Source organism: Thamnophis elegans, chromosome 2 (genome assembly GCF_009769535.1).
Source record: "Thamnophis elegans isolate rThaEle1 chromosome 2, rThaEle1.pri, whole genome shotgun sequence".
NCBI lineage: Eukaryota > Metazoa > Chordata > Lepidosauria > Squamata > Colubridae > Thamnophis > Thamnophis elegans.
In genome coordinates, this window is record NC_045542.1 from 96,652,589 (window position 1) to 96,724,677 (window position 72,089).

Here is a 72,089-nt window from a genome sequence, read left to right on the forward strand (position 1 = left end):
TATCAGGAGATGATTGAGAAATCTCATATTTGAATATTTCTGAATGGGAAACTGTTCCCGCATAAAGATAACTAAAACATTATTGAGATTGCTCTACCTTGAGGGAATGTGATAAAAAACTTCCTGCTTTATGTGGTACCAGTAACCAACCTTTAATTATTGTCTCTTGTCAATAATACAAAAATATACATTATGAATACATACCAATATGTTCCCAATTGCATATCTACCAGTATGAAGTTATTGTGCATTTTAAAATGCAATAAAACTATAAATGTATTCCAATGTGAGCCAGCTTGGTGTAGTGGCTAAAGCCCCGGCTAAAAAAGCAGGGGACCATGAGTCAGCTAATTGTTCTTGGCCAGTCACTGCTAGGAAGAAGGTAAGGGCAAATCACTTCTGAAAAACTATGTGCCAAGAAAACTGCAGTTGAGGTGGATGCAATGAGTCAACTTTGACTCAAAGGAACTAAAACAAAAAAAGGAGGCTCATATATTGGTTTAAAAAGAAGATTCATAGAGATGTAATGCTTTGGATTTTTTATTGATAAATCAGATTAAGACATTTAATAGAGCAACGTAGCAGAAGAAGAGGGAAGCACAGATGTTTTCATGGGGTTGTTAATTAACAAGGTATCAAGATTGTGGGATATTCTCTGGTAAATGTTCTTTAATCTTCTGCATCTTCAAATTTTACACATTTTCCAAGATATCTCAGCCGAAGTTTTCTACCACTTTTACTGATGGGAAAACAGAACCAAAAATTAAAAATAAGAACCACCGGGAGTGCATCCACCATCAAGTCCCAGCCAAGCAAAGGACTAGAATAATTAGCAATATCATTTGTGATCTCCTAAAACTAGAAAGGTGTCTATAGTTTGCCTTCCCCTTAAGATTGGTAAAACTGACACTATTACATAACCTATCTGGGACAATGTTTTCTGAGAGCCTACTTTAAAAAAGGATCAGTGTTCCAAGGTTTTTTCACAGCTGTACAGAATGAACGGTATACTTACATATACCCATTGCAGAAGCCACATTTGTTGCCATAGGTTTTGCCATTAGAAGCACAATGGGGGTTATACTCCAAGGTGCAGAATTCCGATGGTACAGAATACTCCTTACAATACTCCTATGGGAAGAAGCAAATGATTCATAGCACTATCCTCTTAAGGCCAATGATAAGTTGAATAACATGATTATGTCTGAACCAGAGGTGGGTTCCTACCAGTTAGGTAGCAACTCGGCCTGCCATGCCCCCAAACCAGTTCTCTTCGCAGTACCATAGGTGCCACCATCTTGTCTTGTCTGCATGCGCAGAAGCATTTTCTTTAGTACACAGTGCATCCCTGAGCGAACCAGCAGTAGCAGCAGCTGGAACCCACCCCTGCTCTGAACTGATTATCTCTTATCTTGTCAAGTTGTAATTCAGCGGAGTTCATTTCTGTTTTGGTTGATCCTCCTAGTCCCCATGTAGGCCATCATGCATTAGCAATGCTGGAAAATAGGTCTGGGATTTTTAGGAATTATATCTTACAGTCTTTATAATGCTATGCAGACAAATTCTACGTGGTTTGCAAGATCCCTCTCAACATTAAACACACAAACATATATAAGATACACTGAAAGAAAAAGCTCCACAACAGTGGTATAAAACATTGCTTAGTTTGTTATGGTTTTGGTGCAGATGTTTTTAATTGCGTGCTGTGCCCTTAAAGGGCTTAGGAGGGTATGTAGGTTGGAAGAGGGAGTAGATAAAAGCAGAAAACCTGGCCTGAAATATGTTCCAAATCTTATTGTATCTGAGAATACAATACGTTGGCAATAAAGGATGTGGTGGTAAGGAGGGAGAGGGATGAGGCTATTATGCATCCACATTTCTGGGTCCTACACAGAGACTTAAAACTTAAACTTAAATCTGGTACTCACCTTCTCATTGATTTTTTGGGCAGCAATGTCTGTAAAAAAATCATATGAATGAAAATATTTGAAACAACTCCACATTATCTCCTATTTTTTTATTTATTTACTTGTGTTTGTAAGTGCCTTTCTCCTTCCCTGCAATTAAACTCCTTGACCAGTTGAATAAACATAGCAAATTAACACAAAAAGGGCCAGTTTAAAAACCAAACGTATAGTACTAATAAGTCAACTGGGATATTATTAGGGAGTTCAATATTGTTGATTTCTACAGGAATTCTGCTTATGTTACACCTGAAAGGACCACTTGATTCCAACGATGGGAATGCTGAGCACTGGTGATTATAGCAGGGCTTCACCATTCCCCAAAATGGCAGATGATCTTGTGATCCCTTACTTGTCTAAAACTAAATTTAAACAACAATAAATAAAATCAATGCAATGGGCTCACTTCCTCACAATGCCTAATCAGCTGGTATTAACCCTTGAATTGATTTTTAGGACAGTTGGATCTGGAATGAAAACATACAAAATTATTGAAATAGGTCTCTATTAGCTCCTATATTTTTAAAATTTTACTTGTATGCACCCTGTTCCTTTGCCCCCTCCGCTGAAATTAAAATCCTTAACTAGCTGAACAAAAATTATTTAAAGCTGAATAAGCTTCCAGTAAAATAGCCAATTCTGCATCATTAACCTATAACCTTTTTTTTTAATTTGTTCCTTGTTCCTCTTACCAGGAATAATTTGTCACTGAACCAGCCTTGAAGATATCTGTGGATTATTGTCTCTTTTTTCCTGGGGATAAAGGGCTCATCAAATCTCTCAGAAAAGGAAAAGTTGGATTAGTAAGCAGAACTTACTGGAGTACAAGAAGAAGAGCAGCAGAGTGAGCAGCAGAAAGCTTCCTGGCTTCATGATTCCTCGCTGAATTTGGTTGAAGTAGGACTCTCTGGAGTAGTTGATGCTGAAGGTGAGGCCTCATAGCTTTCCGCTGCCCTTCCAGGCTATATATGCACACCCTGACTACTTTGGTGATGAAATCTATCCTTCCGCACGCAATTGGATGTGGAGTTGGCTATTGCTGAAGTCTGTAGCAAACTGGTCAGTTTGTAAACTTCCTTTTGCACAATTAGCCCAGAATGCAAGAAGTGTATGGCAACCAGATTTAACAGACATGTAGCAGTTACGAAGTAACTTGATTAGAACCATTCAGATCTTTTTATTGTCTCGGGAGCCAATTCTTAGACTCCAAAGTTACCCTTCCATTTTCTTCTCATTTTAGAACCCCCAATCCCCCCTATGTGAAGACCAGCTTTAAGCAAAGAGATAAACTATGTGTGACAAGTTTCTAGTGCTGTATGTTCAAAATGTATCATATCAATTGGCTTGGAGTCTCCAATGTATCATCTGAGCCCTCTCTTGTAGTTCTAAAGGGGAGGTTTTTAGGGAGTGCTATGACCCGTACTCCTGGAAGATTAAGGTGACCAGATTTTCAGATTGGAAAAGAGGGACGCCTTTGACCGGGGGGGGGGGGTTGATTAAAAAAATTTTTTTTTGTCAAAAGGTCACCCCAGGACACTGAAACCAGCATAAATACGAATCTGTTGCCAAACAAAATTTTGATCACGTGACCATGAGGATGCTGCAACGGTCGCTAAGTGTAAAAAATGGTCGCAACGGTCGCTAAGTGTGAAAAATGGTCATCAGTCACTTTTTTCAATGCCATTGTAACTTTGGTCACTAAATGTTTTCCCCCTCCTCGAGACTCCTCACTTCTTCCTTCATTCCTCTTGCTTATCTACCGTCACCTTATCTGTCTTCTGCTCTTTCCCTCTCTTCCTTCCTTTCTCCTTCCATCCTCTCTTCTTTCCTCACTCACTCCCTTCCTCCTTTTTTCTCTTCCTTCCTCCTTCCATTCTTTCAGCTTCATTTCTTTTGCCTATCTATCTTCTCTGTCTTTCTGCTCTTTCCATTTCTCTCTTCCTCTTCGCTTCTGTTCCTTCCTCCTTCCCTCCTTTCCTATTTCTTCCTTCTTCCTTCCTTCTGCCTATCTACCTTCACCTTCTCTGTTTTTCTGCTCTCTCCCTGTCTTCCCCTTTCCTCCCTCCCTCCCTTCTTTCCTTTCTAGTTCCATCTTTTCTTCTTTCCTCTCTCCCTCCCTTTTTCTTTTTTCCTTCCTTCCTCTTTCCTCTTGCCTATCAACTTCATCCTCTTTGTCTTTCTGCTCTTTCCCTCTCTTCCCCTTTTCTTCCTACCTCCTTCCCTCTTTTCTCCCTCCCTTCTTCTTTTTCTTCTTTTTTCTTCCATCTTTCTCCTTCTCCTTCCATTCTTTCTCCTTCCATCCATCTTTTCTCCTTCCATCTTCTCCCCCCTCCCTTCTTCTTTTCCTTCCCCCCTCCCTTCTTCTTTTCCTTCCCCCCTCCCTCCTTCCTTCCTCTCCTTCCCTTTCTCGCACACAGGAAGGGGAGGGGAGGCTTTCTAGTCGCTTTCACAGCATAATTTCTTTATCTAACTTTTAAAAAACTGTGCAAATCAAACTTGAGATTTTCGTAACCTGCGAAGCACCAAGTTATTATCTTCTGTTGTTGTTACAAATTCGCAGCTACTCCATTCTTTCCGATAGGGAACTGCATTTCCCAAGATGCCTCAGGTCCTCAAAGTGCTGAACGCGGTTTTGCAATTGACTCCAGCGAGGCCCGGTAGCCGCCGGCTGGGGTGGCTGTCAAGGCGCTGACAGCGGAGCAGACGCGCCGTTTGTTACTGCTTCCAGCAATCGAGACAGACGAGGGAAGCGGCGGTGGCGGACGTCAGCAGCGACTGTAATGACCGTGCAGGCGAGGTGCGGAGGAAGAACGGAAGGTCCCTCCCGCCCGCGACGACGGCTCCAGCCATGGACGAGCAGGCTGGCTCCGGCGTCTTCTTCAACAACAACAACAACGCGCTGCTCTTGCCGCCACCTCCGGGTGGGAAGCAACCATGCCTTGCAGACTCGCTTCCCACCGCAGCACAGGGGCCGCACAGGCGTGGTTGCTTCCCATCCGGAGGTGGCGGCAAGAGCAGTGCGTTGTTGTTGTTGGGGCCAGCCTGCTCATCCATGGCTGGAGCCGTCATCACGGGCGGGAGGGACCTTCCGTTCTTCCTCCGCACCTCGCCCGAGCAGTCGTTACAGTCGCTGCCGACGTCCGCCACCGCCACTTCTAATTAATATAATTCTCCCTCTCTTTTTCACTTTCTCTCCAGCACACAAACACAAATGCATAGGGCAGCTTACAACATTATGATGCACGTCTCCCCATAGGAGAGGAGATGGGGAAGCCGGGGGCCCAGAGATCACCTGGGGGATGCTGAGGATGCCTTAACCAATCGAAAGCCGGCGTACCTCGTCATAATGGGGGATGGATTTCTTGCCAGGAAACGCGAGGGTTGGACAATGGCGGAGGCTCGGGTTTGTTTTTTTCCCCAGGAATAAAAGTGAACATAAGACTTCTAAATCCCCAGCAAGAAAAGAAATGCAACTGTAGTGGTCTCTCCCCCCCTTCCTCTAAAGAACAAACGTTATCCTGCCGCAGAAGCGAAGAAATCTCAGATTTCGCCCTTCTGCAACAGCCTCCCTCAGGATCCCGCTCCTCCGCTACAGATGCATCGCGTCCCAACAGCGGAACTTCACAGCCCCAAACCCAGTTTCTGGGTGACCCGTCGAGAGACTAACTGCTTCTTCTCCCCACCCCGAAGACTGTATTTCCCCGCCGCTCCCTCCCCCCGCCCCGCAAAGCTCTCTACAGCCCTTCCAAGCCTACCCAGCACTACGTCCTCCTCTCCAGCAAATCCTACATGCACCCGACGCTCCTCAGTGCACATGTCCCTTGCCGGCTCCGGGAGACCTTTTTGGAAACGCGCAGCTGCTGCTTCTCTTTCAAACTACACAGCTCCCAAGTCGGGGCATCTCTCCCTCCCCTCGCAGCTCAGGGGCTCCCTTGAAGGGCTCCTGCTGCTGCGGCGGCTCCCCCAGCTAGCGCTCCATTTTCAGAGATTTTCCAAAGCGCTCACCCTCTTCCCACCCGGCTGTCTCCTTTTAAGCCCCCCCCCCAAGTAACTGCTCCGCCCCCCACTCATCCTTTTCGCAGCCGAGGGAAGGAAAGGGGGGGGAAGGCTTCTGGCGGCTCCCGTGTGGCGACCCCACTGCCATCCGCTCGCGCCTCTTCTTTGGATGCCCAAAGCCTTCCAGCCCACTCAGGGCGAGTCAGCTGCGGTGCAGCCGGTGGTGGGCAGGAAGGTTTTCGGGCAGCTCCTGGGCGGCAGGTGTCTGGGTGGGAAGAGCCAGAGGGGGTGGCGGTGGCATTTTCGCTGCAGAGCAGAGGCGCACAATCACGAACGGACTCCGCGGCAGGAGGAGAGGGGGGGGGCAGCGGCAGCCGCCCGCAGAGAAACTCCACGCGGTTCAGAGGCTTCTGCCGGGCGGCGGGAGCCCCGGAAGCGAGAGGAACTTCTCTGCGGGTGGCTGCCCCCTCCCTCTCCTGCCGCGGCGATCCCAAATTTAATTCATTCACTCAGCTGGGGCAGGCAGAAAATTCTCTGCACGAACGGACTCCGCGGCAGGAGGAGAGGGAGGGGGCAGCCGCCCGCGCTTCAGGGGCTTCTGCCGGGCAGCGGGAGCCCCGGAAGTGAGAGGACGTTCTCTGCGGGCGGCTGCCGCTGCACCCACGCTCTCGGAGGCAGCGATCCCATTCACGAAGAGGCAGGAGGAGAGGTGGGCGCAGCGGCAGCCACCCGCAGAGAACTTCCACGTGCTTCAGGGGCTTCTGCCGGGCGGCGGGAGCCCCGGAAGTGAGAGGAACTTCTCTGCGGGCGGCTGCAGCTGCCCCTACCCTCTTCTCCTGCCGCGGCGAGCGGAAAATTCTCTGATTATTAGATAGAATAGATTAGATTACTCACCAGTGAGTAAGCGCAGCTGCAACCCCAAAAGAGGAAAGGAAATGGAGACTTGCGCAGGCGTGCTCAGCTAAGCGGAGTCCAGCCAATCAGTGAGCTGGTTGGGATGGAAAATTTTCAGCACGTGGCGTGCTGAAAATTTCCCATCCCAGCCAGCTCACTGATTGGCTGGAGTCCAGGCCAATCCGATCAGTGAGCGGCAGGCTGGGCTGGCTTAAATTTGTAAGTAGGTAGGATAGAGAACAGAACGATGAGCCAGCCCAGCAAGCTAGCAGCTGATGGGCGGGAGCTGCGAGCGCCAAAAAAAGCGTGCTTTTTAAAAAAGCGGGCTGGACGCGGGAAAATGCATTAAAAAGCGGGGGTGTCCCGCCAAAAGCGGGACGTCTGGTCACCTTATGGAAGATCCAATTGTGGGATGAAGTCCAAAGGAGTAATCCTTCCTTTATCATTCACAGATTAGGATCCAATTTTTCTGAAACTAGATTGGCTCTTCTACAAAAAGATCACGTCTCGTGTTTCTATAGTCTTGAATCAGTTCCACATAGTTTACTTTGCGCAGATTGTCATTCCTGCTTGGAAGTCTATTAAAAATGAAAAATTACCAATGAAACTATGTTAGGAATGCCAATATTCCTGAGACGCAAACATATTATCAGTCTGAATTGTTTTTTAGAAGACATAATAACAGAAATTTCTCTGATTAGAAGAGCAGTATTAGGCTGAATAGAACAAGGCAGGCGGGCCAACGAAAATCCATTTTATTAAAAATAGAATAAATCTGATCAAACATAGTATATTAATCATTTTTATGACCTTTAGAATAAGGCCCATTTGCAATGATTTTAATCTCATGGAGTTAAAAAAATGGGAAGATAGCAGGTAGAACTGCACAATCAAACTCATCCATTTTTTTTAATGTTTCCACCACTTGACATGTTCAATATATATATATATATATAATTTCTGTAAGTGTATATGTATATGTGTATGTGTATATGTTATGTTAAAGGGTGGGTGACAAATAGGTAAAAAATATGAAAGTAGCAAAACAATAAAATAGATCACACAATCAAAACAACATCAGCCATAAAATCCTGTAAAATAAGAGACGAGATGGTGTAATGGTTAGAGTGCAGAACTGCAGGCTACTTCAGTTCAGCAGTTCAAATCTCACCAGGCTCAAGGTTGACTCAGCCTTCCATCCTTCCGAGGAGGGTAAAATGAAGACCCAGATTATTGGGGACAATATGCTGACTTTGCAAACCAGTGAGAGAAGGCTATCAAAGCACTGTGAAGCGGTATATAAGACTAAATGCTAAATGCTAACTGATATGTGATATCACAAAATTCTAAATTTACTTCTAAAGTGAACACATCCCTCTATGTAGTCAGTGTATCCACTATACATCCTCACACTCCCAGATTCCCATTGACAAAAACATGTTTTAAGGGCTTTATGAAATGCTAGCAGGATCAGGACTACTATGATCTTGATGTGATGATGGTCCATAGGGTGGGAGCCATAACAGAAAAAGTTCTCCTCCTGGACCCCATCAGTCAGCATTTCCTAGACATAGAGTGTGCGTCCCCAGCTGGACCTGATGGAATGGGCCACAGGAGACAAGGTTGTGACTGTCCAATAAATAAATAAATAAATAAATAAATAAATAAATAAATAAATAAATAAATAAATAAAGTAAATAAAATTATTCTTTCTATGTTGATTTCTTGACGTTCTGTCTCACAGTCTCACAGTCCCAACTCCAGTATGATATTCTAGTGATGTGATGAGGTCCATTTTCCTTCTACCAAAACCTCCCAAAACCCCAAGTCTTTCATTTCATTCTCTTAAACCTTGCTTTTATTTGACATTTTTTTATCATCTTGCTTATGTTTCTAGGCCTCTTCTGAGTTCCTTCTTAACTGTTGTGGAAACACATTACAAAGACAACAAAAATAATTGATATAATTATTTGTTAATTGATGTCTCAAGAGGAAGTACAAAGTGAAGTGCAGGTGTAGTAAGAGGGAAGGCCAGATCATGTATCTCTGGTTGAAAAAACAGCAGCAAGAGTCGCTAAGAGTTGGGTGACAAATAAATTTAATAAATTATTAATAGTATTAATCGTGGGCAGACCATTCAAGTTGGCTGATAGGAATCACACAGACGAATATTTGGACCAGGAGCAACCCACCTCTGTTCATAGTGCTTTACAGGTTTGCCTGAAATACTGCATTCTAACCACCAGGCTTACATTTTTTGTATATACAAAACCACCTAGATAATATACTGGATTGAGATCTGAAATAATTAGTTTTGGTTTTGCCCTTTATAAGTGATCTGGTACAGGCAGTTGCTTCTGTGGAGAGCTAACCATTTTTTCCAGGTTTAAGTTTCTTGTAAAAGCACATGAACAGTCAGTTCTCAATGGTTACAACACAATCAAGGTGCACGCTTACTTTGAGCAATTCACTTCCTCTTCTGTAAACTGATATTGTGACCATCCAGAATCTTAATTGTGCAAAAACATTTCCATTGCATAAACATGATTCTTCTTTTGTCTTAAGTGCTTCTTGGGCTAAAATACCTTGCAACCCATCAGGGGTTTTACATGTTCTTCAGTTCATAATAAAACATTAGTAGTCCAATCCTTTCATCTCACACATTCTGCAAAAAGTTTCAGAAGTTTCAAATTTAATGGCCTAAATGGAATGCTATTTATTTATTTAATTTATTAATTTATTTATTCATTTCTTTATGCCACAAAGATATGTGTGTGTGTGTGTGTGTGTGTATGTGTGTGTGTGTGTGTGTGTGTATGTATGTATGTATGTATGTATGTATATGAGGTCCCACTCGTCATCCTCAGGCTGGTGTCTTCGGTCTCATGCCTGTGCGAGCAAAGTGTGATCAGAGCCGTGTTCTCTCCCCTCTTTGTCTGTCTGTCTGTCTGTCTGTCTGTCTGTCTGTCTGTCTGTCTGTCTGTCTGTCTGCCTGCCTGCCTGCCTGCCTGCCTGCCTGCCTGCCTGCCTGCCTGCCTGCCTGCCTGCCTGCCTGCCTGCCTGCCTGCCTACCTACCTACCTACCTACCTACCTACCTACCTACCTACCTACCTACCTACCTATCTATCTATCTATCTATCTATCTATCTATCTATCTATCTATCTATCTATTCATAGATTTTCACAGGTGTAGGTATGCTGGTCTTGTAGCATTCGGATCTTTTCCTGTGTAAGATTGAGATTGTCTTGGCAACGTTTCGGTGAGGTCTCATTCACCATCTTCAGGCTGGTGGTTTTGGCTTAAAGCGTGGTCAGAGTTGCCATCTTTCTATAAATCTGGGTGGGGTGTGTGTGGAGTGCTGTCTTTCTTTCAGTAAGTGGAATGATTGGTTGTGTGGTTGTATTGGTGCTGATTGGTGCTGGCTGTGTGTCCATTGTTGTTTTGTGTTGTAACAGCCTGGGTGGTGGGTGGGGTTCATTTGTTGACTAGGGCTGGTTTCCAGATGTCTGGTAGGTGGGAGGTATTGTCACATTTATTCATGTTGTGGGTTAGGGTTAGGGTTATATAATTCTTTGATTATTCTTTCTCCTGCTCCCATAAGTATCTTATCCAACTCCGAACTTCCTAAGTTAAAACCATACTCCCTTTTATCTTTTCCCTATCTTGATTGTATTTGCAAAAAACCAACCTATATCAATCCCTTGTTTTTCTAATTCTTGTTTTTTTTAGTTCCCCGCTTTCTGTTAAGATATCTTTGTATCTAGTATTTTTCATTCTACTAATATTTGGATGTGTCAATGCTTCCATTGTTGAATGCCACATTGATATTTCTAAATAATGTTTCCCTTTCACTCTTTCCCACATTGTTAATAATCCATTCCTTACATAATGTCTTTGAAAATAGCTATGCGCCCTACTTTTATCATACCACAAAAAAGCAGGCCAACCCAGTTGCAAATCATGCCCCTCCTGTTTCAATAATCTTGTATTTCTCAGTAAAATCCATTCTTTCATCCAAGTTAGACCCGCTGCTTGGTAGTACAGTTCCCAGTTTGGTAATCCAAATCCTTCTCAAATCTTTGCATCTTGTAACATTTTTATATTAATTCTTGCTTTTTTCCCTTGCCATATATATTTCCCCACTATTTTGTTCATACTTTCTAAGATTTTTTTCTCTAGTTTTATTGGTATTATTTGAAATAGGTATAACAATCTTGGTAATATATTCATCTTTACTACTGGTATTCTTCCCATCATTGATAATTGTAGGTTTATCCATCTTTCCAAGTCTATTTCAATTTGTTTAAAGTACCCAGATGACACACTATTAAATGGAAAGGGTGAGGGGAAGAAAAGAAAATATTAAACATATATGTATATATTCAAGAACAAGACATAAAGGGGGAAAACATACTAGGGTAGACTAGTGAAGGTAAGGGAATAAGAAATGATACTAAAGTATATTTGGGATGACAGAAATACCATCCCAAGGAAACATAAACTGAGTTTTAAATATACACCAACAATAATAGAAAAAGAAAGGGAGAGAGGAGGAGAGAAAGAAAAGAAGACAGGAGAAAGAAGAAAGAGGCGAGGAGGATGGAAGGGGGAGAAAGAGAAGGAGAGAGGGTAGGAAGGGGAAGAGGAAGAGCAGGAGTAGGAGAAAGTAAGGGAAGAAGGGAGGAGAAGGAGAGGAGGAAGGAAAAATGTAGAGAAGGGAGGAAGGGAGAAAAGAAAGGGAAAACAAGGAGGTGTTACAAAAGGAGGAAGGGATGGTAAATAAAGCAACCCAAATTGTACATTATAACTTATTAAATGAAATAATAATGTATAAGAGTGATAAATGTAAAGAAGAATACCAATTATGTGAATATATACTTAAAATGGTATGTAAGAGAATAAAAAATAATAACAATCCTTTGGGGAAAAAGGATAGGAATATTGAAGGAACATGTGGACCAAAATGATGGACTATTATCAAAAATGATTATTTCAAAATATCAGACATTAAAATGAGTAGGTAAATATTTCTGAAAATATCTTCCTCTGCCCAAGTTAATCATGCAGTATATATAGAAGTTGTTAAAAAATGATGAAAGAATAGAGTGATGGTAAAATAATTATTGGCCAAGAATCTCTTTTTCTCCTCAGAAAGCCCACTATTGCTCTCCATGATAAGCATGGTAAGCATCTTGGTAACCATGATGTACTTGATTTGGGAACAATATGAATATTATTATTGATGAGCTGATTATGCAGAGTGGGAGATGTCAGAAACCAAGATTTTCTGCTTTTCCTGACTAGGAAGGCAATGGGAGATTTAAGCTGTTTGGGGCATACAATTCAGTGTTTTTATTTTTAGAGGGAAACTATGCCTGTTGGTAATTTTGTTATTGGGGACTTGAGAGGGCTGAATAAAAATGGGATTTTGGAGCCACAAAAGTTGCCCACCAGTGCCCAACTGAATTTTCACTGTATTCAGGTTGAAGAGAAGGGACAGAATTCTCCTTTGCATGTCTCCTTTGCATATTTTTTGCATGTTTCATCCCTTGGAAAGATACTATCAGCCAGAGTAGACATTGCTAAGCTAGATGCATCAGATCAGAGGTCCCCAACCCCTGGGCCGTGTCCCACTACTGGGACGTGGCCTGTTCGGAACTGGGCCCCATTAGTGGTTGGCCAGCACGAGCACACCCAGCATGACTTGCATGAATGGCCAGCCGGTGTGCACACGTGAAGCTCAAGTTGCGCAAATGGCGGGGCCATTTCTCCCCTCCCCTCCCCACTAAGACACCAAGCTGTAAAGATTGGGGACCATTGCATCAGATGACCTGAAAAAAATAACTTTCCCATATGTGTATTCAAGAACACGGGAGCTTTTCCCAAAAATTGTGAACTTGCCACATATATAAAGATGGAAGTTCTGCAAAAAGAAGAAAAAGAAGTCATTAATAGTTATTCTATTCTGTCAGGGAGTATTGCACAAAGTATAAAGAAGTAAGAAAAATAGACAGCTGTTAGCAATAACATGTAACAACCCATATTGCAGTTTTTTTATTTAATTAATCAAATTTGTACAGCAGCTCATCTCATCAAAAGTTTTGATCCCCCTGCCCCTGAAAAAAATTCTGCTCATTTTACATATGAATACCTCCATGCTATTCACTCTAGTCCATGTCCACTACAACCACCCAAAGCTATATGTCAATCCTGAGCTCAGCTGTACAGCCAGGAAATGTTGCGATACAAACACGGTGTGGTTTAAAAACATTGCAATTGTTGCTCCATTTCTTTTGACACCAATAATCCAGCTTTGCAAAACTAAAGATTCAGTTAGACCACAGGGTTAATGAAGAAATCAGTGAGGGATTTCAGAAACACTCCAAATCTCCAAGAACAAAAATATAATTAAGGAAGTTTTGAATGAATTAGACTATGGATAAATGGCAAAATTCAGATTTCCGGGGCCAACTTTGTTGTTTACTAACTCCCACAAAAAACATCAAATAGAATTTGGGTACAGTAAGAACAAACAGATACAGTAAACACAGAAAGAACAGCTTTAATAGAAAAGAATTTGCTTTGAACATCGAAAGAAATATAAGGAGCTTATGACCTATTCCACAAAATCACAGCAAACTTTTAATTTGTTGCTGCTTATATTAAAATGCTGGGAGTTGATGTGAACTGCTGTTTATTCCAGAATCTCCTAGCAGATCTAAATCTATTATTTTCAGCTACCAGACCAAAATAATGTAACATTTATCTAATTAAAGTACATGAAAACTCTGAAAGGAACAATATGTGGGAATCTCATTTTTAGATACATATCCACCTTTGTTTTATGCAACATTTTAAGATACATATCCACCTTTGTTTTATGCAACTCAAGATGGTGTATACAATGGTATCAATTGATCTCCATCCCATTTTATTTTGATTTAATTAAACCTCTGATTTTGGCCTTGTAGCCTTTCATAAACTGGGATTAAAATATCAGGACAATATTTAACACTTTCACAGAAACCTTCCCTACTATGTTAAATGTGCAGTGCAAAGTTCTAGATACAATGATGGCCCCAGAGAAAAAAATTGAATGTAAGGCCTTTTAAATACTTTGAAAATCCAAGGACTAATTTATGCCAAAATATGTGAATATTCCATAGACAACTAATAGGCAGGGAATTCTCTATTCTGACAGGATTTGCCTATTCTACCAGACATACACACACACAAATACACACGTACATCAAACAAACAAACATAAACAAACAAACAAACAAACAAATAATAGTTCTAGGTATTTGAGACAATAGCTAAAATTTGTTCATAGAACTCTTGAAAACTCTGAATGCCTGTGTCCATTGGATAATCCAAAACTCTATAAACATACTGGTACTGTAAGAAACAGTAATAAAACCAAGACAAATTTTAAAAAATTATAAATGCAGACAGCATTACAATTGAAACCATGTGGAATGTAAACAACGGTAACATAAAAACATCATTATGACACCATGGGTGGGTTGTTGCCAGTATTACTGCCGGTTCGTTGTGCAAAAAATTTTTGCACTACGCGTGTGCGCATTTGCACCTAAACAGGTCTGTGCATGCACACTACATTAGAAAAGGGGAAAATACAATTTTGCAATGAAGATTGTTCTGTGCATGCGCAGAACCAAAAATCAAGATGGCGCCACCGCTGATGCAACCGGTTTGAGGGCGTGACAGGTTGAGTTACTACTTACTCAGCCGAACCAGTCCGAACTTGTAGGAACCCACCTCTGTATGACACCATTAAAATATAATAATGACATAGCAGCACGAGTTCAAACTAAGAAACATGTAAATCTTCAACTGAGGAAGTCAATCAAAATTGGTTGAATTCAATGAGGGTTTTTTTGTCTGTGTTTTAAATTTTTTTCCTATGAGAATGGATTTTCCAGTCAAGACTGATCATGTGATTCTCTGTCCTTCAGTGTCTGGAACTCATTCAAATAATATATATATTTTTTTGCAAAATTCCACCATGAATCAGTAAAACCTCCATTGAAGTGAGGTCAAACTAAGATTGTCTGTCTGTCTGTCTGTCTGTCTGTCTGTCTCTCTGTCTCTGTCTCTCTCTCTCTCTCTCTCTCTCTCTCTCTCTCTATCTATCTATCATCTATCATCTATCTCTATCATGATTTCATAAGAGAGTATCAGAAAAAGAAATTGTTTATAAAAAATTGATCTTTCACCAGATCAATACAAAACTTCAATATTTTACATGTTTTCCAGTCATATTCTGGTTAGAAATTATTACTTATCAAGTTCAGATTCACAAATCTTTATCAGAATCTGATAATACTTTGAATGCAAAGGACATTTTTCTTACCCTTAAAAATGCTGTTGGAAAAGCTTGGTTGTGTGTAGTAGATGTCAGAGATGCCTATAAAGTAATAATAGGATATGATTTTAATGAAGAATTCAAAAGATGAAAATTGCCTATATGATAATGGCTTAGATTTTGTTCTTCCCATTGAGTTGATTCTGGATGACCTATTTTATCCTGTATGAGACTTGGATTTTGCTGTCTTCTTGCCTCCCCATTGTGGTTTCCATATGAATATGGGATATCAGGGTTCTTAAAGCTGGTCTGTATGTATCTACCCTATTAGTTTTAACTACCTTCCCTCTCTTGATTGCCATTTGACCACAATTTTCCAATCAGAATGACATTTCATTCACTCTTATACAGCTTAATGTCATCCATACAGAGGAGGTGTCTGATGATTCTTTTACTCTTAACTCTGTATCTATACCGAGTCTTTGTGATTAGCCTATCTGGCTGAAGGAGTTCAAGCCTATAGAGAACAGAGGCCAGGACAATGTATAACATTGGTATGTGCTGTACCTAAAGGCCACTAGTGTCAGATGTCACAAACTGACTTCCAGTTTCTTCAGCCAGTAAGCATGGATCATGCCTGAGCCAGGTGCTAGTGGCCTTGTGCATGTTCTTAACCTGCTGTTAGATTTCTGCTACTGTGATGACTAGTTCCTGTTCTGAAGGATTGTTATGGTATGCTCTTAGGTCCTGCATCCACTCTGCGCTGGAGTTATATGTTTTCCCATATAGATAGTCATGATCAGAATGGAGTCTGTCCCTTATGGTTACAATTCACAGTGGTCATTAACCAAGGTACCCATGTGATCATCTCACTTGATGATCCCGATCTCTTCTCTCCCTAATGCAATCATTAAGCAACCACACAAGTCATTAAGAGGAGCATAGAGTACCTCAGGAATGAGGGAGGCCCTGGAAGATCTAGCACAGGCTCGGGTCCACACTGTAACATCTCACTAGCTCACACACAGCCTGCCCAAGTTCCCCCAAGGCCTTCTCCACCCCTTAAATCATCCTCTGGTCTACTTCCTGCTCCTGGAGGTACTTGCAGAGCTTGAGTCTCCTTTCCCACCCCATTGGCTTCCACAACCTCCTTCCCACCCTGATCATGGATCTCTCACTTAAGTTTTCAGTAAATCTTCTAGAAGTAGCTTTTCCACTGTGTGACTTTCCTATGCAGCAGAGACTTCGCTATTCTGGACACAGGCACAATTTTGGGAGTGGCTGCAATTAATTGCTCAAAAATCCACTCTGCTGTTCCAGATTTCTTCTGTCTATCTTTGTGAACATAGTAGTCTTGCTGTAATAATAAAGTCACTAAGAAACCTTCGGATTTCAATTTCACATCAATTGTCAGAATTTTCTGAAGATTTCTTAACTCCCTTGCAGGTCCACCAAAGAAGGCAAAAAGTTATATTCAGATTGATAACATTTCCAACGTTTGTTTCAAATTATACATCTTTGATAGTTTGTCAGGAGTTGAATAACATCGCTAAATAATTTTATAAAAGATTTCTGTCAAATTACCAGTATAATGTAGATCTCAAACTTGTGTCCATATATTTTCCCAGTGATCAAGAATAATCCTATACCCAAAAATTTGAAAATCTGTTGTTTTCATCTACCATCCACAATCATTCAGAGATTCATCTTCAAGATTAAATTTCAATAACAATTTATACTTTTATATTAAGATACTCATCATTGGTACCTAATTCCTCCTCAAACTCCTTTTTGATTGAAACTCCTCAAAAACCTTTTCTTTTATCTAGAGAACTAGTGAACTATGAAGACATATAGTGCAATTTATCTCCTCCCACATTGTGTAAATTAGACCAAATAATCAATTAATTATTAGTGCCAATTCTAGGTCATCAATATGTTTTCCAGGACAGTAGTTTCAGCTATTCTGTAACTCTGCTGTGGAAAATTCAATATGGCTTTTGGGGGAAAAGGTTGGGCTTTCCAAGAGTAGGCAGGGATCACCTCCAGTTGTAACTTTGCCCTCCCCATCCCCAGAGAAGATAATCCAAGTATTTCAGATATATCTTTTCTCTAAATCACCATTTTAATCTGGAGCACTTCAATGGCCTCCCAGAAGCAGGGCAGTTCCCTTGTGACACCCCCCCCCCCCAAATCCTTTATAATGACTCCTACCTGACAAACAAATGATCAGGCAACATTGCTTTCCCTTTGCTTCCTTCACTGTTGGAAAAGAGCATTTCCATAAGGAGGAAGAGGGAGTCCAGACCCCGGCAAACTGCAGAAGGCAGTTTGACACAAAGAAACTCCTCAGGCATAATTTATAATTATCTTTTGGGTAATTTCTGCAGATACCCAGATGCAGGTTACAAAGCTGTCCAATGACATATAAACTGAGAGGAGGGAAGAAGGAACCAGGTTTTATTCTCACATTGTCCTTTCCTATGGTATTCTCATGTGGCCAAAACCAAAGCAGACAACCAGGATTAGAATGGAAGGAAACTTAAACGAAGAGCTAAGCCTAAAGTGATGGAACCTAATTTCTCTTCTCCTCAAAACTGTCTGGATTTTCTCATAAAAAGGACCATCTTACCCCTTGCTCCAGTACTTCTTAAACAGCAGAATTCTTGAAGCAGAATTTATCAAGCTATGTCAGTCACTGTCTACTCTGGAGTATTTAGCAAGGCAATAATATGGCAAGACAGAGAAAGGATTATGTGAGATTGACATTTTCAATGTGGGCCTGCATTGATGATGCATAAAATGGAGACTGAGATATTTCATCTCTATAAAGAGAAAAAGAAAATGTCACATTTTCTACTTGCAAACTTTGTGCCCATGTGTGCAGTTGTGCTCCCGCTTTAAAGATATCTCTAATCAAATGTGCATTCATTTTCAGAAGGAGACTATATGATTTGGCTCTCATGTGAGGAGATGATGGAGAAACCTCGTATTTGAATACTTCTGAATGGGAAACAGTTGCTGCATATAGATGTTTGAGAGATTACTGAAAAGGTTTTACCTTGAATGTACTGTGCAGAAATGCTGTTTCTGTCATGAGGTAAATTCACCTGATATTTTTTTTGTTATATCACTAATGAACTTTTAATTACTGACTCTTGAAAAATCCATAAATGTACATTTTAAAACTATTTTTTTTTGCTTTTATTTATTTAAAATAATAACAGAAGAACAAAAGCAAAAGGTACAAAACACAATCTTTATCCAATCGGGCGTGGGTGTAAAAACTCGATTGCGTCACAGGCCAGATCGTGAGGGGTTTTTTACCTTTGTTCTCCAGGGTGGGCTTGGCCTGCATGTGATGTATCTGGCCCGCGGGTCTCCAGGCCTATAATAGGGTATCTATAACGTTAGTGTGCACTATAAAATATAATAAAACTAGTAATGGTTAAAGCATCAGGCTAGAAGTCTGGTGAATTATAATCCTGTTTAGGCTTGAAGCAAGCTGGCTGACCTCGGAACACACTCTCTCTCTCAACCCTAAGAAGGAGGCAAGGGCGAACCAGTTCTAAAAGAATAAACATGTCAAGAAGACTTCAGGGATTTGTCGAGATAGCTACTAGGAATCAACGCTGATTCAAATAAACAAGAATAGCAGAAATTTAGGATGATGAACTGCTTCCAAAAGAAGACTCATGGAGAGACAACGCTTTGCTTTGTTTATTGATAAATCAACAAAAACCATTTAAAGGACTAACAGACCAAAAGAAGAGGGAAAAAACAGACTTTTTGTGGGGTTAATAAGGAACACAGGAAGATCATGGGATATTCTTTAGAGAATGTGCCTTCATCTTCTGCATTTCAGATTTCAACATTCTCCAAAATATCTCAGCCGAAGTCTTCTACCACTGTAACTGATGGGAAAACAGCCAAAAAATAAAAATAAGAATTATAGAGATGTATTCACCATTATGGCCCAGTCAACCAAAAGGCTATATTAATTAGCAATTTTACTTAAGAGTTCTAAAATAAAGTATTGCAGGCTGACTCTGCTCACTGCATAAGAGTTTGGCTCAGCCTTTCGTTCTTCTGATGTTGGTAAAATGAGGACCCAGATTGTTGGGGGCAATATGCTGTCTCTGTAAACTGTTAAGAGAGGGCTGTAAAGCACTGTGAAGCCATATATAAATCTAAGCGCTATTGCTATTTCTACTTTGGATATCCTGAAAATGGCAAGCTGGCTCTGCTTCCCTTACCTCCTAAAATATTCTCCTTGGCACCACTACAAATCTATATGTGACAGAATTTTTGTATGAATATTCACAGCCTACTTGAATGGAGGATGAGTTTTAATGTCTTTTTTAAAAAATCCTAGAAATCCTGGGCTGCCTATACAGATGATCTCTTCTCCAGCTCCACAGAGTCAACCCTATACTTACATATATGCATTGCAGAAATTACACTTGTTTTCATATGTTTTGCCATCAGAGCCACAGTGGCCTTGATACTCCTTGGTGCAGAAATCTTTTGGGTACCCCTTGCAATAATTCTATGGGGAAAAGCAAATGGTTCATTTTATAAGGCTACCCTGCTCTACTTCTGAAGCAGAAAGGATCACAGAACCTATAAATCTGACCTGAACATTTAATCTGGGACAAGCTGATTATCTATTGTTATCCTGCCAAACAACAATTCCTTCTTCTAAAAGATAAGAAAGCACAATTCCAGAAGATTAGTTCCTGTTTCAAAATGGCCATCTTATAGAGTTTACACAACTGTTCATGTTAAAAAAAATATTAAGAAAAATATCTTTATTTTATTCTGTTTATTTATGATTCATAACTTTACCTAAATAACTTTTGCATTCTAAAAGTTAGACATTACTAACTTTTAGTAATTAAAGAATTTAATTCTTTTAATTATAAAGAATCAAATTGTAAATAGTTTAATCTGTCATCATTTCTGGTTGCTGAAGAGGATTTCATGTAATAAGCATACACTGGTACTTACCCGGAGATCATTTTTTTGGGCAGCAATATCTGGAACAAAAAAATACAAGACATATATATAAATAAATATTTGAAACAAGTTTATATTTTGTGATTCCTTTTTGTCTTTAATTTATTTATGTGTTTGTAGCTGGTGCCCCCTCCCCTTCCAATTAATCATTGACTAGCTGTAAGAAAATGAAGAAAAAAAATCAGTACAAATTCAGTAATAACTGGCAGTAGTAATAACTGGCAGTAGTAATAATGCTGGCAGGATATCTGAAGCACATCCGCAACAGAGCTAAGTAGACACCATTGTTATTGATTTAATTAGAGATTACAGTTACATTAGACATGAAAGTTCCACTTTATTTCTACTACAGGAAAAAAATTGCTTACCGACTGCCTTCCTCAGTGACTATTTGAAGTTACCATTGCGTGAAAATAAGTTTGTGACCAATACCTTCATTGATAACCATCACAGCATTCCTCTGTTGAATTATCACCATTACAGTCAATCTGCATTGTCCTATCCCTCACCTGTTGTTTTTCTTTCCTCCCTCCATCTTGTAGAGTAGAGAGATTGAAGAGGAAGTTATTACACAAGAGTAAATATGCCTATTATGAGGACTACATATAGCAATCAATGCAATGGTTCTCACTGTGAGCTGGAAAACTGGTGCATTCTCCACACTGTTCCTCTTTACTCTCCTGTAATTCCTTTTTTTTTTGGGACTCTCTCCACTCTGGAAGAAGGGAAGAAGGAAAAAATAGACACGAGAGATTGCCAGCAGACATTGTCTTGCCAACTTACTCAAATTTGTTTAAGCAATCTCTGTAGGCAATATCTCCTGTGTCTGACCCATTTCTTTCCCCCTCTCCCCTCCCCACCCCAAAAAGAGGGATTGGAGAGGAAAGGATTACAAAACAATAAGCAGACAAACATCAGGGAATATATCAGGCTATTTAATATGATACTCCAGGTTCCCTGCCTTGAGCATGGTAATAGCTGCCACTGCCACCACATTCTTTTTCATGTTATTAGACAATTGAATGCCTGCACATTTCCCAAAATGAAGATATTGGCATAGAAAATTGAATTTATCAGAATACAAGAAGAACACCATCAGAGCAAGCAGCAGAAAATCTTGCTGTGTGATCATGTTATGAGTTTGGCCTCTGTGAAATCACTGAAGTACGGGGGAAGCTGCATCAATGTAAAAAACATCTATCTAGATAAATCATCCAGGAAGGCAGAAACATTTGTCATCCCAAAATTAAGGACTAACCAGAAATGCAGTAGTAACTAGAACTTACTAGAGTACAAGAAGAAAAGTAGCAGAGTGAGCATCAGAAGGCTTCCTTGCTTCATGATTGTGTCACAGAACTTGGTTGAAGTAGGACTCTCTGGAGCAGTTGATGATGAAGGTGAGGTCTCAAAAGCTTTCTCCTGTCCTTCTAGTTTATATGTGCATACCTTGACTACTTTTGTGATATTGCACCTCCCACTTCCAGATGCAATTGGATGAGGAACTGATCTGTTGCTGAAATGTGTGGCAAGCTAGTCTGTTTGTAAATTTCCTTCTAACACAATGACCGCAAGATTCAAGAAATGTCTTCCCCTTCAGTACAGGCAGGGAAAGGAACAGGTGACATTGGGACTTTCAGCATGTGATGATGCATAAAATGGAGATTGAGCTTTAGAAAGTGAAATGGGAGATGTCACATTTTCTGCTTATAGACTCCATGCCTCTGTATGATGTTGTATTCCTGCTTTAGAGGTGATTCTCATCAGAGAGATGCATCCATTTTCAAAAAGAAAAAAACAGGATTTGGTTCTTGTGAGATGATGGAGAGCTCATATTTGAATACTTGCTGAATGGGAAATATTTCCTGTGTATCCAAGACATTGCTGAGAAGATTCTACTTGGAGGCAATGTTACCTCAGTGAGCCATCCAACCTGATCTAGCAGAATGGGCATGCTGCAAATTCTCCAGAGCCAAAGAGTGTCAGCTGACAGTGATGAGAAGAGGGGCCTTTTCTGCTCTAGCCCCTGCCATATGGAATATTGTGCCCTTGGAGAGTCGAATGGCTACAACCCTGTTAGCTTTACTTTGTGGATGTTATTGCATTCTTTTAAATGTTTTATAAAACTGTTTTAATTGTTCTATAATTTTAGAATGGTAAGCTTCCCAGAGTCACTTGGTTGAGCTGAGTGGCTGTAAAATTGTATATTGTGGCTGTATATGTCATTATTGTGCATTTTAAAATATAATAATAAATATAGCAATGTATGCTGATGCAAGCCAGTTCAAGTGTTGTGGTTAAAGCATCAGGCTAGCAACCAGGGGAACATGAGTTCTAGCCCTACCTTGCGCACAAAGTCCACTGGGTGACCTTGGGCTAGTCACTCTCTGTCAGCTCTAAGAAAGGAAGCAGGACAAACCACTTATGAAATAAAAAAAAATGGTGCCAAGAAAACTTCAGGGACTTTTGGAGGCAGTTAACAGGAGTCAACAGTAACTGAAAGGTCCACCCACCCATATAAACAGTATCCTGATAAATTGATTGCAAAAGAAGACTCATTCAGAGATGTTTTCCTTTATTTGTTGATAAATCAACCAAAAACATTTAATGGATCAACAGAGGAGAAGCAGATGGGAGAAGTTTTGTGGGGAAGTTAATGAACAAGGCATGAGGATCCTGTGGCATTCTTTAGTGAATTTTCCTTAGTCTTCAACACGTCCAGGTTTATAACATGGTGCAAACTTTATTAGATGAAGTTTTCTACCACTGAAACTGATGGGGAAACAAAGTCAAAATATAAGTGTCAGAACCATGAAGGTATTCACCATTATGGCCCAGCAAAACAAAGGACTAAAATAATCAGCTAGGTTCCTTGGGATCTCCTGGCACTGGCAAGTTGGCTACCTTTCCCTCACCCTCCAAACATTAATAAGGTGGGCTCTTTGGCACCACTCTATGGTTTACCTGTGACAGAACATGAATTCTGAGTGAATACTGATAGTCTATTTGAAATGAGGATCAGTTCACACTTTTTAAAAAAAACCTAGACATTCTGGGCTACTAGAAAAATGGTCTCTTCTCCAGGTGCAGGGAGTCGGCCATATACTTACGCATATGCATCGCAGAATTCACACTGGTTGCCGTAGGTTTTGCCATTAGAAGCGCAGTGGGGTCTTTTCTCAAAAGTGCATCTGGTTTTTGAATACCCCTTGCAATAGATCTGTGGGAGAAAAGAAAATGATTTGTTTGATAGAGCTGCCTGATCTATTTATCAAGAAGGCAGGACCACAGAACGTACGATCATAACATGAACACCCAATCTTTGACAAACTGATTATTGTTATACTCCCAAACTGTGATTGCTTTTTCTGAAACATAAAAAGCACAATCCTATTTGCTCCTATTCCCCAAATGTCCATCCCCCATTTGTGATGCCAGACAATGGATTTTTTCTTTTGATGAACTATGTCTTGTATCTTTAAGCTACCATTCATATAAAATAATAAAAGTAACTTCTTTATTTTATCATGTTTAGTTATGGTTCATAACTTTCCTTAAATGATTTTTGCCTTCTAAAAGTTAGGTATTATAATATATAATTATAAAGAACTAAGCAATAAATATACTTTCTCCATTATCATGTCTCATCACTTCTGTTGGTCAAAGGAACATCATTTAATAAGAATAAACTGGTTCTCACCTCAAGATCAGGTATCTTTGCAGCAGCATCTGGAACAAAAAAAGTACAAAATGTAAACATTTGAAACAATGCCTTATTAGCTTTTTTAAAACTTTAATTTATATATGTGTGTGTTTGCACCCTGTCCAACCCTTCCCACTTTCCATTGGAAAATTGACTAGCTGAAAAAAAAATTAAACAAGTAATAATGGTGCTAGCACGTTATAAAGCAGATCCAATGCATAGCTACTGTTTTGATTTCATTAGAAAATATGTGTACATTATACATGAAACCTCCATTTCATTTCCATTGCAGATGTTACAATGTGCTGAAAAAACAACTTTGCAACCAATGCCTGTGTTCATGACCTTTGCAGTATCCCTCAGTCGCATCTAAAGGATGGGGTGGTGAGACCCCTCGTTACGAAACCATCCCTGGATCCAGCCATTTTAAACAACTATCACCCAGTCTCCAACCTCCCGTTCATAGGGAAAGTTGTTGAGAAGGTGGTGGCCTTTCAACTCCAGCGGACCTTGGATGAAGCAGATTATCTGGATCCCTTTCAGTCGGGTTTCAGGCCTGGTTACGGCACAGAAACTGGTTTGGTCGCCCTGATCCATGATCTCTGGCGGGCCAGGGATAGAGGACATTCCTCTATCCTAGTGCTCCTTGACCTTTCAGCGGCCTTCGATACCATCGATCATGGTATCCTTCTGCGACGGTTACGGGAGATGGGAGTGGGAGGCACCGTTTTAAGGTGGTTCTCCTCCTACCTCTCAGACAGGTCGCAGTTGGTGTTGGTTGGAGGACAGAGGTAGACTCCTAGGCCCCTCAAATCTGGGGTGCTGCAGGGTTCGGTCCTGTCCCCCCTCTTATTTAACATCTACATGAAGCCACTGGGTGAGATCATACGCTGGCATGGGATCAAATACCATCAATATGCAGATGATACTCAATTGTATCTGTCTGCCCTGTGCCAATTCAGCAAAGCAGTGGGAGTGATGTGCCAGTGCCTGGGGGTTGTCAGGGTCTGGATGGGAGTGAACAAGCTTGCACTCAATCCAGACAAGACCGAGTGGCTATTGATGTTGCCTCCCAAGGTTATTCCAGACATTCCACCTCTTAGCCTGGTGGGTGAAATTATACACCCCTCAGAGAGGGCCCAGAGTTTGGGTGTCCTCTTGGATCCACAGCTGACATTAGAGCACCATCTATCGGCTGTGACCAGGGGTGCCTTCACCCAGGTTTGCCTGGTGCACCAGTTGCGGCCCTACCTGGACCGGGAGGCACTTTGAATAGTCACTCATGCCCTCGTCACCTCAAGACTGGATTACTGTAACGCGCTCTACATGGGGCTGCCCCTGAAGAGTGTTCGAAGATTACAGCTGGTCCAGAATGCAGCCGTGCGAGCGATATGTGGTGTATCTAGATACACCCATGTTACACCTATCCTCCGGGAGCTGCACTGGCTCCCCATTGGTCTCCAGATGCGCTTCAAGGTGCTAGTCATTACTTTTAAAGCCCTACATGGTTTAGGACCTGGCTACCTGAGAGACCACCTCCTGCCACTTATCTCCCAACGACCAACAAGATCGCACAGGTTGGGCCTCCTTCGGGTGCCATCAACCGGACAATGCCGCTGGCAGTTCCCCGGGGGAGGGTCTTCTCTGTTGCTGCGCCGGCCCTGTGGAATGATCTACCCACAGAGATCCGGACCCTTAACACTCTCCCGGCTTTCCGTAAAGCCGTCAAGACCTGGCTGTTCCAGCAGGCCTGGGGCTGTTGATCGATATCCAGCCCCACTTAGATAGAATGGATGATATGGAATTTTAATATTGCATTTTCTATTTTTAAATTTTAATTGTTTCTTTGTTTTGTTGTGAGCCACCCAGAGTCCCAATGGGAGTGGGTGGCATACAAATTTTATTAAACTTGGAAACTTGGAAACATGGTCACCATTTCAATCAGTATGCATTGTTCTATGCTTGTCCTATTGTTTCCCCCCCTTCCAAAGTGGAGAGATTGGAGAGAAAGGGATTGCATGATCCTTAGCAGAAAATTAAAGTAGAATAGACGTAGAAAGAAATGCGCTGGAGCCTAATGGGGGCCACAAGCACATTCAGAAATACCTGCTGTATTCCCCATGTTGTGCCTATTTACTCTCTTCAAATATTTATTCCCTTTGTAGTAGTTACTCTAGAATCAGTGACATGTAGTCAGGGGAGGCAGGGCCTCACCACTGTCATCATGAAAAGAAAAAAAAATTAAAGGAAAAAGGCTGAGGTAGTTGCTGCCAGAGTCACAGTGGATGACTCTGCTTAGTCCTTAACTGTTTTAAAAAAGCCTCTAAAAAGTGCCCTCTACAGGGGGAGGTGGGAGAACCACGTGCCTCATTTAGTCTGACTTTATGATCACTTGACCAGAGTTAAGCAAGGGTTAAAAGCCAAAAAATTATTTAAGTAGATGAGGCAAGTGGTTCTCTTGCCTCCTGCTGTAGAGGAATTTTTTAGAGGCTTTTTTAAACAGCTAAGCAGAGTCATCCATTGGGGACTCTGGCAGCAGCTAACCCAGCCTGACCTCAGCAGCTCTTGCCTTTTTCCTTTTATATTTTTACATTTTCATCATGGCAGGTAAGAGCAGAGTTGAAATCCTCTGTGATTGTGAAACATCTGGAAAAGGTATGTGGGTTGGAGGGAGGGGGAGGAATTCAAAATTAATGTAATTTGTAAGTAATTGTAAGTAATTTGTGTTTGTCTTTGTGTGTGTCTGTGTCTGTGTGTGTGTGCGTGCGTGCGTGCGTGCGTGTGTGTGTGTGTGTGTGTGTGCTATTCTTCACTCAGAGGGAGAGGCAGGGAGGGCAGCCCACCAGCTTTCTTTCTCTGTGTCGGGGCACCCCGCGAGCAGAGGCAGATCTTTTACCTGCCTCTGCTGGCAGGCTGGCACTTTCTTTCTTTCTTTCTTTCTTTCTTTCTTTCTTTCTTTCTTTCTTTCTTTCTTTCTTTCTTTCTTTCTTTCTTTCTTTCTTTCTTTCTTTCTTTCTAGAAAGCAGCTTTTGACCACCCCGGTGCTATGTCCGACATAGAGGCGGGACGCCTCTATGTCAGACATAGCGGCAGGGCGGCTTTTGCCCGATTTCAAGAAAGCCACCCTGCCACTACGTCCGACATAGAGGTGTCCCGGCGCTAGAGCCGAGGTGGCGCAGTGGTTAAATGCAGCACTGCAGGCTACTGCTAGATCAGCAGTTCAGCGGTTCAAATCTCACCGGCTCAGGGTTGACTCAGCCTTCCATCCTTCCGAGGTGGGTAAAATGAGGACCCAGATTGTTGGGGGCAATATGCTGACTCTCTGTAAACCGCTTAGAGAGGGCTGAAAGCCCTATGAAGCGGTATATAAGTCCACTGCTATTGCTATTGCTATTGCCTCTATGTCGGACATAGCGGCAGGGCAGCTTTTGCCCGCTTTCAAAAAGCTTTCTTCAAACCTCACCGCACGTCACTGTCTGGAACAAAAAAACACAAGACATATATATATAAATAAATATTTGAAAGATGTTGATATTTTCTCATTCCTTTTGGTCTTTAATTTATTTATGTTATTGATTTAATTAGGGATTACAGTTACATTAGACATGAAAGTTCCACTTTATTTCTACTACAGGAAAAAAATTGCTTACCGACTGCCTTCCTCAGTGACTATTTGAAGTTACCATTGCTGAAAATAAGTTTCTGACCAATACCTTCATTGATAACCATCACAGCATTCCTCTGTTGAATTATCACCATTACAGTCAATCTGCATTGTCCTATCCCTCACCTGTTGTTTTTCTTTCCTCCCTCCATCTTGTAGAGTAGAGAGATTGAAGAGGAAGTTATTACACAAGAGTAAATATGCCTATTATGAGGACTACATATAGCAATCAATGCAATGGTTCTCACTGTGAGCTGGAAAACTGGTGCATTCTCCACACTGTTCCTCTTTACTCTCCTGTAATTCCTTTTTTTTTTTTTTTGCACTCTCTCCACTCTGGAAGAAGGGAAGAAGGAAAAAATAGACACGAGAGATTGCCAGCAGACATTGTCTTGCCACCTTACTCAAATTTGTTTAAGCAATCTCTGTAGGCAATATCTCCTGTGTCTGACCCATTTCTTTCCCCCTCTCCCCTCCCCACCCCAAAAAGAGGGATTGGAGAGGAAAGGATTACAAAACAATAAGCAGACAAACATCAGGGAATATATCAGGCTATTCAATATGATACTCCAGGTTCCCTGCCTTGAGCATGGTAATAGCTGCCCCTACCACCACATTCTTTTTCATGTTATTAGACAATTGAATGCCTGCAAATTTCCCAAAATGAAGATATTGGCATAGAAAATTGAATTTATCAGAATACAAGAAGAACATCATCAGAGCAAGCAGCAGAAAACCTCCTTGCTTCGTGATCGTGTTATGAGTTTGGTTGAAACAGGCCTCTGTGAAGTCACTGAAGTACGGGGGAAGCTGCATCAATGTAAAAAAGCATCTATCTAGATAAATCATCCAGGAAGGCAGAAACATTTGTCATCCCAAAATTAAGGACTAACCAGAAATGCAGTAGTAATTAGAACTTACTGGAGTACAAGAAGAAAAGTAGCAGAGTGAGCATCAGAAGGCTTCCTTGCTTCATGATTGTGTCACAGAGCTTGGTTGAAGTAGGACTCTCTGGAGCAGTTGATGATGAAGGTGAGGTCTCAAAAGCTTTCTCCTGTCCTTCTAGTTTATATGTGCATACCTTGACTACTTTTGTGATATTGCACCTCCCACTTCCAGATGCAATTGGATGAGGAACTGATCTGTTGCTGAAATGTGTGGCAAGCTAGTCTGTTTGTAAATTTCCTTCTAACACAATGACCGCAAGATTCAAGAAATGCCTCCCCCTTCAGTACAGGCAGGGAAGGGAGCAGGTGACATTGGCACTTTCAGCGTGTGATGATGCATAAAATGGAGATTGATCTTTAGAAAGTGAAATGGAAGATGTCACGTTTTCTGCTTATAGACTCCATGCCTCTGTATGACGTTGTACTCCTGCTTTAGAGGTGATTCTCATCAGAGAGATGCATCCATTTTCAGAAAAAAAAAAACAGGATTTGGCTCTTGTGAGATGATGGAGAGCTCATATTTGAATACTTGCTGAATGGGAAATAGTTCCTGTATATCCAAGACATTGCTGAGAAGATTCTACTTGGAGGCAATGTTACCTCAGTGAGCCATCCAACCTGATCTAGCAGAATGGGCATGCTGCAAATTCTCCAGAGCCAAAGAGTGTCAGCTGACAGTGATGAGAAGAGGGGCCTTTTCTGCTGTAGGCCCTGCCATATGGAATATTGTGCCCTTGGAGAGTTGAATGGCTACAACCCTGTTAGCTTTACTTTGTGGATGTTATTGTATTCTTTCAAATGTTTCATAAAACTGCTTTAATTGTTCTATAATTTTAGAATGGTAAACTTCCCAGAGTCACTTGGTTGAGCTGAGTGGCTGTAAAATTGTATATTGTGGCTGTATATGTCATTATTGTGCATTTTAAAATATAATAATAAATATAGCAATGTATGCTGATGCAAGCCAGTTCAAGTGTCGTGGTTAAAGCATCAGGCTAGCAACCAGGAGAACATGAGTTGTACCCTAGCTTGCACACAAAGTCCACTGGGTGCTCTTGGGCTAGTCGCTCTCTGTCAGCTCTAAGAAAGGAAGCAGGGCAAACCACTTCCGAAATAAAAAAAAATGGTGCCAAGAAAACTTCAGGGACTTGTGGAGGCAGTTAACAGGAGTCAACAGTAACTGAAAGGTCCACCCACCCATATAAACAGTATCCTGATAAATTGATTGCAAAAGAAGACTCATTCAGAGACGTTTTCCTTTATTTGTTGATAAATCAACTAAAAACATTTAATGGATCAACAGAGCAGAAGCAGATGGGAGAAGTTTTGTGGGGAAGTTAATGAACAAGGCATGTGGATCCTGTGGCATTCTTTAGTGAATTTTCCTTAGTCTTCAACACGTCCAGGTTTATAACATGGTGCAAACTTTATTAGACGAAGTTTTCTACCACTGTAACTGATGGGGAAACAAAGTCAAAATATAAGTGTAAGAACCATGGAGGTATTCACCATTACGGCCCAGCCAAACAAAGGACTAAAATAATCAGCTAGGTTCCTTGGGATCTCCTGGCACTGGCAAGTTGGCTACCTTCCCTCACCCTCCAAACATTAATAAGGTGGGCTCTTTGGCACCACTCTATGGTTTACCTGTGACAGAACATGAATTCTGAGTGAATACTGATAGTCTATTTGAAATGAGGATCAGTTCACACTTTTTTTAAAGCCTAGACATTCTGGGCTACCTAGAAAAATGGTCTCTTCTCCAGGTGCAGGGAGTCGGCCATATACTTACGCATATGCATTGCAGAAACCACACCGGTTGCCATAGGTTTTGCCATTAGAAGCACAGTGGGGTCTTTTCTCTAAAGTGCATATGGATTTTGGGTACCCCTTGCAATAGATCTGTGGGAGAAAACCGAATGATTTGTTTGATGGAGCTGCCTGATCTATTTATCAAGAAGGCAGGACCACAGAACGTACGATCATAACATGAACACCCAATCTTTGACAAACTGATTATTGTTATACTCCCAAACTGTGATTGCTTTTTCTGAAACATAAAAAGCACAATCCTATTTGCTCCTATTCCCCAAATGTCCATCCCCCATTTGTGATGCCAGACAATGGATTTTTTCTTTTGATGAACTATGTCTTGTATCTTTAAGCTACCATTCATATAAAATAATAAAAGTAACTTCTTTATTTTATCATGTTTAGTTATGGTTCATAACTTTCCTTAAATGATTTTTGCCTTCTAAAAGTTAGGTATTATAATATATAATTATAAAGAATTAAACAATAAATATACTTTCCCTTTTGTTGGTCAAAGGAACATCATTTAATAAGAATAAGCTGGTTCTCACCTCAAGATCAGGTATCTTTGCAGCAGCATCTGAAACAAAAAAAGTACAAAATGTAAACATTTGAAACAGTGCCTTATTAGCTTTTTTAAAACTTTAATTTATATATGTGTGTGTTTGCACCCTGTCCAACCCTTCCCACTTTCCATTGGAAAATTGACTAGCTGAAAAAAAATTAAACAAGTAATAATGATGCTAGCATGTTATAAAGCAGATCCAATACAAAGCCACTGTTTTGATTTTATTAGAAAATATGTGTACTTTATACATGAAACCTTCATTTCATTTCCATTGGAGATGTTACAATGTGCTGAAAAAACAACTTTGCAACCACCGCTTGTGTTCATGACTTTTGCAGTATCCCTCAGTCACATGGTCACCATTTCAGTCAGTATGCATTGTTCTGTGCTTGTCCAATTGTTTCCCCTCCCCTCCAAAGTGGAGAGATTGGAGAGAAAGGGATTACATGATACTTAGCATGCAATTAAAGTAAAATAGACATAGAAAGCAATGCGCTGGTGCCTAATGGAAGCCACAAGCACATTCAGAAACACCTGCTGTATTCCCCACATTGTGCCTACTTACTCTCTTCAAATATTTATTCCCTTTGTAGTAGTTACGCTAGAATCAGTGACGTGCAGTCAGGGGAGGCAGGGGAGGCAGGGCCTCACCACTGTTCATCATGAAAAGAAAAAATAATTTAAAAGGAAAAAGGCTGAGGTAGTTGCTGCCAGAGTCACAGTGGATGACTCTGCTTAGTGCTTAACTGTTTTTAAAAAAAGCCTTTAAAAAAGTGCCCTCTACAGGGGGAGGCGGGAGAACCACATGCCTCATTTAGTCTGACTTTATGATCACTTGAGCAGTGTTAAGCAAGGGTTAAAAGCCGAAAAATTCTTTATGTAGATGAGGCACGTGGTTCTCTTGCCTCCTCCTGTAAAGGGCATTTTTTAGAGGCTTTTTTAAACAGTAAAGCAGAGTCATCCATTGGGGACTCTGGCAGCAGCTAGCCCAGCCTGACCTCAGCAGCTCTTGCCTTTTTCCTTTTATATTTTTACATTTTCGTGATGTCAGGCAAGAGCAGAGTTGAAATCCTCTGTGATTGTGAAACAGCTGGAAAAGGTATGTGGGTCAGAGGGAGGGGGGAGTAATTCAAAATTAATGTAATTTGTAAGTAATTGTAAGTAATTTGTGTGTATGTGTGTGTGTGCTTTTCTTCACTCAGAGGGAGAGGCAGGGAGGCCCGCCAGCTTTCTTTCTCTTGTCAGGGCAGCCCACCAGCAGAGGCGGGTCTTTTACCCACCTCTGCTGGCAGGCTGGCACTTTCTTTCTTTCTAGAAAGCGGCTTTTGGCTGCCCCGGTGCTATGTCCAACATAGAGGCTTTTGCCCACTTTCAAGAAAGCTTTCTTGAAAGCAGGCAAAAGCCGCCCTGCTGCTATGTCCGACATAGAGGCATCCTGGTGCTATGTCGGGATGCCTCTATGTCGGACATAGTGGCAGGGTGACCAAAAGCCGCTTTCTTTCTTTTTGCCTCACCAGCCATCAACCTCACTGCATGTCACAGGCTAGAATCAGGGTAAGCATTCCAAAGTTTGGCAAAAAATGAAAGAATAGTCACAGTCATGTGATTTTCCACTTATTAGCCATTTTGTTTATTAATGAGTTTCCAATTAGGACTGAGGTCTACCTCTACACAGAATGCTAATGTGAACAATTCACAAATTCTGTATAAGGAAAAGTTTTCCCTTGCACAAATGTTCTAGTTTTTCCCGATTCCAGAGGTGTGTGTGCTCATCTCCATTTCAAAGCTGAAGAGCCAGCGTTGTCCAAAGACGTCTCTGTGGTGATGTGGCCAGCATGATTAAATGCCAAAGGCACACGGAATGCTGTTACCTTCTCACCAAAGTGGTCCCTATTTTTCTACTTGCATTTTACATGCTTTTGAACTGCTAGGTTGGCAGAAGCTGGGACAAGTAACGGGAGCTCACTCAGTTACACGTCACTAAGGATTTGAACTGCCAAATTGCTGACCTTTCTGATCAACAAGCTCAGTGTCTTAGCCACTGAGCCACTGCATCCCTGTAATACTTGAACATTAAAACTAAAAAGTGAATAAAACTATTGTGATTGATATATATATTTGACAAACTGACAACAGGATTAGATGTTTGATAGAAAGCACACAGTGTTATTTTCTTCTTATACCTCACCAGCTTTAAGTAAAATTATGCCTGCCCTCTAAGTTGCTTCACATTCTCCAAACACTACAAGTCACAGATTAAAAACAGTTGGTGTAGAGGATCTTCTACTGAGATGGTCAAATCTGCATCAACAGCCTCCTGGTTTCATTTCTATCTTATAAAGAAAGCCCTGAGCTTGAACCATTGTCAACTAAAGCAACCTTGAGGAAGTCTTTGGTCTTTTTTTAGATGACGGATTTAATGAAATATGGGTCCTTAGAGCAAATGTTCCAAAATGAAAAGTTTTGAGTAAGAAATCCAACTCACCAGAATACAAGAAGAACATTGCCAGAGCAAGCAGCAGAAAGACTCCGCCCTTCATGATTGTGCAAGTGAGTTTGGTTGAAGTAGGTCTTTTTGGATGCAGTAGATGCTGAGGGTTAAACCTCAAAGCTCTCTCATGTCTTATATATGCACATCCCTGCTTCTTTGGTGATGTAATCTCTTCATCTCAATACAATCACATTTCAGTTTGACATTGCTGAAATATGCAGGAAGCAGCACCAATTAAACAAAAATGTCTATGCAAATTATCCAGGAAGCTAGAAACATGTGGCCTCCAAAAATGAAGGAACTAGCCAAAAATATAGGCTAATATCTTGGTCAGGGCCACTTTTAATTTCAATGGTATTGAGACTTATTTTGTCTCAGGGCTTTCTTAACATATGGGCTTGATAGGCACTTTCCCATAGGCCCCACAAGCCTAGGGACCCCATACTAATCTGTTTATGTTAACCCTTCAATGCACCTTGTATCATATAAACACAGCAGCATATTTATTACATTTTACTGTAATTTTTAATTAATACTAACATGCATTTAGTAATTAACATTGGTTTTAATGCCACAAATGCTTGTTATAATAGGAAATTTGTAGTAATTTCATACTAATCTGAATGGCTTACTGAGTTTTATTGTGTTTTTCAAGCCTTGTGTACTGTTCAAATGTTGATTAGTTGTTGCTGCACAATGTGTTTTTAATATATCAGCACCGATTTTGTTGGAAGGGCCAATAAAATAAATACATGTTTAATTTTATCGACCATTTACATTTTTATTCCTGTGAGTAGTTGTCGTAGGGGTCCCAATACGCTGCTTTGCCCAAGGCCCATAATGCTGTTAAGACGGCCCTGCTCCAACTGTTCCTTTTTCTTTACATAAGCTCTTCACCTCCCTTGGCCATTACTCTATGGATCTTTAAAAATTAAAAAAGGATTTGTAAGACATTTTTAGTAAGGACAAAAATGTGGCATATATGTTGATTTAGATCATTTTTTAAAAAGACCTCTGAATGATTTCTCAGCTGTTCTTCTCAAAGTAGCTCTCACATGAAAGTTGGGGCTCTCAGTATGAATCTGCAAAACTTCATTTGACACCCTTCACTCATTTTATGGGAAAGATAATGAGTGGGTTTATGCTATTCCAAATCGATACTAATCTACAATGAGGTCCAAAGTAATAATGTGAATGCTACCATTCACAAGATTATGCAGTTTTCTATTCAGTTTCCTAATCCTGCCTCTATAGAACTTGATTATTTTTTTGAATGTATCCGGTGGACCAGTGGTGAGTTGCACTTACCATCACTACTGGTTCACTGATCGTGCACGCACCTGAGTTGTGCTGCGTGCGCATGTGCAATCTACCGTCCCTGCGACAACCAGCTGATTGTTGAGGCTAGTGCAAGCTCCACATGTTGTGTGTGTGTGCGCAATTTGCCTTTTGCCATAAATACAGGTATAGAGCATGAGCGGGCAGGCCAAAAGACCCACTGTACCGGTTTGGTCTCCGCTGCTCCGAGCCACTACCGGTTTGGCTGAACCGGGCCAAACTGGCAGAAATCCACCTTTGCCGTAGACTAGTTTTGTTCAACATGCTTTTTACTAGTGTCATTTCTGGAAAACATACTTATATCCTTGGTACTTTTGTGTAATATAATATTACTATTGATTGCATAACTAAAAGCAAGCAAGAAAAATGTGAATAGGGAAATAAGGATTGCATGTTGAATAACGGTTCATCGGAGAACAGGAAACAGAGATGTTGACTTATAAGAACATCAAAAATTAATGGCAATGTCACACGATATAACAATTGCTGCAACAGCTGAAGTTACAGACATCAAACTGAGTGTCAATTTTTTGGTAAGGGAGACCTTTGATTGAAATTTCTGTTCACTTATCTTGAAATGGCCCTGTTGATTCCTTTTGAACTGGATGGGTGTCTGAAGTGTTCAAAACATCAAAAAATACTACAATAATAACAACAGTAAGAGTTTAGTATTAGAATTTAGTAAATTTATAGGCCACCTAATTCTCACATCCACAAGATCCTTGAATCATATTTCTCTTCCCCTAGGGATGTTGAAGTGTAGAAATATAACATTATAGGAAATTGTAGGAATGGTTTCTTAATTGACTGATTAAATTTATTTTATTTATTCATTAAGTTTATTTTTGCATTCACTTAAAAGTCCTGGACTACACAACACCATTCCATCTATAAGAAGGGCAAAATATGGAACAAGTCAAAGCAGTGCACTACAATACAAACAATTCAAAAAGTAAACATCCAGAAAATATAAGTCAGATTCTAACCTCCATAAGGTGTTCTTTCCTGACTACAGTCCAAGAACTGTGGAAAGAGCCAGCTTTTAAGGGCGGACTTAAGCTTTCTTTGTGACTGTGGAATGCAGGGAACACATGAAAACCATCTTGTTAAGAAATGGTCATTAAACTTTGAAACTATAAACATTTGTTCCAGTCATAAGGAAGTCATGAAGGAAGGAAGGCATTTAAGGACCGATAAGGCACAATACAAGGGACACGGTGAGTCAGTGGCTAAGACACTAAGCTTGTTGATCAGAAAGGTCAGCAGTTCAGCGGTTTGAATCCCTAGCACTGTGTAAAAGAGTGAGTCCCAGTTTCTGTCAACCTAGCATGTACAAATGCAAGTAGAAAAATAGGAACCACTTTTGGTGGGAAGGTAACAGCACTCTATGCATCTTTGGTGTTTAGTCATGCCGGCCACATGACCACAAAGATGTCTTTGGACAGTACTGGCTCTTCGGCTTTGTAACGGAGATGAGCACTGCCCCCTAGAGTCAGGAATGACTAGCACATATGTGCAAGGGGAACTTTTACCTTTAAGACACAGTGATAATTTTTACACCATAACTGATAGACCATTCTTCAGAACATACTTTTGATTTCAGATTGGTTATTTAGGGTATTTTCATATTATGCTTTAGTATCTCAGTCAGCCATATTATCTTTTTCTTTGATTTAGGGTATTTTTAATTTTACTTCCCTTTATAGTCTTAAAATATCAATATTAATCTCAATTGCATTAAACTTTCTGGGATCGTTCATCAGTTTCACAATGACTTTCTATGCAGTTTCTATATTCAGATGAAGTCAATTCACTTGAAGGCAGGAAAATGGAAACCTTCTTGTTATATAATAATGATTGGAACAATATTCTCCCTCCAGGCTATCCTTGGAGGGGGAGTATCCCTGGAGGGATGTTTCCTTGGCATAACAAGTAGGTAGAACACAGTCTTCCAGGAAGCCCATATGCAAAGCACTTTAAGATTGAACTTGTTAGTAGACTGTTCTCCCCATCTTCCCAGAGGATTGGTGAACTATTTTGCAATGAAGGTATCTAGTATGATTCACTCAAATTCCTTCCAAATCGAGTTAGTGTGTGCCAAATCTAGTCCATGGATGTGTTTTCAAGCTGTGACATCAAGCTGGCCATGCCCACTTTGGCCATGCCCTGGCCTCCATCAAACACAACCCTACTGCAGCCCTCAATGAAATTGAGTTTTACACCCCTGCTCCAGACCATGTCAGACAAATGGCTGTTCAATCTCTTCTTAAAAACATCCAATGATGGCACATTCAACCCTTTATAATGTCTCCCAGCTGAGAAAAAAATGACCAAGCCATGTTGCTCTCCCTTTGTTTCATTCACTGTTGGAAAAGAGCATTTCCATTTGCTTTCTTTCAATAGGCAGGGGGACAGAGACCAGATGTTGGCAAAGCATGTTCCCTTGGGTGTTATAATTATATTTTGCATAATCAATGCAATTGTCCAGATGTAGATTGCAAGGTTTTCCAATGACGTACTGTATGACAGAGGGAAGATGCAAAGAAGCAACCAGATTCCATTCTCACGTTCCCCTTCCCTACTCTCATGTGCTCAAAACTAAAGCAGACAACCAGAATTAGAGTGGAAGGGAACTCAAGCCAAGAGCTAAGCCGGATAAAACCTAATTTCTCCCCTCTTCAAAACTTTTCCTGTTTCTTGTTCCAGTACATAGTTTCTTAACACTGAAGCAGAATTTGTCAAGCTATGTCAGTTACTGTCAGTTTGCAATACATTTACCAAGGCAATAATATGGCAATACAGAGAATAGTGCAGGGAAAGGATCATGTGACAAAGGCACTTTCAATGTGGGCTTGTTTGGGAGGCCTGCAGAGTGCAAAAACTTTTTTTAAATCTACCTCTTCAAAATCTTGCGTCTTATACTCTGGTGCATCTTACAGTCCAAAAAATACGGTACATTTTTAAAAGCTATGAATAAAAGAAAATGTGAATATTTAAAGAAATAAAGAAAAAGCTGTATGTTAAAAACTGCTTGTTGGAGAACAGGAAACAGATGTTGACTTATAACTACATGGAAATTAATGACAATAATGCATTGAATAGCAATTGCCATAGCAAGTGAAATGACAGCCAAATCTAGTATCAATTTTTTGGTTAAGGAGAGCCTTGATTCAAATTTTTGTTTACTTATCTTAAACATGGCGCCATTGATTCCATTTGAAATGGTTGGGTGTTTGAGACGTGCAGAACATAATCATTTTTTTTAAATCATTTTATTGAGATTTATAGGCCGCCCTTCTCCCTGAGGGGACTCAGGGCGGCTTACAATCACAAGGGGAGGGGGTGCAGTACCAAGAGACAAACAATAGTGAACAAAATAAAATGGTGAACCACAACATGCATTCAACAGTCAACACTCGGGCGGGTAAATTGGAAACCTATCCCCAGGCCTGCTGGGAGAGCCAGGTCTTGAGGGCTGTGCGGAAGGTCTGGATGGTGGTGAGGGTACGAATCTCAACGGGGAGCTCGTTCCACAGGGTCAGAGCTGCAACAGAAAAGGCTCTCCTCCGTGTAGGGGTAAACCCGCGCACAGGGGTAAAAATAGGTAAGTGTGGAATATTATAAAAGTAACAATAGTAATATTAATTTATTAAATTTATGTTATGCTCAACTCCCAGTGACTCCCATTGACAATTTTTACACATGAAGATATCAATACAAATCAGGATTGTTTGATATACAGATTAGCCTTTCTATATGCAGGCCACAGTGCTGGTATTCTATGTCTCTATTGAATTTAGCATGTTCTCTTTGGTGAGTCATTTGATCATCAAATTTCTAGCTCTTTACAACAGAACCATTACAACTATCCAGACTCCACTGATTTAGGAATTTAGTAAATTTATACAATTCCAAATTCCCAGTGTCAATCTTCATATGTGAGGATATCACCAATGTGTATGGATGTTTGATATGTAGCTTAGCCCTTCTACATAAAGGCTGGTGTTATATGTATCTATTGAATTCAGCACATCCTCTTTGGTGAGACAGCATACAGTCACCTGTACATCACATTTCTAGCTTTTTACAACAAAACCACTGCAACAATCCAGACTCCACTGATTGGAAGAAAAAATTTTTGTGGCTAAGGAGAAGATTGCACCCCACTTTTATGATGGTAGGAGGAGGTAAACCCATTTATTAAAAAAACAGGAGGAATTTCATATGGAAAAAAATCATTTGTTTGAATTTAGGAATAATAACTTCTTAAGGCGCAATTTCAAGGTTGCACCAGCCAACTTGACCACCAACTCTACAAGAAAGATACCACCTTGAACTCCAATATTCTCTATGTGTTAACTGAGGTTAAGATTTTTTTTAAAGATGAACTTTTTTTAAAATTATCTAGTCTTCTCCCAATGCTTGGGGGGAAAGCCGGGCCTTCAAAACGTTATGTTACTGGTGACTGTATTGAAGAATCTGATCTCTCTTTCATTCTCAATAAGTGTATAAACATGGGCCCATTCAAAGTCATTTATTTACAGACACACCCCAGCCATGAAGTTCTTTAATAATATTTCTCTTTCCCAAGGTATGTTCAAATAAGGAATTGTGACATTATGGGAAATTGTAGGTGTGGTTTATTGATGGATCGATTACATTTAATACATTTATTAATTATTATATTTATGCCCTCACATCTTTAATTTCTAGGCTAACTAAACCCACTGCATTTACAAGAAGAGTCAAGTCAAATCAATGCACTTCTATACAAACAATTCAAAAAGTTAATAACCAGAAAAAGTATGTCAGATTCTAATCTCCTTAAGGTGTTCTCCCTCACCAGCCCAAGGCATGTTTTTAAGAGTAGATTTAAATAGGCTAGCAATATTACATTTCTTTGTGAGTATGGAACCCAGGAAACATGAAAACCAGCTTCTTGTGAAATTGTTATCAAATTTTAAAACTGTAAACATTTTTTCTCAGCCATAAGGAAATAATAAGGAAGGACAGCATTCAAAGGGCACAATGATAATTTGTACATTGCAGTCCATAGAGGCTAGTAAAACTATCCTTCAGAATTTACCTTTAGTTTGGATTTGGTTATTTAGAATATTTTTCATGTTATAAGTTAGTCTCTCAATATCCCCTTTTATTTGATTTGGGCTATATTTAATTTTACTTCACTGAAAATAAATTCATAACGAAAATTTACAAATATTTATTAGAAGTAACATTAGAAGAAGAAAAAGTTAAAGGTTGCATGATAGCATAGGCCAAAACTTTTGGCTACAACATAGATCTAGTGGATTGGGAAAGAATTTGGAACACAAATTATAAACTAACACGATCAGCAGCACTTAAAGAAAATATGTACAAAATGTTTTATCGTTGGCATTTACTACCAACAAGATTGGCTAAAATGTACCCAAACATGAAGCCGACCTGCTGGAAGTGTAAAAAAGTACAAGGGACTTATTATCACATATGGTGGACCTGCCCGGAAACACAAAAATATTGGACAAAAATTTGGAAATGGGTGCAAGAAATTACAGGAGAACAGATAAAATACAAACCCAAAATCTTTCTACTGGGAATAATCAAAGGGAAGTATACAAAGAAAATTAAGTACATATTAACACATCTGCTAACTACAGCTAGAATAGCATTTGCCCAATGCTGGAAACAAAATAATACCCCCTCAGATGAATTAGTGATAAAAAGAATCTTTGGATTGTGCAGCGATGGACAAATTAATACTGAAATTAAAAGATAAAGAAGAGTCGGAATATTATGAAATTTGGAACAATTGGTACAAATGGCTGCAAAACAAGAATAAAATTAATTAAACCAATATATATATATATATATATATATATATATATATATATATATATATAAATCAGCATAAAGATAACATATATATATATATATATATATATATATATATATATATATATATATATATATAAATCAGCATAAAGATAACATACATATATATATATATATATATATATGTGTGTGTTTTTTTATTTGTGCTGATAAATAAATAAATATATATATAAACTGTGTATAAAGGTGTGTAAATATAGAAGTGAAATATTATATGCATGACAGGTATGATGACATAACAATGTTGATGTAATGACTGTAAGGTGTTGTAGAAGGGAAAAAATAATAAAATCTGCTAAAAAAATAATTTTACTTCACTGTAAACCACCCAGAATCAGGCAGTCTTGAAATATAAATATTAATTTAAATTGCAATAATCTCTGTGGGTTCATGTGGTAGTGTCACATTGACTACTTTCTGTATGGTTTCTGTACAGTACTCAGATGAGGCCAATCCAACAGAAGTCAGGGGAATGGCAAACTTCTTGCTGATATTACTTGCAAGAAGCCCCTCTTGGGCTACGCCTGGACAGTGATTTATTTCCCTGTTCTGACATAACAAGCAGATACAACACAGTCTTGGAATTCTTCCAAGAAGCCTGGAGGCAAAGTATCTTAAGATGCTGGTGGACCATTCTCCTCAGCTCCCAGAGGCAGGGTTATCTCAACAGCATCATTGGCCCCAAGCAAAGCAGTGTACTGGGTCCCCTACAACAACTACTCACAGAAATAAAAATGTAAATGGTCGATAAAATTAAAAATATATTTACTTTTTTTGGCACTTCCAACTAAGTCGGTGTTGGTATGGGGCCCCTATGCTTGTGGGGCTCATGGGCAAGTACCCATCAGGCCATGCATTAAGACAGCCCTGCCCAGAGGACTAGTGTACTATTTTGTAATGCTCAATGAAGACATCTAGCATGATCAACCTTACACTCCTCCCAATCTATGTTGACTCAGCATGTGCCAATTTCAGCCCATGTATGTGTTTCCCAGCTCAGAAGTTTCAGTTCTCCTGTAACTTTTCCAGCCCAGAAGTTTCAGCTCTTCTGTAACTTTGCTACAGAAAAATGAGCTTCATCAGTTTGGCCCTTTGGGAGGTAGTTTGGGTCATTCAAGAGAGGGAAGTGACCATCTCAGTGGCCTTCCACATCCATTTGCAATTTTGCCCTCTCCACTTCCCTTGGAGAAATTAGTCCAAATATTTCAGATTGATCCCTTCTCTAAAGTCCTTAAAGGCTTTCATTGAACCCTGGCAAGATGGAATTACTGCTTATATATATGGGTACTCTACACACCCTATTTTGTCTCTGGTTGGGTGGCTGTCTGAAGAGAATAAGGAAGATGACTGTGATGAATATTTGCAGTATCTGTTGCCCATTTAGATTTTCAGCCAAGAAAATCAACTTCACACAGAAGCTAACTTTGCACCTTGATTCTTGAACCTTCACTTCAGCTGCAAGAAAAGCAATGTGTGTTCAATGGAATCATATGCTATTCCGTAGATCTTCCTACGTTGTCTAATAGCACAAGTTAAAGGTTCCACACAGATATTAAAAAACAAAGGTGAAAGAAAGCTTGTCTAATTTCTCTAAATAAAGCAGGAGAAAATAATGCATTAACCTTTACTTTAGATGTGGGCAACTTCTATAGCATTTTTATCTGATTTATGAATTCCAAAGGAAATCCAAACCTTTTTAGTGCAATATACATATTTTGTTTATATCTTTTATCAAAGATTTTTTCAGCATCAACTAATACAATCACAAACATCTTTATTTTTATTCAAATCTATTAAAGCTACAATTACTAAACATAATTTGTTTATTGCTTAGCTAATTTTTATAAACTTGCTTGATCATTCTTAATAACGAACAGTATTACTTGCTGTAATCTGTTAATTATGCTGCTGTTAAGTCTATTAGTCAATGAGATTAAATGACAATTAGGCCACCATGTGTGATATTTATCTGCTTTTGATATAACTGCTATATAAGCCTACTTAAATGCTAGCAATTAAAGTCCCTTATTAAATATAACTTAATGTACTTGATGAAGTATACCAAAAGATGTGTAAATACCACTCAATAGGTTCTGTTATTTTACCATTTGCCATTTTTAAAATTATTGTTGTATTCTCTACCTCAGATAATGGAGCAAAAAAATGTTATTTTACAGTATCTCAATGTGAGGGATTAGTTTTATTTAAAAAATATTTAATATATAATTCTGAATAAAATCTTTAAACTGACTGTTTATATCCCCTGAAGTTTTATACATTTCATCTGTTTCACCTCTGATAATTGGAATCATTACTCTTATCTTCCTTTTGTTTTAAGCAATTAGCCAAGTTCTTACCAAGTCTACCATAATTTCTGTCATAAACACGTTAGCATAAATTCTGTCTGTTGTGATATTATAGTAGTTAATTTATATTTCTTTTTCTGTATTTTTCTGTATGAAACGGTAGATATCTATCTAACTACCTATGCCCATAAATGTTATCTTTGTCGTTGAAACTATTTTCCTTTTTATTTTTAGTCTTGTTTTTATATGATTCATAGCAAGAATACCTCAAAGACATGCTTTATATGCTTCCCATTCAAAAATTTGAAAACTTTAAGTTTCTGAATTCAAACCATAATAATAGAAGGACTTAATCCTCAGTTGTGGTACAAATTCTTTATCATTCAATAAAGAAACAATTCTCAATACCTTCATGAGCTTTGAAATGCACATTCCATATATGCACATTAAGCATATATATAACAAATATCAACAAATTCCTTTTTATAGGTGTTAATTGTTTCCCTCATAATTTTTCTTTTCTGTGCTGGTGTATTTCTACCAAATTCAGGATCAGATAACCCTTGTTATTATAAATGGACTAATTCAAATGTTGAAGAGATTCATGCAACCTAATAAGAAAGACTACATTAGGTCCATAAACATTAATAATAGCTATGTAGTTTCAGCTATTTTAACACATAGAATTAAATAATACTCATTTGCATCACTAATCAGTTGTACGTCAATTGGGAATCTTTTTTAAACTGAAATAACCACACCTTTAGCTTCTGCCAAAGAAGCAATAAGGTAAACCTGTCCTACCCAAGCCTTCATTAATTGATATCCATCTTGTTCCATTGCATGAATCTCCTGTAGATAAGCAACATACGCACTTAATAATTTTAAATATGCTAAGATTACATTTGTTTCTTGGGTTCTCACAAGCTTTTTATATTAAGACTAACCAGCTTCATAAACTTGATTTTGGCCTACTTATTAATATTCTCTCAATAGCAATTCATTCACCTCTATGGCTTATAAAACCTCATATAAAAACAATAACATTAATAAAAAAGAGTCTTATAGTAAATAAATATAATTAAATAATAATACAATACAATAGCAGAGTTGGAAGGGACCTTGGAGGTCTTCTAGTCCAACCCCCTGCCTTGGCAGGAAACCCTATATCATTTCAGACAAATGGCTATCCAACATCTTCTTAAAGACTTCCAGTGTTGGGGCATTCACAACTTCTGGAGGCAAGCTGTTCTATTGATTAATTGTTCTAACTGCCAGGAATTTTCTCCTCAGTTCTAAGTTGCTTCTCTCCTTGATTAGTTTCCACCCATTGCTTCTTGTTCTACCCTCAGGTGCCTTGGAAAATAGTTTGACTCCCTCTTCTTTGTGGCAACCCCTGAGATATTGGAACACTGCTATCATGTCTCCCCTAGTCCTTCTTTCTATTAAACTAGAGATACCCAGTTCCTGCAACCGTTCTTCATATGTTTTAGTCTCCAGTCCTCCAATCATGTTTGTTGCTCTTCTCTGCACTCTTTCTAGAGTCTCCACATCTTTTCTACATCGTGGCAACCAAAACTGAATGCAATACTCCAAGTGTGGCCTTACTAAGGTATTATAAAGTTGTATTAACACTTCACGTGATCTTGATTCTATCCCTCTGTTTATGCAGCCTAGAACTGTCTTGGCTTTTTTGGCAGCTGCTACACACTGCTGGCTCATATTTAAATGGTTGTCCACTAGGACTCCAAAATCCCTTTCACAGTTACTACAGTTGAGCAAGGTACCACCTATACTGCACCTGTGCATTTCGTTTTTGTTGCCTAAATGTAGAACTTTACTCTTTTCACCATTGAATTTCATTTTATTAGATAGTGCCCAATGTTTACGTTTGTCAAGATCCTTCTGTATCTTTAGCCTATCTTCTGGAGTGTTGGCTATTCCTGCTAGCTTGGATCACCCCCACCCTGGCACAGACCTCACAAGAGCCATTTAATGGGCTTCATCCTGCTCTGGGTTCCCCAGGCCGGCAGAACAAGGTCTTCAGTGCCTTCTGGAAGAGTGCTAGAGTGGGGGCCATTCTAATCTCTTGGAATGATGTTCCAGAGAGAGGGAGCCAACACCAAGAAGGTTCTGGCTCCCACCAGGTGTATCTCCCTAGGGGATGGGACCTGCAACATTCCTTGCCTCCCCACTCTGATGGGTTAATGTGGGTTAATGAGCACGTTGCAATAGTGAAGATGGGAAGTGATTAGAGTTTATAAATATAAAATGTAAAGAAAGAGTTCAGGGGGGAAATTAAATATAGGAACTTTTAAAGAAAATGTTTACTAGAGAACTGATTTAGGCAAAGACTTCTCCTGCAGTTGATTCCATAGAATTACAGTCTAGGGGTGGGCTGCTGGGGGTTCGCAGGGAGAACCTGTAGCTAAGATTCTGTGCAGTTTGGAGAATGAGACTGCTGGGCTGGAAATTGCAAATTGACAGAACCCTGAGATGCGAGAAAACTATACAAATACGCCAACATAAATAATCTTGCGGATTTTATATATAGATGTGTGAAAATTTTCCATGTTTTCTTTATTTATCAAGCAATAGTGAAAAATAAGCAAGTCAAACTGCATGGACTCAGAATGGACTCCTAGAATCTCCTTAATGTGGTACACATCCCTTTCCCTGGAGCTTCTAACAAGTATAGACAATGGGGAAAGTTGGATTCACTTAATAACTATGTGATTTCCTTAAAGACAGAAGCAAAAAGATCATAAAATCATGCACAACTCACTTAACAACTAATTTAGTAAGGAAAGTTTCAATCCCAGCTGTGGTCATCTTGTTTTTTCCCCCTGTAACTCTGATGTATGTTTACTTGAATATCTGTAATCTCTGCTTTTAAATAAATGCTTTTGCATTTTTAAATACAATCCAATATTTCTAGATTTGACTTTAAATCTGTTTCGATTACATCCATCTTAATCATTTACTTCTGTTGAGATTCTTGAAGGCTTTCTTTCACAAGGAACATTTGTCGATAATTATTCTTTCCCTCTCCTCTTTCACCGTTCTTTTGACATTCATTTTTTCCATCTTTGTAGATAACAAAAATATCTTCCATACACAACCATGTACTGTTACATTCTTTTAAAGTTCATATTCAATGATGGATCAGTTGACATACTGGTAGGATGGGGTGCTATTTCTCCTAATTACTTAGCCTTCTTTACAATAGGAGGGAGACGGGGGACCCCTTACAGGGTAAGGCTGAGGAGTATGTTCAGTTCTTGGCGGACAAAGTTGCCCGGTTTCGAGCGGACCTGGACTCCACTCTTGCAGAGCCAGCTGAGACACAGGGGAAAGACTTGGCAAACCATCTCTGGGTTGAGTTTCAGGAAGTTGCCTCTGGGGATGTGGACAAGGCTATGCGAGCTGTGAGTACCTCCACTTGTGTACTGGACCCGTGTCCCTCCTGGCTGGTTGCCAACAGCAGTGAGGTGACACGAGGCTGGATCCAAGCGGTTGCTGTGGCATCTCTTTGGGAGGGGCATTTTCCCACCGAGCTTAAGGCAGCGGTGGTGAGACCCCTTCTGAAGAAACCGTCCCTGGATCCAGCTATTCTTAATAACTACCGTCCAGTCTCCAACCTTCCCTATGTGGGGAAGGTTGTTGAGAAAGTGGTGGCCCTCCAGCTTCAGCGTACCTTGGAGGAAGCAAACTATCTTGACCCCTTCCAGTCCGGCTTCCGACCAGGTTACAGCACAGAAACCGCTTTGGTCGCATTGACCGATGATCTCTGGAGACCTAGGGATGGAGGCTTTGCGTCCATCCTGGTTCTCCTTGACCTCTCAGCGGCTTTCGATACCATCGACCATGGTATCCTTCTGCGACGACTGCGGGAGGTGGGAGTGGGCGGCACTGTTTTGCAGTAGTTCTCCTCCTACCTCTCAGACAGGTCGCAGTCGGTGTTGGTGGGTGGGCAGAGATCGTCCCCGAGGCCCCTAACATGTGGGGTGCCACAGGGGTCGGTCTTGTCCCCCCTCCTATTCAACATATACATGAAACCGCTGGGCGAGATCATTCGGAGGCACGGGATAAAGTATCACCAATATGCGGACGATACTCAATTGTATCTGTCCGCCCCGTGCCAACTCAATGAAGCGGTGGACGTGATGGAACAGGGTCTGGAAGCTGTTAAAGACTGGATGAGAGCAAACAAACTGGTGCTCAACCCAGACAAGACCGAGTGGCTGTTGTGTTTTCCTCCCAATAATTTGACCACCGTACCATCAATCAGGCTGGGGGGACAAAATTTATACCCCTCAGATAGGGTCCGCAACTTGGGAGTCCTCCTGGATCCACAGCTGAGTTTTGATCACCATCTATCGGCTGTGACCAGGGGGGCATTTGCCCAGGTTCGCCTGGTGCGCCAGTTGCGGCCCTACCTGAATCGGGAGGCTCTCACGACAGTCACTCGAGCCCTTGTGATCTCTAAGCTGGAATACTGCAACGTGCTCTACATGGGGCTGCCCTTGAAGAGCACCCGGAGACTTCAGCTAGTACAGAACGCGGCCGCGCGAGTGATTGTGGGCGCACCTCGGTTCGCCCACATAACACCTATCCTCCGCGAGCTGCGCTGGCTGCCTGTGGATCTCCGGGTGCAATTCAAGGTCTTACTTACCACCTATAAAGCGCTCCATGGTAGTGGATCTGACTATTTGAGAGACCGCCTTCTGCCAATAACCTCCCTGCGTCCCATCAGATCTCATAGAGCGGGCCTCCTCCGTATTCCATCCGCCAGTCAGTGCCGACTGGCGACTACCCGGAGGAGAGCCTTCTCAGTTGCTGCTCCGACGCTATGGAACAATCTCCCCGTGGAGATTCGTACCCTGACCACAGTCCAGGCCTTCCGTACAGCCCTCAAGATCTGGCTAGCCCGTCAGGCCTGGGGATAAACTCTTCCGCCCCTCCCGAATGCTGAGAGAATGTTGTGTTTTTAGTATTTTTCAGTTATTGCACATTTCTTTTTATGTTTTGTCTTCACTCCCCTTCCTTTATTATTGTAAGCTGCCCTGAGTCCCCTCAGGGAAAAGGGCGGCCTATAAATGCTATTAAAATATATTTACTATTAAGGTAAAGGTTCCCCTTGACAATAGGTGCTGGTTGTTCCTGACTCTAGGGGGTGGTGCTCATCTCTGTTTCAAAGTCAAAGTCCGAAGACGTCTCCATGGTCATGTGGCCAGCATGACGAAATGCCAAAGGTATACGGAACGCTGTTACCTTCCCACCAAAGGTGGTTCCTATTTTTCTACTTGCATTTTTATGTGCTTTTAAACTGCTAGGTTGGCAGAAGCTGGGACAAGTAACAGGAGCTCATTCTGTTGTTCGGCATGTTTCAAAGATCCATTCCAAAATCCTACTACAGTACACATTTCCTTTCTCTCCTCTCTTTATCTCCAACCACCCAAAACTGAATAAATTTATGCAAACTTTATACAAAACTATACATAGATTATATTTAAACACACATGCACACACTTAAATACTTTTCATTCATTTTGGCACTGAAGGTTTAGAGTTTGTAGGATTCTAATATATCAGTTTCTCATTTATCCTTAGGCGCCATCTGTTGGATCTTCTTCAGCAGAAATGTGAGGCAATACTATTTCAAGGTCAAGTAAGATATTTTGTCTTTACTGTCATAGTCTGCTGTGAGTCACGTGGATTTACAAAAATAGTTAAAGTTCTGGGATTGCTTTGATTGACAAATATTATTAATTGTCCAAGACTCTATTACTCAGCTATTCAAATCTGGCTGCTTTTAGCAAATGCTTTCAGGTCAAGAATTCAACTCAATTGAAAATTCCTTTGTAAAACAATATTCTCACCACTGTTTTATTCTGTTTTATTCTATACAAAGGGTAGCAGAGGATTATTTTTTAGCCATACAGATTGGTAGCAGAGAATGATTATTTTTTATGTATTTTATTTATTTAGTTTGTCACTAATGTAAAGGATAACAGGAATAAGAATAAACATGAATAAGAACACAGGAAGTGGGTACAAGAAAATGGGGACATTAGGACAGGGACATTTGGCACGATGGTGCACTGATATGCTACATCATGTAATATTATATATTATTACATTACAATACATTACGTTACGTTATGTTACGTTACATTACATTACATTACATTACATTATATTATATTATACTATATTGTTAATAATATAATGTAATATGCAATACTATGTATCACATAGTCATACAGATCAAATAAAGTGTACAGTGTACAGTCACCATGGTCCTTGCTGCTTAACAATGTCAAATGTCATAGAAAACTCTCTTCAGAACAAAAGGAACCATAGATTATAACCATAGATGCAAACTAAATACTGCCATCTACTTGCTGAATACTTCTGTAGTTGTTGCAAAACAAAATACATTCTAACATGTATTCCAATACCCCTACTCAACAACTACTCCTTATAATCATCTATCTCCAGTTTACAACACAGTCCTTTCAACAGTTCCAAGAAAGCTCCACACTCATTTGCACCACTCAGGTGACCCTGACAACATTGATAAACCTCCAGGTGGCCTTAATGAGTTGCTAAAATAATGCAAATGACCAGCTGTCCACAAGGAATATAAATCCTTCCATTCTCCACCATCCAGTCAGACCTAACAAAGCTTTTTGGATGAGAAGTGAAAGGTCTTCAAAGAAAAACCAGAAAGTCCAGTTGCCACTTGAAAAAAGCACCTTTGGTACTCCTTATCACAGTCCCATTTCTCATCTTAGTTTTGTCTCCTGTTGTTGTTTTTTTATTCATATCCTTCATTTTCCTCTTCTTCTGTGGACAGCTCTCCTGGCTGTCTGCTGCTGTGGTTTGAATGTTTTTTTCCTCTTTGGCAATATTAACTACCTGATTGCAATTCAGCTGATACAGCTCATCTGTAATTTTTGCCTTTGCATGTAAAATATCTCCTTTTGTTATGACAGAACTGTCCCCTTTAAAGGTTACTACAGTGCCTTGTTTTGTGTGTTTTTTCACTGACAAAAGATTAATTTCAAGAGCAGGGACATACAGTACAATTTTTAGAGGTACCTTTCTGTTGACACCCTGAGAAAAAGGAAAGTAAAGAAAACCATCTGCTATTTCTTCTCATTCTATTATTTGCCAACAAGCTGTGTAGTTTTTTTTTTCTGTTTTACTCTGCTCAAGGTGAGTAAAGAAATTTCTGTCATTTGCCCTGTGAATCAACAAACATAGCATGCTTTCAAAGATGAGGTGCAACTTTTGGATTGAAAAATATATTCATTATCTGAAGCAAAATCAGTTTTTTTTCTTCACACTGTTGGCTTGTTGTAGTTTTTGCATTCTAGCTTTCCAGATTCTGCAGTCTGCTTTTAAATGACCCTTTTTTCTTGCACACAAAGCATTCACGTGTTTCTTGCTTCATGTAACTTTTTAAAGCAGATTCTATGATAGAACCACCATGGCTATTAATATTTGTAATTATATTTGTAATCTGAAACAGGAAGATGGTTTTGTAATCTGAAACAGGAAGATGGCCATCCTTGAGGATATCTGTGAACTATTTTCTGTTTTTTCCTGAAGACAAGGGTGTCATCAAATCTCTCAGACAATGAAAAGTTAGAATAGAAAAGAGAACTTACCAGAGTACAAGAAGAAGAGCAGCAGAGTGAGAAGAAGAAAGCTTCCTGGCTTCATGATTCCTCACTGAACTTGATTGAGGTAGGACTCTTTGGAGCAGTTGATGCTGAACAGGAGGTCTCAAAGCTTTTCCCTGCCCTTCCAGGCTGTATGTGCATACCCTGACTGTTTTGGTGATGAAGTCTCTCCCTTCCGGATGCAACTGGATGTGGAATTGGCTGTTGTTGAAATCTGTGGTAAGCTTGTCAGTTTGTAAACTTCCTTTAACACAATTAACCAAGAGGAACCTCTCTCCTGATTGAAATATTTTCATACTTCTGCACGACAATGAAGAAATTAAAGTCCTCTAGTCCATCTGCCACAATAACACCACAGACTTAACAACTGTTGATAAGAAAGACAAAAATTTCTGGCCAGCAGAATAGAATAGAAAGACCTGGAGAAGGTAACAAAATACAAAGACTTGCAAATAAAAATAGAATGTCCATGGCAAAAGAAAGAAGGGTCAACCAAGTATGTGCTTCATGCCTGGAGAAGCAACTAGCTGTTCCTCATTTGGAGGAGATTGGGGGAGGTAAAGCAGGGAAACTCTGTTTTTTGGTAGTTGGCCAGAACTATTTGCCTCCAGAAAAGAAGACGTACTGAACCCTTGTGCCCATAACAAAAATTCCTTTAGAAGCAAAGTGTGTGATTTACTTCCCATGTCAGACAGCAGATGATAGAATTTCATATTTGAATACACCTGAACAGGAATGAGTTCCTGGATATAGATATAGATCTCCAAGGCAGATATTAAGGAAGGTTCTAGTGCCAATATGTTAGTGGTTCAGGGATTATACTATATGCAGTGGTACTTTTCCCATTATGAGAAAGGTTCTCCTCATTTACATGATATTAATAACCCATGTTTAAGTCTTGCCTCCTGTTGTTTACATATTCTAACGTATAATTTTAACAATACATATCAATATTTTACAAGTGATTATTAATAAATGTATCAGGAATTTCAATATATAATAATAAAGCATGTAAAATGGAATTGACACATTGATACTAACAAGGAAAGGTAATTGGAAAGACGATTTGTAGAATTCCTGGTCTCCTGTTCCCCCCCTCCATCCCCAATTAGAACGGGCATAAATGGGATAATCTGAGTCTTCAACATTAAACAAGTAAATTTTACCTTTACAAATAGTTATTGCAGAAAAAGAACATTGCTGTAAATTCAGTCACTGGAAGCACAGTGAAATGGGAACAGAAAACAGGACCTATTTCCATAATTATCATCAAATGTGGCAAAAAAATTATTTGTTATTAACTCCTTCCTCTGTAAGATAGTAGAGCATAAGGCCAGGTGGTCTTCCCCTCTTCTGAATGGTGCTGCCTTCTCCAATTTAGCTATCCCTTTGGTCATTGGGACACAGTCTGATGGGACCTTGAGAGGGCAAATTATTCACTTTATAACTTTAATCTATCCCTCTTTTTAATGATCCAGAAAACAGGACCTTTTTCCATAATTAGTATAAACCGTGACAGATTGATTGGTATTAAGTTGCCAAATAGTAACTCCATCCTATGTATGACAGGAGAGCAGAAAGCCAAGTAATTTCATAATTTTCCTAATCCTGCCTCTACAGAGATTGATTGATTTTTTCTTGAATTTATTATGCAAAATGTTTGGCTTTCTTCAAGTATGAATAACAATCTTAACTAAAAAATCTAGTATGGTGGAAACAAGTTCCAAAAGAAGACTCATGGAGAGATAATGCTTTGCTTTGTTTATTGATAAATCTGCGAAAGACATTTAATACAGCAACAGAGCAGAATCAGAGGGAAGAACAGCATTTTTGTGGGGATGTTAACGAGCAGGGCATGAAGATGGTGAGATATCCTTAATCAATAATCCTTAGTCTTCTGCATTTTAAGATTTCAACATTTTCCCCTTTTTCTCAGCCGAAGTTTTCTTCCACCGTGACTGAAGGAAACAGGGATAAAAATTGAATTAAAAACCCAGAAAGATACATCCACTATAGTGGCTCACCCAGCCAATAGTCTGTAATAGTCAGCAATATTACTTGGCATTTTCTGAAAGTGACAAGTTGTCTTTGCTTCCCCCCCCCCCCCCCCCGCCCTCTAAAATTAGTAAAATATTCTGCTTGGAACCACCATGCAACGTCTCTGTGGAGGAAAATGATTTTTGAGTGAATACTTGAAAAGAAGATAAGTTTGCATACTCCTTTTTTGAAGCCTAGAAATCCAGGGCTTCCCATCCAAATGCTTTCTTCTCCAGTTGCACAGAGTGAAACATGTACTTACATGTAGGCATTGCAGAAATTACATTTGTTGGTATAAGTCCTGCCATTAGAGCCACAATGGGGGTTATAATCCTGGGGACAGAAGGTTTTTGGGTACCCCCGACAATAACTCTATGGGAAAAAAGCATATGAATTATTTCATAAAACTACCCTGCCCTTCTTTTTATAGGGGCAAGTCTGATGATTATTTGAATACCGTGGGCCAAATTGATTATCTATTTTTATCCCATCAACTTTTAATTCTTTTCTTCTACAAAGTTCCTTCCTGCTCTGGGTGGTCCAACTTGTTGTAATATAAACCATTATACAACAGCAATGCTGGAAAATGGATCTGGGATTTTCAGGAATTATAATTTATAGTTGTTATATTTTTGTTTAGATCTCCATAGTTTGCAAACACTTGTCTCACTATTATGGATATGTATGCACGCCAGATACACTGAAAGAAACAGCTGTCTAATAATAACCTAAAATATTGTTTAGTTTGTTATGTTTTAGGTTTGCAGTGCAAATGTCTTTAATTGTGTGCTGTGACCTGGAAAGGCTTGGGAAGGTAAGCAGCTTGGGAGAGGGAATGGATAAAAACAGAAGAACTGGCCCGATGGGGGAGGATGAGTGGAAACAGAATGAAAAATCGTTCTGAGTCTTATTGTATCTGAGGTTACATGTTGTCCACGAAGGTGGTGGTGATGGGGAGGGACAGGCATGGGGTTATTATGTATCCACACTTCTGGGTCCTATCCAAGGACTTCATTTAGTAATTAAAATTTAATAACTAAAAGTACTCACATTTAAATTTTGTGCAGCAATATCTGAAAAAAAAACCATGCCAAATGTGAACATTTGAAACAATTTCATATTTTCTCTTATTTTTTATAATTTATTAGTGCATTTCAATTTGTATTGTCCCTTGCTCCCTTCCATTAAAATTATTGACCAGCTGAAATAAAAACAAAACATTAATAGAAAGTCCAGTGAAAACCAACTCTTACAAGTGATGTATATCAATAGGCAGTTCAATATTGTTGATTTCTACAGGAATTCTGCTTATGTTACACCTGAAAGTACCACTTTATTCCAAGTATTTAGAATGCTGCATAAGACCTCTTAGGAACTATGAAAAAATTATGTTTTTTTCCTGGAGACAAGGGTGTCCTCCAATCTCTCAGGCAAGGAAAAGTTAAAATAGAAAAGAGAACTTACCAGAGTACAAGAAGAAGAGCAGAAGAGTGAGCAGCAGAAAATTTCCTGGCTTCATGATTCCTCACTCAACTTGGACTCTTTGGAGCAGTAGATCCTAAAGGTGAGGCCTCTAAGCTTTCCCCTGCCCTTCCAGGCTATATATACACATCCTAACTACTTTGGTGATGAAATTTCTCCCTTCTGGATGCAATTGGATGTGGAATTGGCTGATGCTGAAGTGGGTGGCAAGCTTGGCAGTGGGTAAACTTCCTTTTACACAATTAACCCAGGATTCAAGAAGCATATATCTAAAATATTTAGATAGATAGATAGATAGATAGATAGATAGATAGATAGATGGATGGATGGATGGATGGATGGATGGATGGATGGATGGATGGATGGATGGATGGACGGACGGATGATAGGTGATAGAACAACTTTATTGTCACTTTGAATGTTACATACAGCTTTGAAAGTGTCATCGTCTCCAATATACACTACATAAACAAAACAAAATAAATAAAGAAATACAACATTATGAATATGCCCATATATATTGCATGACACAAAGAAACTAGTCTAGTTCAGATGTACACACGTATATGGAGCAGTGGTGGGTTCTTAATCGGTTTACTACTGGTTCTCTGAGTGTGTGTGAGCAATTGAATAAAAATTATGGAAAAATGAATGGAAAAAAGCAAAAAAGCTGAGGAGCGGGAATTCAATCTGCCACCCCAGATCAAGTGGGCTTTGGAAGCTGAAATAAAGGTAAGTATAACCCAGGGGTGGGCGGGCCCACTTTTAAAAAAAACAGAGAATAAGTTTGCTCTCTGTTTGAAGGCAGCACTACTGGTTCGGGAGAACTGGAAGGGACCCATCTCGGATATGGAGAGAAAAATGAATGAATCTTGCGAGTTTACTAGATGGATGGCATAGGAAACAACACTGTTATAGAATCTGGTAGTCCTGCTAGAAATACTTCAAAACCTCCTCCCGGAGGAGAGCAACAGAAACAGACCGTAAAGTGGATGTCTGGTGTCTTTAACAATGCTATTAAATCTTCAGAAGGGGTATTGACTGAGGTGAGGCAGCAGTTTAAACCAACCATTTATTTCCAACTGACAACAACAGTGCCACTCCCTCTTGGCTGGAGCATGCATGGCCACATCCTCGGGGCACAGACATAACACTCCTTTCCACCAGCCTGGCGCATGCGTAATCATGCAAGTATGCTGGCCGCCTATGCAGCTGGCCAGATCTTCTTACTTTCGTGGCAGCTCCTGGAGGCTGATTCTCCCAAAGAACTACTGGAGACTGCGCTGACTCCTCATTTGACAGACCCGATGCAGAACCTGCTCTGACAGGTAAATCCAGCACCGAAATGGCGGGAACACCCAGGGATTCAACTGGGCCAACTGGTGGTGAATCAGCTTGCATCAGCCTCGAGGCCTGCCACCCACGCAGCTGATCAATGTGGCAACACCAAATGCGCCCATTGCTCAAAGCGACCCTGTAAGAGCAGGGGGCGGTTAGTTGCAAAATATGTCCCAGTAACCATTTCAGCTCACCCCTGTAGTTGCACATGAATATTATGTTGCCCACTTGAAATGACCGGGCATGGCCGGTGATGTCCAGTGATTTATCCACACAGTAACTTGGGTCAAGCCAATCAAGGTTGGTTCAGAGGCAGCAACCCATTAACAACTCTGCAGGGCTATGGTTAGTAAATGGGCAGAGTACAGTGTGCTGTACTAAAAGGTACTTATTCACTCGGGCTTGCAAATCCCCTGGGCCTAACCTCACTAGGGATTCCTTAATGGATCATTCCATTCGCTCCACCATACCATTACTTGCAGGTTGGAAAGGAGCCACCAGGGCATGATGTATGCAATGCCCAGCCAAGAACATCTGGAAACGGTAAAAATCTTGTCAGAGTTTTGGCAGTGTGACTATTATTATGAGATAAATCCAGGAATAAAACACAGAGGACACAGCACACAGAGCCTTAATTAAGAGAGAACTTTTGTCTGATCCTGACGAGGCTGGCGTCAGCCACCTTAAAGCCACTGGGATTAGAGCAGGGCGCCCGAGGAAGGAGTCACCTCAGAACCATTGCACAGGCTGTGGCGGAAACCATCCCCATGCTTGGTGCCGTGTTAAAAATGCTGTGTGCTGAAATTGTGGAAAGAAAGTACATCTGGCGAAAGGGTGCCGCTCGACTCCCCCTCTCCGTAACCAAGCCAATGATTGTCCAGCCTATTGTACGCCAGCCGCCAAAACACCACAGACTGCTGAAGATTGTTTTGCAATCTTTCGTGACCAGTGGCATTCACCTGATGCTAGTTGTCAAGCCAAAGCAATGTCAGGCAGCAAAATCTACTTCGATGTCCACATTGAAGGCAACCTGTTCTGGTCTACCTTGAAGTATCTGATGCTGTCCCTTTCAAAGAAGCTCCTTCCCTTGCTTATCCTAGTAAGGCTCAGTTACAAGCTTTCCTGGGGCTTTTAAATTTTTATGCTGTGTTTTTGCTCCATAAGGTTCTATCAGATTGTTCGCGGATTACCGGTGCACGATAAATAAAGGGCTTGAGGCTAATCCTTACCTTGTCCCTGTGGTCCAGGAATTGCTCCCCACATTGGGGCAGGGCTCCATCTTCACCAAATTGGACCTTGCCCAGGCATATCAGCAGCTCTCTGTGGACGATGCGACTGCTGAAGCACAGACCATTGTTATCCACAGAGGAGTTTTTAAGTGCCGGTGGCTCCAGTTTGGTGTAAGTGTCGCCCCGGGAATCTTTCAGGGTCTTATGAAGTGGTTGCTCCATGGTATCCCTGAAGTCATCCCTTATTTTGACAATGTGTTTATTTCTGCCAGGGATAGCACTGATCTCCTTGCTAAAGTGTGAGCAGTTCTGTCAAAGTTCCAGGAAATGGGGTTAAAATTCAAACCTTCCAAATGCCAAATTGGGTTTCTGAAGTTGAATTTTTAGGGTACTTGATTGATGCCAAAGGCATCCATCCAACCCCCACGAAGTTGGCAGCCATTAAACAGGTGCTAGTGCTTACTAGTAAGTCTCAGTTACAATCTTTCCTGGGGCTTTAAAATTTTTATGCTCTGTTTTTGCTCCATAAGGTATCAGTGGCAGATCCACCGCATAGGCTCCTAGATGCCAAAGCTCTATGGAAGTGGGGTCACAAGGAGGCAGCAATATTCGCAGCTGTGAAAGATTTTTTGACTTCCAATGCTGTTTTTATCCAATACAGTGAACACCTTCCCCTGACTTTAACTTGCGATGCTTCCCCTTATGGGGTGGGTGCTGTCCTTAGTCATAGGTTGCCTAATGGGTCTGAAGCACCTTTCGCCTATTTCTCTAGAACTCTCTCCTCTACGGAGAGAAATTATAGTCAATTAGACAAAGAGGCCCTAGCCGCAGTAGCTGGTATCAAGCGTTTTCATAATTACCTTTATGGGCGTTTTTTTGAATTGGCAACTGACCATAAGCCATTACTCAGTCTTTTGGCAGGTGGCTCCTTACCACCACGCGAGTAATGGTATGGCAGAGCAAATGGTATGATCCGTTAATGAATCCCTAGCGAGATTAGGCACAGGGGATTGGCAAGCCTGGGTGAATAAGTACCTTTTAGTACAGCACACTGTACCCTGCCCATTGACTAACCATAGCCCCGCAGAGTTGTTAATGGGTTGCCTTGATCGGCTTCACCCAAGTTATTGCGCGGATAAATCACTGGACATCGCCAGCTGCTCCTGGTCATTTCAAATGGGTGACCTAATATTCAAGTGCTACTATAGGGATGAGCCGAAATGTTTACCCGGACATATTTTGCAACTAACCGGCCCCTTCTCTTACAGGGTCAGTTTGAGCGATGGGCACATTTGGCGTCGCCACATTGACAAGCTGCGTGGGCGGCAGGCCTTGATGCAGATGCAAGCTGATCCACCACCAGTTGACCCCGTTGAATCCCTGGGTGTTCCGGTTAGCCCCGCAGCCAAGTCATGTCCTCCTTCCAGTCGTCCCGCCGTTCCGGTGCCAGGTTTACCTGTCAGGGCAGTTTCTGCATTGGGGTTGTACTTGCAGGATTATGCATGTGCCAGGCTGGCGGAAAGGAGTGTTATGTCTGTGCCCCGCAGATGTGGCCATGCACACTCCAGCCAAGTGAAAATGGTGCTGGTCAGGGCAGGACATTGGGTGGCCCTTGATTGGCTGCCCCGCTTGACAGCATGCATATAAATAACTGTCAAGCGGGGAACTGTCATTTTTGCCTTGGTTCTGAAGTTGTTGTCAGTTGTAAATAAATGGTTCATTTAAACTGCTGCCTCACCTCAGTCAATAACCCTCTGACGATTTAATAGGGAGGACTTCAGAACCCATACCAACAGGCATCTGCCACATAACACGCTAGACTTAACAGTTTCCGATAAGAAACACAAAAAAGTCTGGATAATGGATAGTGCCTGGAGACAGCAGAATAGAAGAGAAAGAACTGGAGAAGATAACAAAATACAAAGACCTACAAATAGAAATTTAACAACAATGGCAAAGGCAAGCAATGGTAGCACCAATACTAATAGGCGCCATGGGTGCAATCCCAAAACAACTGGAGCCTCATTTGAACACCCTAGGCATTGACAAATTTGCCATCAGTCAATTGCAGAAGGTGGCTTTATTTGGAACTGCTTCCATCCTGTGATGATATCTGTAACACTTTCAAAAATCCAGATAAGGACGTGATAGGTAGACAAAAATGCCTAACCCCAGGCTGAACATCTGGCTAATTGTGCGATGATTAATTAGAATAATATAAAGCATGTAAAATGGGATTGGTGTGTTTATAGTAACATGGAAAGATAATTGGAAAGACAATTTGAAAAATTGCCCGTCTCCAATTCCCCACACCCCATCTAGTTAGAAAGGGCATAGTGGGGATACTCTGAATCTTCATCATTACACGAGGTCTTCTAGAGGGATCCTGGAAGCAAACCTTTTCTCTAAAATAGATAAAATATTCTGCTTAAGAGTTCTACAAAATCCATCTATGGCAAAATATGATAATTTTTTGAGCAAATACCGTATTTTTCAGAGTATAAGATGCACCTTTTTCCCTCAAAAAAGAGGTTGAAAATCTGGGTGCGTCTTATACACTGAATACAGCACTTTTGGTCTCCTGAAACCCAGCCCCCGTCACCAAAATGGCTGTGCATAGCTTTTAGGAAGCTTTCAGAGAGCACCTGGGGGCTGGGAAGGGCAGAAATGAGCAAAAAACGGGCTGTGTTTTGTTGAATTTTGCCTCCCCAACCTTTAGGAGCACTCTATCCATGCCTCTCTTTTTTTGACAAAAAACAGGCTAATTTACGGAAAACTGGGCCATTTTGGGGATGTTTGCAGAGTGCAAAAACTTTTTTTTAATTTGCCTCTTCAAAACCTTGGTACTTCTTATACTCTGGTGCATCTTATATTCTGAAAAATACAGTATTCACAAGAACAAGAATCAAATTAAACATCAATTTGTTTTTTCAAGCAGAAGGACTACCTATAGTAATGCTTTCTTCTCTAGCTATACAGAGTAAATCTTATACTTATAAATACTTCTAGCAGAAAAAGAACATTGCTGTAAGATTTGTCACTGGAGACACAATGGGATGGGAAGTTAAGATGGCAAATACCAGTGACGTGCGGTGAGGTTTATGGCTGGTGAGGCACTGACACAGGGCTTTCAAATTTTTTTAGACTTGTGGACTTCAACTCCCAGAATTCCACAGCCAGGCATGCTCCCTTCCGATTTAAAGCGATAGCATTTTTCTCCTTTGTGAAATAAGTTTTCCTTCATTCTTTTTCTTCTCCCTCCCCCTCCTTCCTCCCTCTCTCCCTCCCTTCCCCCTCTCTCAAACAGACACACGCACACTGAGAAGTTGGATCCCTCTCTCACTCACTCACTCATTCACTCTCAAACAAACACAAACACAGAAGTTGGATTGGATATATTTTCCAATGGCTTGAAAGCAGCTCATCTGCCATACCCCCCCACCCCATTCTCCTGCTGCCTTCCAATCCGAGCCTTTGATTGTATGTGGAGCCACATTGTCTTTTCAAACTGTAATCAGTGAAGCTGGGAGTATATACTTTTATCCATCTCTCTCTCTCTCTCTCTCTCTCTCTCTCTCTGTGTGTGTGTGTGTGTGTGTGTGTGTGTGTGTGTGTGTGTTTGAAAAGGCAACATGGCTCTGCATGCAATCAAACTTTTTGAATTCCTCCCCCATCCCCACACACACCTTTTACAGCTGTTTCAGAGAGGATTTCAACTCTGCCCTTGCTTGCCATCATGAAAAGAAAAAAAATGTAAAAGGAAAAAAGCATGAGTTCTGAGGTCAGACTGAGCTATTTGCTCCCAGAGCCTCTAAAAAGCCTCTAAAAAACTCCCTCTACAGGAAGCAGGAGGATGACGTGCCTCATCTACATAAGGAATTTTTCGGCTTTTAACCCTTGCTTAGCTCTGCTCGAGTGATCATAAAGTCAGAATAAATGAGGCACCTCGCTGTCCTGCCGCCCCCTGTAGAGGGCACTTTTTAGAGGTTTTTTTACACAGTTAAGCACTAAGCAGAGTCATCCACTGTGACTCTGGCAGCAACTACCTCAGCCTTTTTCCTTTTACATTTTTTTTCTTTTCATGATGACAGTGATGAGGCTCTGCCTCCCCTGCCTCCCCTGACAAATACTGTCTTGGGTATTGGAAGGTAAAGTTATAAAGTGAATGGCAAGCTATTCATTTTATAACTATAATCCATCCTTCCTTTTAATGACACAGGAAACAGGATTTATTGCCATAAACTGTGACAGAATTGTTGTAATTAACTTGCAAAATAGTTACTCCTTCCTATGTAAGACAGGAGAGGACAGGACCAAGTGGTCGTCTTCTCTTCTGTGTAGTCCTTCCTTCCCCAACTTAGACATCCCTCATAGGTGATCATTTACTCCTCTAATAGGGAAGCTATTAAGGAGGAGGGGGCGATGGTACCCCAAGTTGGATCCCAATCTGCAATAAGAGCCAAAGAAATAATTGTTACCATTCACATGAAATCTGTGAAAGTATTTTTTTAATTAAGTTTTTTTTTATCCTGCCTCAATAAAGAATGATTATTTTCTTGAATGTATTATCCCAACTACTTGGCTTACTTGAAACATGAACAACCACCTTATCTAAAAAAATCTAGTATGTATGGCAGAAATAGGTATCAAAAGAAGATTCGTGGAGAGATAATGCTTTGCTTTATTTATTGATTAAATCTGCTAAAGACATTAACAGAGCAACAGAGCAGAATCAGAGGGAAGAACAGCACTTTTTTGTGGGGATGTTAATGAGCAGGGCATGAGGATGGTGAGTTATCCTTAATCGATGATCCTTTATTTTCTGCATTTTTCAAAGCTTAACAGTTGAAGTGTTCTTCCACTGGAACTGATGGGAAAACAGAGAAAAAAGTTAAAATTTAAAAAACCACAGAGATGCATCCACCAGCCAAAAGTATGTTAAGAGTCAGCAAGATTACTTGGCATTTTCTGAAAGTGACAAGTTGACTATGCTTCCCTTTCCCCCTAAAATTACTAAAATTAGTAAAATATTCTCCTTGGAACCACCATGCAACTTCTCTGTGGCAGAAAATGGTTCTTGAATGAATACTTGAATGGAGGATAAGTTTACACACTTCTTTTTTTGAAGCCTAGAAATCCAGGGCTTCCTATCCAAATGCTTTCTTCTCCAGTTGCAAGAGTGAAACATGTACTTACAGGTAAGCATTGCAGTAATCACACTTGTTGGTATAAGTCCTGCCATCAGAGGCACAATGGGGTCGATTAGGCGCCTGACATACACGTATTGGGCATCCCTCACAATAACGCTATGGGAAAAAGCAAATGATTTATTTCATAGGGCTATCCTGCCCTTCTATATAAGGGTGTAGTTCTGATGATAATAAGGATAAACTGTGCCAAACTTGATTATGAGGTTCTATCCTATCAGCTTTTAATTCTTTCTTCTGCAAAGTTCCTTCCTATTCCAGGTGGTGCTCCTTGCAATATAGACCATCACACAACATCAATGCTGGAAAATGGATCTGTTTTTTTTTAGGAATTACAATTTACAATTATTATATTGCCGTTTAGAGCTGCATAATTTGCAATACCTCCCTCAGTATTAAGTTTATGTATGCACATAAGATGCACTGAAAGAAACAGTTCTGTAACATTGTTTAGGTTTCTTTATAGTTTACATTGTGCAGTGCGACTGTTTTTAATTGTAAGTCCTTGAAGGGCTTAGGAGGGTAAGCAATTTGGGAGAATGGATAAAAACAGAAGAAGTGGCCTGATAGGGGAAGTTTTTTTTTTTTTTTTGCCTTTATTTGTATGCCGCCCTTTTCCCTGGGGGGACTCAGGGCGGCTCACAATTCAAAAGAGGGAGGGGGAGAAGACAAACAATAGACAATACAGCATGTTAAAAAGAAAACACAACAATCGTACAATTCGAATGGGGCTACAATCTTAACCCCAGGCCAGCCGGGACAGCCAGATCTTTAAAGCGGCGCGGAAGGACTGGAGGGTGGTGAGGGTCCGAATCTCGACGGGGAGGTCGTTCCAAAGGGACGGAGCAGCCACCGAAAAGTTGAGAGGAAACTGACTGAAAAAAATTGTTCTGAGTCATATTGTATCTGAGCTTACATGTTGTCCACAAAGGTGGTGGTGATGGGGAGGAACAGGCATGGGGTTATTATTTTCTAAGGACTTCATTTAATGACTAAAATTTAATAACTAAAAGTACTCACCTCTGAAGTGAGGTCTAGCAGCAATATCTGGTGGGGGGAGAGAAATCATGCCAAATGAGAACATATGATCTATTTTTTTATAATAGGCGCATTTCAATTTGTGCTGTCCCTTGCTCCCTCCCTCCCTTCCATTAACATCATTGACCAGCTGAAATAAAAACAAAACATTAACACAAAACTCTTAACACAAAATCCAGTGAAAACCAACCATTACAGGTAATAGGGATGTCAATAGGCAGTTCAATATTCTTGATTTCCACAGGAATTCTGCTCACGTACCTGGAAGAACCATTTATTCCAAGAAATGAGAATGCTGCATCAGACCTCTTAGAAACTATGAGTCACAACTGGAAAACCCTGGTTAGAGGGTCTTCTAGTGAAATGGCCAATGCACACTTTTTGTGCAGATTTCCCGAGCAAGCATTAATTCCCATTGAACTGGCCTTGGGGGTATCCGTGGATTATTGCCTGTTTTTCCCTGGAGATAAGGGTGTCCTCAAATCTCCCAGAAAAGGAAAAGTTAGAATAGAAAACAGAACTTACCAGAGTACAAGAAGAAGAGGAGAAGAGTGAGCAGCAAAACGCTTCCTGGCTTCATGATTCCTCGCTGAAGTTGGTTGAAGTAGGACTCTTTGGAGCAGTTGATGCTGAAAGTGAGGTCTCAAAACTTTCCCCTGTTATTCCAGGCTACATACACATAACCTGACTACCCTGGTGATGAAATCTTTCCTTTCTGGATGCAATTGGATGTGAAGTTGGCTGTTGCTGAAGTGGGTGGCAAGTTTGCCAGTTGTAAACTTCCTTTTACACAATTATCACAGGATTCAAGAAGCACCCCTCTCCTGATTAAAATATTTTCAAACTTCTCCATAAAAATGAAGAAACTAAAATGCACTGGCACTTGAGATTCAAACAAAGAAGCATCTGCCACATAACACAACAGACTTAATTGTTGATAAGAAGAAGAAAAAAGCCTGGATAGTGGATATGGGAGCAGAATAGAAGAGAAAGAACTGGAAAAGATAATAAAAAACAAAGACTTGCAAATAGAAATAGAATGTCTCTGGCAAAAGAAAGGAAGGGTAGTACTACTACTACTACTAATAAATCCCTTGAGTGAAATCCCAAAACAACCAGAACATCACTTGAACACCATCAGCATTGATAAAATTACCATTATTCAATTGCAAAAGGCAGCTTTACCTGGAACAGCTTACATCCTGTGACTTTTAACTCAATCAGACATCAATATTTGCTTTTCACAGGTGTGTGGGGAGGAATTCATATGTGGACAAAAATGCCAAATCTAGTGTGAACATCTGGATAACTGTGTGATGAACCCTAGTAATAATAATAGCATCCAAATAAATGGGTCCCAGGACTAAGTGGAATGAGCTTTATGGAGCAGCCCTGAATTATCTGTAAGTTGTAAGTTGCATGAATCTGCATTCTCCATCCAACTTCTGAGAGAAATAGAAAACAAGTCCAGTTCCTCCTCTCTATGACAACCATCCATCTATATTCTCTATCAGGAAGTCTCCATGTTTCTCCTACTACAGTATTTCGATTGCCAAATACCATCCCACTCATTAGAGGCCACATCCTATTTGTGGACCATGTAAATTTAGCATTAATATTCATATAAAGAGACAGAAATTTTTAAATACCAATAAGAATAGGAACTAGTTTCTCATAGGAAAGAACAATATGTTTTAAAAGTCAATATTAAATTAGATTTCTAGCAATGTGCAGGCTTGCCAGGTTTAGTTTCCTACAAAAAATCAATCTATGCCTGAACAATAAGGAGGGTGGAGGATGCTAAAATATGGTCTATGCTAGATTCTTTCTTCATCTGTGCTCCTTCAGTACCTGAGATGCTGACAGAGCCTATTTTTCACACTCTATTCCTTTCCCAATTGGAGCATAGCATTGAAACACTCTTCATCATTCTGTGTGTTCACTGGGGCTCAACAGTTATGTTTTTAACTCGTGTTCTTTCAATGGACTTTGTGATGAAAGTGAGACTACTCCATTGGTGGAAACTAAGAATAATCTTATTGCAGTAATGAGGCTGTGCGATTCAAAATATAATGCAATTGTTTCTTCTTACCCCACAAGATAAATTGTTGACTAACCAAAGGGGAAAACAACTCAAAAAGCTTGGGAAAATGAAAAATATGATACAATAATACAATAGCAGAGTTGGAAGGGACCTTGGAGGTCTTCTAGTTCAACCCCCTGTCTAGACAGGAAACCCTACACCATTTCAGACAAATAGCTATCCAACATCTTCTTAAAGACTTCCAGTGTTAGGGAATTCATAACTTCTGGAGGCAAGCTGTTCCACTGATTAATTGTTCTAACTGTCAGGAAATTTCTCCTCAGTTCTAAGTTGCTTCTCTCCTTGCTACTTTAAGCATATATATATATATATATCAAACAAATATCAACAAATTCCTTTTTATAGATGTTAATTGTTTCCCTCTAATTTTTCTTTTCCCTGCTGGTGTATTTCTACCAAATTCAGGACCAAATAACCCTTGTTATTATAAATGGACTAATTCAAATGTTGAAGAGATTCATGCAACCTAATAAGAAAGACTACATTAGGTCCATAACGTTAATAATAGCTACGCAGTTTTGGCTATTTTAGCACATAGAATTAAATAATACTCATTTGCATCACTAATCAGCCGTACGTCTATTGGGAATTTTTAAAAAACTGAAATAACCACACCTTTAGCTTCTGCCAAAGAAGCAATGAGGTAAACCTGTCCTACCCAAGCCTTCATTAATTGATATCTATCTTGTTCCATTGCATGAATCTCCTGTAGATAAACAATATCTGCACTTAATAATTTTAAATATGCTAAGATTACATTTGTTTCTTGGGTTCCCACAAGCTTTTTATATTAATAGCAATAGCAATAGCAGTTAGACTTATATATCGCTTCATAGGGCTTTCAGCCCTCTCTAAGTGGTTTACAGAGTCAGCATATTGCCCCCACAGTCTGGGTCCTCATTTCACCCACCTCGGAAGGATGGAAGGCTGAGTCAACCTTGAGCCAGTGAGATTTGAACTGCTGAACTCAGTGATGTGCGGTGAGGTTGATACCTGGTGAGGCTCAGCAGGGCAGCGGTCGGCCTCGGCGGGGGGGGCGATTTGCATCGCGGGAGCAACCAAGCACCCGGGTCTGCAGCAAAGGCGCTTGGTGGCTCCCGCGATGCAAAGTGCCCCGCTGCCCCCCCCCCCCCGCTGTCCCAGCCTGCATCCGCTGGTAATCTCAGGCACACTTCGTCCTAAATCATGCCCTTGCCCGGCTCAAGGTATGCATGCTTCACTCTCTCGATATATCGGCAACGAACCCTTCCCAGATAATTTGGAGGAATAAGGCGGACTGGGGCGGGAAAGAAAGTACAAGGAGCGTTAAGGAGTTTCCAGAACATCCCGTTCGCCAACAATCGACCCGTTGGATGAAGTGCTTGTGAACCAAGGAAACGGCGCGAGTGGGACCTTTCTGTCCGGCCGAGAATTTAAAGCTTGGAGCATCTGATTCGTATCAGACGGATAATGACTTTGATCCTGCCAAATAAGAAGGAGCCAACTTCGAAAAACGCACACGGAGGCTCGCATATACTCTACTGCAACTCTGGGGGTGGGGAGACAACCACAAAAGCCAGCTTTTCTTTGCTAAAGAGAAGTCCAGCCCGCCCTGCCTGGCTTGGCGGGGCGGGCGCTCCTGGCTCTAGCGGTTCCCTCGGCTTGTTTGGCTCGTTTGGCTTCGAAGTCTCAGACACTGGAAGGAAAGGAGCGCCTTAAATGCAACCGGGAAGAGTTCCACTGATTAATTATTCTAACTGTCAGGAAATTTCTCCTCAGTTCTAAGTTGCTTCTCTCCTTGATTAGTTTCCACCCATTGCTTCTTCTTCCGCCCGACTTGGGTTTAATGAAGGTGGCACTCTGCACACGCCCAGAGGACCTCCCCACGTTTGCACGGCGGCATGCACTTTAAAGTTATAAAAAATAAAAAATAAAGTGCCAGCCCGTGTGCCAGCAGAGGCGGGTAAAACACACACACACATACACACACACACACACAAATTAACTACAATAATACAAATTACAATTACTTACAAATTACAATAATTTTGAATTCCTCCCCCCTCCCTCCGACCCACATACCTTTTCCAGCTGTGTCACAGAGGATTTCAACTCTGCTCTTGTCTGCCATGATGAAAATGTGAAAATGTAAAAAGAAAAAGGCAAGAGCTGCTGATTCCGGGCTGGGCTATTTGCTGCTAGAGTCACCATGTGGATGACTCTACTTAACTGTTAAAAAAAAGGCTCTAAAAAAAGTGCCCTCTGCAGGAGGAGGCGAGAGAACCACGTGCCTCCTCTGCATAAGGAATCTTTCACCTTTTAACCCCTGCTTAATTCTGCTCAAGTGATCATAAAGATAGACTAAAGGAGGCTCCTCCTGCAGTTAAGCACTAAACAAAGTCATCCACTGTGACTCTGGCAGCAACTACCTCAGCCTTTTTTATTTTTATTTTTATTTTATTTTCAAGATGACAGCGATGAGGCCCTGCCTCCCCTGACTGCACATCCCTGGATAAAGGCCTCTGCCTTCAAAGGATTGTTGAATCTGTGAATCTGATTTTTCAGATTAACATAGAATACAGCTGGAGAATATACAAAATAGTAATGTTTTATTGATCTGATAAGACTTTCAGCTTTTGGAAAGCATTTTTCTTATTTTCTAATCTAAACTTCCTTAGTGAAATCAGGATAAATCCATATCTTGTTTTGAATAGAACTTCATACTTCAAAGGAGATTTTCATGGAAAAATATGCAAAAAATCTCATCTCTTATGGTAAAATGGATAAATTGCACAATAATAATATTAGAATTAGTTTCAGTCATACATCTCATTAAAGGAATTTTAATACCACAATTAAATCTCAAATTACAAAAACTGTTCCCAAAGAAATGAACTTTTTGAAAAAATCTTCCATAAATTCAGCAATAATTGATTGATTTCGGAGATTATCAATGCCAATCCCATGTAGAGATTTCCTATACAGTTGTGACTCTAAGTAAATAGTTTGTTTATCCAAAATATTGCGACAGGCTTACATAATATTTTCATTGGCAGCCAGTTGAGTCTCATAGCAAGCTATCTGGCAAGGTAAAACATATTCTTGCATATCTTTTAAATAACATTTAAATGTTGTCAGACCTTGTGGTACTCAAGACCTATACATGAGCCAGGATCTCTTTTAACAAATTAGACTTGGCTTGATAGATGGTGACACAAGTGGAATTAAATGAACATTTGAATGTTTGGGTGTAGTTGCCATTCATGAAGCTCATTAAAAATAAAATAACATCATGCAATGTTTTATTTACCCAGATGAAAGTCTTTATCAATACGGTTTGATGATTCCAAGTCTGAAAACACTTTAAGCAGGAGAGATGTAAGATATGTACACTCACAGCACCATCCAGATTCTTGTCTTCATTTGTGCCCTTGTACCATAAATGTAAATCCATTGACTGAATATAATCCTTCTATAGTTGTAATGATAATAATGTTATTATTAGGAAATTGTAACCATTCTGTTACTCATAACAAACGGCTTTCTCTATAGTCTACACAAGTTACAATAGCAAATGGGCCCAGAATACTTGTCACTAAGCAATGTGGTCATAAAGCATGGCATCTTGTCACAACATCATTTAGCAATGACAATTCCAGCAATGCTGGTTGCCATTGTAACCCCAGGATCTCGCAGGGCATTAAAGAGGAAGAGGCAGGAGTCCTCTCTTTATTCTTTTTCCTTTCTTTGGATCTATTTTGTATGCTCACTTTTATGATTGCATAAAATTATTTAATAATAATTTCTCTGAATCCTTATATTATCAAGCACGAGGCAGTGGCTTAGGTGGCAGACAGTTGGTTCTTTGAAGATCCAGAGGCAATGAACACACCAGTAAAGAAGGAGATTTTAAACTTTATTATTAACTTTGGCAGACAGATTTAAAGGGAAACACAAAAGCATAACATACCAAACTACATGGTGACAAGTCTCCATTCAGATGTTGGGAGCCCCCATGGAAAAACAGTAAAGAGACCCCAAAATGATAAAAGTTACACAGCATTCAGCACTTTAGTCTGTGTGGAAGCACAACGTTCAAAGGGCATTTTTTTATTACTAAAACCCATGACCTTGTGCCCATGATAATGAGACTGCTGGGCTGGAAGTTGCAAATTGACAGAACCCTGAGATGCAAGAAAACTATACAAATACGCCAACATAAATAATCCTGCGGATTTTATATTGATCTGTGAAAATTTTCCATATTTTCTTTATTTATCAAGCAATAGTGAAAAATAAGCAAGTCAAACTGCATGGACTCAGAATGGACTCCTAGAATCTCCTTAATGTGGTACACATCCCTTTCCCTGGAGCTTCTAACAAGTATAGACAATGGGGAAGGTTGGATTCACTTAATAACTATGTGATTTCCTTGAAGACAGAAGCAAAAAGGTCATAAAATCATGCACAACTCACTTAACAACTAATTTAGTAAGGAAAGTTTCAATCCCAACTGTGGTCATCTTGTTTTTTCCCCCTGTAACTCTTATGTACGTTTATTTGGATATGTGTAATCTCTGCTTTTAAAAAATTTTTTTTGTATTTTTAAATACAATCCAATATTTCTAGATTTGACTTTAAATCTGTTTCGATTACATCCATCTTAATCATTTACTTCTGTTGAGATTCTTGAAGGCTTTCTTTCACAAGGAACATTTGTCAATAACTCTTCTTTCCCTCTCCTCTTTTACCTTTCTTTTGACATTCATTTTTCCATCTTTGTAGATAACAAAAATGTCTTCCATGCACAACCATGTACTGTTATGTTCTTTTTAAGTTTATATTCAATGATGGATCCGCTGACATACTGGTAGGATGGGGTGCTATTTCTCCTAATTACTTAGCCTTCTTTACAATATATTTATTATTAAGATAAAGGTTCCCCTTGCACATAGTTGTTCCTGACTCTAGGGGTTGGTGCTTATCTCTGTTTCAAAGTCAAAGATTGTCCGAAGACATTTCCATGGTCATGTGGTCGGCATGAGTGAATGCCGAAGGTACACGGAACGCTGTTACCTTCCCACCAAAGGTGGTTTCTATTTTTCTACTTGCATTTTTATATCTTTAGAACTGCTAGGTTGGCAGAAGCTGGGACAAGTAACAGGAGCTCATTCTGTTATTTGGCATGTTGCAAAATCCTACTACAATACAGATTTCCTTTCTCTCCTCTCTTCATCTCTAACCACCCAAAACTGAACAAATTTATACAATCTTTATACAAAACTATACATAGATTATATTTAAACACACATGCAGACACTTAAATACTTTTCATTCATTTTGGCACTGAAGGTTTAGAGTTTGTAGAATTCTAATATATCAGTTTCTCATTTACGTGGTACGACAAAACCGCGATCGTCAAAATAGCGGTGATAAAACCTCGTCGCTAAAGCCGCGACATCATCACCGTGACGTCATCACTGCCGCAACAACAGCGCAGCAACAGAAGGGCGCTTTAAAACAGCGCGGCGACAGAAGGGCGCTTTAAAACAGCAGAAAGCGGATTTAAATTAAGGTAAGGGTTAGGATTAGGTTTAGAGGTTTGCTTTATGGTTAGGTTTAGGGTTAGGGTTAGGGTTAGGTTAGGGTTAGGGTTAGGTTTAGGGTTAGGTTTAGGGTTAGGTTTAGGGTTAGGGTTAGGGTTAGGTTTAGGGTTAGGTTTAGGGTTAGGTTTAGGGTGCTGAGTGCTTCGGAAGGCGCGGATTTTCCCTCCGCGGTTATGTCATCGCGGTAGGGTCGCCTTTTTCCTTAGCGCTTTGGACGGCACGGATTTGCCCTCCGCACTTATGTCGGCGCAGATAAGTGCTTCGCGGTTTTGTGGTGGAACCTCTCATTTATCCTTAGGTGCATCTGCTGGATCTTCTTCAGCAGAAATATGAGGCAATATTATTTCAAGGTCAAGTAAGGTATTTTTTCTTTGCTGTCATAGTTTGTTGTGAGTCACGTGGATTTACAAAAATAGTTAAAGTTCTGGGATTGCTTTGATTGACAAATATTATTAATTGTCCAAGACTCTATTACTCAGTTATTCACATCTGGCTGCTTTTAGCAAATGCTTTCAGTTCAAGAATTCAACTCAATTAAAAGTTCCTTTATAAAACAATATTCTCACCACTGTTTTATTCTGTTTTATTCTATACAAATGGTAGCAGAGAATTATTTTATAGCCATACAGATTGGTAGCAGAGAATGATTATTTTTTATTTATTTTGAAATAAACATACAAATGAAATAAACATTTTATTTATTTAGTTTGTCACTAATGTACAAGATAACAGGAATAAGAATAAATATGAATAAAAACACAGGAAATGGGTACAAGAAAATGGGGACATTAGGACAGGAACATTTGGCACGAAGGTGCACTTATATGCTACATCATGTAATATTATATATTATTACATTAAATTACACTATATTATATTTTACTATATTGTTAATAATATAATGTAATATGCAATACTATGTATTACATAGTCATATAGATCAAATAAAGTGTACAGTGTACAGTCACCATGGTCCTTGCTGCTTAACAGTGTCAAATGTCATAGAAAACTCTCTTCAGAACAAAAGGAACCATAGATTATAACCATAGATGCAAACTAAATACTGCCATCTACTGGCTGAATGCTTCTGTAGTTGTTGCAAAACAAAATACATTCTAACATGTATTCCAATAACCCTACTCAACCACTACTCCTTATAATCATCTATCTCCAGTTTACAACACAGTCCTTTCAAGCTCCACACTCATTTGCACCACTCAGGTGACCCTGACAACATTGATAAACCTCCAGGTGGCCTTAATGAGTTGCTAAAATAATGCAAATGACCAGCTGTCCGCAAGGAATATAAATCCTTCCATTCTCCACCATCCAGTCAGACCTAACAAAGCTTTTTGGATGAGAAGCGAAAGGTCTTCAAAGAAAAACCGGAAAATCCAATTGCCTCTTGAAAAAAGCACCTTTAGTACTCCTTATCACAGTCCCATTTCTCATC

The 72,089-nt window shown here is 40.2% G+C and overlaps 1 protein-coding gene across 1 annotated transcript; it reads right to left on the minus strand.

The window, feature by feature from the left end:
* Positions 1-669: 669 nt before the first annotated feature.
* On the minus strand, positions 670-56,924 carry LOC116523973 (serine protease inhibitor Kazal-type 10-like). Its single transcript, XM_032239066.1, has 5 exons — positions 56,703-56,924; positions 52,916-53,025; positions 2,657-2,741; positions 1,016-1,131; positions 670-739 (listed from the first exon to the last, which is right to left on the minus strand). Exons 1-5 carry the CDS (start codon positions 56,922-56,924, stop codon positions 670-672), a joined length of 603 nt encoding a protein of 200 aa, XP_032094957.1.
* Between the last annotated feature and the right edge of the window lie 15,165 nt (positions 56,925-72,089).

Bases quoted from the DNA above. Each gene is read 5' to 3' on its own strand.
- LOC116523973 (XM_032239066.1), bottom strand. From the start codon at position 56,924: ATGGAGCAACCACTTCATAAGACCCTGAAAGATTCCCGGGGCGACACT. The intron at 1,132-2,656 runs GTAAGAGGAACA...TTCTTCCCATAG, and splicing joins TCAGTGACAAATTATTCCTG to GAGTATTGTAAGGAGTATTC. The intron at 740-1,015 runs GTAAGTATACCG...TTTTCCCATCAG, and splicing joins GGCTTCTGCAATGGGTATAT to TAAAAGTGGTAGAAAACTTC.